Source organism: Amborella trichopoda, chromosome 11 (assembly GCF_054954075.1).
Source record: "Amborella trichopoda isolate Santa Cruz 75 chromosome 11, AtrichopodaSantaCruz75HAP2 v2.0, whole genome shotgun sequence".
NCBI lineage: Eukaryota > Viridiplantae > Streptophyta > Magnoliopsida > Amborellales > Amborellaceae > Amborella > Amborella trichopoda.
Genome location: NC_142346.1, coordinates 10,693,742 through 10,765,830, shown reverse-complemented (window position 1 = coordinate 10,765,830; position 72,089 = coordinate 10,693,742). Strand labels below are relative to the sequence as shown.

General features: G+C 36.3%; 2 protein-coding genes across 8 annotated transcripts; one reads left to right on the top strand and one right to left on the bottom strand.

Moving 5' to 3' along the window:
* The first annotated feature begins 25,204 nt into the window (after positions 1-25,204).
* LOC18444490 (protein GL2-INTERACTING REPRESSOR 1) lies at positions 25,205-26,899 on the top strand. The gene is made up of 2 exons (XM_020673723.2): positions 25,205-25,419; positions 25,977-26,899. The coding sequence occupies exon 2, from the start codon at positions 25,998-26,000 to the stop codon at positions 26,367-26,369; it is 372 nt and encodes a 123-aa protein (XP_020529382.2). The 5' UTR covers positions 25,205-25,419; positions 25,977-25,997; the 3' UTR covers positions 26,370-26,899.
* Positions 26,900-31,423: 4,524 nt separating this feature from the next.
* LOC18444489 (uncharacterized) lies at positions 31,424-70,273 on the bottom strand. 7 transcript variants are annotated; one of them, XM_020673717.2, is made up of 3 exons: positions 70,075-70,261; positions 69,129-69,203; positions 31,424-33,749 (listed from the first exon to the last, which is right to left on the bottom strand). In XM_020673717.2, the coding sequence occupies exons 2-3, from the start codon at positions 69,159-69,161 to the stop codon at positions 31,629-31,631; spliced, it is 2,154 nt and encodes a 717-aa protein (XP_020529376.1). In that variant the 5' UTR covers positions 69,162-69,203; positions 70,075-70,261; the 3' UTR covers positions 31,424-31,628. The 7 variants fall into 7 exon arrangements, with proteins under 7 accessions (XP_020529376.1, XP_088707775.1, XP_088707773.1 ...); XM_088851649.1 differs by lacking the exon at positions 69,129-69,203 and adding an exon at positions 69,695-69,900 and having other exon boundaries at positions 70,075-70,258; XM_088851647.1 differs by lacking the exon at positions 69,129-69,203 and adding an exon at positions 69,753-69,900 and having other exon boundaries at positions 70,075-70,258.
* Positions 70,274-72,089: the final 1,816 nt, after the last annotated feature.

The following is a 72,089-nucleotide window of genomic DNA, read 5'->3' as shown; positions in this document are numbered from 1 at the left end:
TTATCATTTTTATTATGTTTCGAATTTTTACCTATTTTTGAAATATCACAAGAGGTGTCCCTTATGGGACTCATGAGAAATATGTTAGGGACCGGACTCATAGGGTGCTTAGGTGGCCACCCTGCGTCTATCCGTTTTTTGACACCAGGACTTGAAGGTGCCACTGATATTCTTCCAACAATTCTTGAGATAAGGGAGTGATTGACCAATTCCGTCCCTGGGTTCGAACAGGCGAATAAGCGTGATTGACTGTGTCAAAGCTAATTGTATATACTTTCAAGTCTAGGTCAGCAAAAATGTCTTCAATTCCCAAGTCTTGTGTGCTGAGGTATATATAGAGAGTCCTCCACCATTGAGGAATTAAGGAGCACCTTAGGTCATTTCGAAGGACGGGCATAGAGAAGGTCGAGGCTTTGAATGCCTCGAGATACAAAGCCCGGATAACATGAAGGTTTCATCCAACTTTTAAATAAGGTGAGAGAATACACGAGTCCTCTTCGATCACTGTTTTCGGTTTTGGCTTGGGGTGATTTAGAGATTGCCTCTGTTACGTCTTTCCATTGGCTTCCTAAGCCTTGGCCTGGTTGGAATCCTTGGGAGAATAGCATGTGCTAAGCCTCGAGGGACCCAAAATCGTATCGATGTTAACATTGGATGATGTCTTCAATCAATGCAAAAGTTTGTAGAATATGAGGAACAAGGTTGTTGGCCTCTAGGCGTAAGGTGGAGCAATTAGCTTGCTCGAAGGAAACGAGCGAGATTTCTCCGAGCTCGACTCTTATGGCAAGCTTCCCGTTATCTACACTAGGGTCCAAAAGAGAAGAGTTTTCAGCACCTACCTTGGCGATGTCGTTCTTGGTTAGAAATTTGAGGCATTGATGGAGTATAGAGGCCACCACGAGATTCTCATGCAGCCACGACCTTCCTAGCAGCATGTTAAATGAGGGTTTTATGTCCAAGATATAAAACATTATCACTTGGACGACATGGCCGATCTTGAGAGTGAAAGGCAATATGCCTTCAGTTTGTTTCTTGGTCCCATCGTATGCAGCCATATTGAACTGATACTGCTCGAAGTCATCCGAAATCTTGCCTATCAGCTTCACCATTTTCATAGGGCATATGTTTAAGGATGCCCCGTTGTCAACGAGTATCCTTCGTATCTCATACCCCTGTATGAGAACAATAATGTGCAATGGTTGGATGTGAAAACGATTGAAGTTGATCGGGATATCTTCTTCTGTGAACACAATCGACATTGGTATCATCAACTGGTTGATCATTCCACACAATTCATCTGATTGTGTGTTGCTCGGGATGTGCATTTTGGCAAGAAGTTTCTCAATTTGGGCCTTATGCGAGGTGAGTTATTAAGCAACTCCAAGTTGGAGATCTGAGCTTGGATCTTCCCAAGGTGAGTCGGCATATCGTAGGTGATTGCGAATATTTGGGACTCTTTCTGTGGTTCATGATCTGCGATCCCTGCTGATTGTTTGGAATTGGAGGTGTTTCATTCTTTCTTCGAGGGTATCAGCCATCAGTTTGATTGGTTTGAAGATTCGTCCTCTTCGGGTTAAGGAATCGACCTCGCCAACATGAAGCTCGATAGGGGTTACCTTAGCAAGCATAATGGAAAACTTTGGGGTGTTGCCCCCCCCCCTCCTGATTGTAGGATGATCACTTCTCGTTGATCAGAGCACATCAATTTATATCATATCATCCTCATCATATTGGTCCCACTTAGGTGGTTCGTCGAGGTTTTGAGGTGAAAAACGCAATAGGTCCTCTTGGGGTTCTTAGAGGTGATGACCATAAGGGAATATGAATTTAGTCGGTCTTCTTCTTCGTCTCCCTTCTCGATCATGTGAATGACAAAGTTCCTTTTCGAGTTGTCTTGGGCTTCTGTTGTTCTGGTGGTTGTGACCATATTTTCAGGTAGGGGATTTATGATGATATCCATCTTTTGATTAGGCTCTTCAATATGCTAATTTTCCCGTGGGACAGTGATATCCCCCCTATCGATCAACCCCTGAATTACCCATTTCAGATGATAGCAATTTTAGTGTCATGCATGTGGTTTTGGTGCCATTTTCACCATTTACTCTTATCCGTGACTTGGAACAGTGGCTCGAATGTCGCTGGGAGGTAGACCATGTCTTTGGACAGAAGTAATTTCAGTACATTTTTTAATGGATCTTTGAAAGGAGTGAAATTATCCTCCCGCCTCTGGTTGTTTTTTTGAGCATTGACTCTAGGCCAACCCTTTGGTTTTGATTCTGATTGCTTCGTTGAATGGTTGAACCTCGAGCTGGCCCGTTAATGAAAATTTCATTAACCTGACCGAAAGTATTTCTCTTATTGTTGTTATTATTGCTCTTATTTATCTTGTTTTGGGGAAGTGGGTATAGGTTTGTTCTCGGGCCTGGTGCTGAGGGGTGTTCCTCTAGCCCTTTTGTGACGTGTCACCCATTCAATCATGGAGTCAAAAGAGTAGGAGATAGGACCTTGGCTGAAGAAGGTCCTGTATTCGGGAGCGGCATTTTCGAGGGCTATAGTGATCTTGGCCGGATCTGTGAGTGGACATTCGATGACCCGTATTGCCGCCTCATGGAATCGATTGATGAAGCCCTCGAAGTATTCTCCCGAGTTTTGCTTTGTTGCACTGAGTTCACCCATGAAGAGAGGTCTTGGTGTTGATTCACGGCAGTGGGAGACGAATAGGTTGAACATATCATCTAGAGTGATGTGCAGTTGAGTACACATCATTCTTCGATGCTACTTCAAAGCCTCGATGGACAGCGTTTGCAAAAATATGGCCTTCAGTTGATTTGACCTATCTCATAAAGCTAGAACGGAGAGGAGGTATGCATGAACATGAGTATCTGGATCGCTCTTCCCATTGAACTTGCTTCAAAATTCTAGGATGGCGAATTCGAAGGGCTAGTCCTCGATGCCTCTGAGGGTCTCATGAACATAGGCCTTCGGAGGTAAAACTTTGTGAATTCTCATTCTTACAAGCATGTCTAGATTTGCTTTCATGGTTCCTTCATATTGGGAATTTGGCATGACGGTAAGCCCACCAGTTGGCGGGTTCCCAAGTGTAGACTGATGAGCCAAGGCTTGGGATATGTATTGACCCGTATGGACCTAAGGTTGATGAGCCACAGTCATCGGGGCGGTTTAGTATACTTGTGCCTGAGGGACATATTGTCCCATAGGTGTTGCCACCAGCTGCATAAATTGGACGGTTTGTTGGACTGCACGAACTACTGCAACCGATTGAAGAACCGGTTGACTTGGTTGTCCTAAGGTTGCCCTATGGCACTGAACTGGTTTAGAATTGGCTCACGTGTTGGGGCATGGACAGTGTAGCATCGGTCAACTAAACTTTGAAGGGCAGCTTGGATACCTACATCACCTAGGGGTCAGTTCAGATCGATACCGTTGTTTTCTATGACATTAAGGTTGCCATGAGATGTGCTTTGGTGGCTCAAAGCCGGATTAGATCCCCTAGACCTAGGTGGAACTTGGTTTCGAGACTGACGTGCCTCAGAGTTATCATAGTTTGAGTTATGGGAATGATCATTTGACATTGCATGAACCTCTTCCCTCACTCTATTCTTACTTTGGGTGCCAAAAAGCCCTTGCAGGACAACCCCATGTCGAACCCCTTGACTATTCAAAGATTTTTATGCTGAGCTAGCTTTTCGAGCAACACATATTTCAGGATCTGAAACCAATCCTTGAGACTATGCCTCTAATTGAATACTTGGTCTTCAAAAAATGGACGGACCTGGGTTTTGGTTGTAATCCCTAGGGATTGCGGCATACTGGTCCCTAAGTTTGGGAACGTTACGTTTGGAGTCAACTGTGGAGCAATCATCATGGTCGCCTCAGGTGATCGACATGATGGTTTTTCCCTAACTTAGTCTCAACCTGATCTAGACTTAACGGAATAGGATTTGATTTGGACTTTGATGTAGTTATGCTTGATGGACTTAAGTTTGAATCTTGAACGGACGCGAGCCCAACCTTGTCCTAAGAATAACTTTAAGTTCAGACCAGAGTTAGGTCTTAAACTTGAGGTCTTGCTAGACTTAGTGGGTTGTAGTTGAGATCATAAAAAAGGATGAGTCTAGTCTAATTCTAGATGCAATTTTGAATCTAAACCCAGGTTAGGACCTAGACTAAAATCTAGAATGGATGGGCACGAATCTTGACTCAAACCAAGAGGGGGTCTAGGTTCGGACTTGGGTGTGAACTTGGTTTGGATTTGAACTAAGCTGGGTCCAGGCCTAAATTTAGACCTAGAGGGTTTCGAATTTAGACTAGGTGTGGACCCGAGCTGAGATTTAGATGAGATTTGATTTGAGCCTTAGCTCACACCAAAAATGAGCTTAGGTTCGGACCTAGTTGTGAACATTGTTCGGACCTGAGCTAGGCTGAGTATGAGCCTAGACTCAGACCTAGCAGGGTTTTAGCTCGAATCAGAAGTGCATCTGGACTAAGATCTAAAACTAATCAATTCAGATAAGCAAGCAATATATTCGAAAAAGTGATGTCCTAGATTTATGGATAGGCTTAGTCTGAGTAGGTTCCTAACTATAGAAATGCGGCCAGGCTAAGCAGGTCCCCACGTAGGTCCGGGTCACCTGTTAAAGGAATCAACCAGGTCTTACATTATGTAGAATTGCTTTGAGGCGAAGGATTATGGAGGGGTGCTCACAGTTAAAGTTACACGAATCCCAACCGCCTTGGCTCTCACTACTAGGTTCCCCTCACGACAATTAATACTGGATTTTGGGGGTTTTTGAAACATTTTGTTGGTTTTTGAAACATTTTGTTGGTTTTCCGAGCTTCCCCGATCCTTTGTGTGCAGTAGTGTGTAAAGGAATATGCAAGTGAAAAGATAGTGGCAAGCAAATAAATACACAAGAAAGAAATATGAGCACTTGGCACAAACCGTGCCAAGTGAGGAGCACTTTGAGTCGGAGTTTTAACCGACAGAAAGCACAGTTCAGGTGTAGGGGGTAAGTAACCCCCAAGAAAATGTACAGTTATGCAAAGTGGAACCAGGTATAGCTCGTGCTTGGTTGGGTGCAGCCCGAGGTGAGGGTGACTCGATCATGACACAGTTCGAAGAGGGTGCAAATAACCCTTAAAATAAATTTTCCTCTTTCTTTTTGCTATATATATATATATATATATATATATATATATATATATATATATATATATATATATATATATATATATATATATATATATATATATATATATATATATATATATATATATATATATATATATATATATATATATATATATATATATATATTGTTTCTTATGAAGTAGGGTTAAACTAAGCATGATAAAGCAAGGAAATCATGGTTTCTATCAAAATTATTAAAATAAAATGAAATACAAAAAGCACAAATAAGAAATACTTGCCTCAAGCAAAATATTTTCTTTTTTAAAAAATTTATTTTGACCTTAAAATTGGTGAGCAGTAAGAGAAAAGGTCTTGAAACAGGGTTGTGGGGTCCTAGGATTTTTTCGGGACCTTTGATTCTGGGCGACACAGGTGGTGTCTCCCGAGTGACACAGGTGGTGTCTCCTGGGCGACACAAGCTGTGTCACCTAGGCCACAGGTAGTTTCGCCCCAAACAAACAGGGTTTCACAACTGCAAAACCCTGGGTCCTGGTTACAATTGAGCTTGGGACTATTTTACACCAAAAATAAATGAAAAACAGTAAGCAAAAACAAGTATTTCGAAGCTCAAATCATGCTTGAACTGCCCCATGGTGGACGCCAAACTGTTTACAGTGTAGATCGGGACTCCCTCCGATTGGGGTCCGCTCAAATCTAAACCACAAACTGATTTTCGAAGTGAGTGATAGAAAGTGGGAACAATCGAATTCTAATATGAGGTTAGATCTACTCGGAAATGAGTAGATCTATTCTCAGATAAGTGGCAGAGCCAGTGTTGATCCAAAAGCAGGAAATAAAATCAACAAAAATGAAAAGAAATATAGGAAAGAGTAAAAATATACCAAATCGGGCCAGTTGGCCAGAGGCTCTCGAAGCTTCGAGGCCTCGCTCGTATCAGGACCGACTGAGTTTGTGTCGTGCGTCCTCTTTGTTTCTCTTCATGTTTTGACCAGGCCTTGGCTTGGTTGGATGGGTTTCTTAATCTAAGGGCTACCTAAACCTAAGGTTTTCCTAGATCTAGGTTTTTCTCAAGTCTCACAATCATAAAATTTTCTCTGAGCACACAAGCTAATAAGGTCTAAAGAGTTTAATATAAAATGATCATGAAATGACCTTTTTCTAAGCTGAATATCATCTGGAATTGGTAACAAATCATAACCATAAGATTTCCCAACCTAGACTGCTGTTTTGGTGGTTCAAGGCTTAAACAACACTAGTAGTATCGCTTAGACCAAAATGGTCGAAGTTCATTGAACTTGGCCAAAAATGATTCGGGAGGCGATGGCATGTGGAAACTGCCAATTTGGGACAATCGGAGCTGGGCGGCACCAATGGAAACTGCTCAAAATTGACAGATTCCAGTATGGGGTGATTTTGGGGCTGTCAATATGTTGCCTGCCAAAAATCAGATAATTTGGGTCAGTCTGGGCTGGGCGACACTGGTAGATTGCTCATACCAAATTTGCCCAAAATCGATAGATTCCTGTCAGGGCTGATTTTGAGGTTGTCGGGATGCTGCTAGCAAAAAATCAGTTGATTTGAGTCAGTCTGTGCTGGGCGACACCAATGGTGCCCAGACCAAATCGGCCCAAAAATCGTTAGATTCCTGTTCTAGGTGGATCTACGGGCTCTTGTGATGCTGTCCACCAAAATTTGGATCAAAACAAGATGTTTTGCTATTTTTAATGATTTTTTTTACTAAAACAGGGTATTCTGCAGGATTTTGGATCACAGGGCAGACAATATGGACTATGGTGGTCTGTGGTTTGGGGGTTTACTGGGATAGTGTGGTCTTAAAGTTGTCTATGGTTTAGAAAACCATTGAATTTGCCAGTTTTGAAGATGGGGGTATGTACAAGTTGTCAACAAATACTTAGGCATGAAATAGAATCCAAAAAAATTACAAGTTTGTTATGAATTAGCGAAAATCTACAATGCAATGCCTTTAAGTTTTTTGAAAACATAAGAAACAAGATTTAAAGAAATTTCAATGATTATTTGAAATTTTTTTAAGCTGAAACTCTCCGATCCAGCCGATTCTCCTATCTGAATTATCGATTCACCAATCCTACACAGTTTTTGACACGGCCGATCAGGGGCACTTAACCATTTTTTTAAACATTTGTTTATGTACGATTAATGCCCTCATCATTTCTTCAAAGGCAAAAACAATCTCCTAAAGGAAATTGACCAAAATGGCCTTTCAACGAAGTGACCAAACTGCCATTGAAAAATGGATCGCCACCGCAGCCATTTGTTGATCCAAAGTACCTAAATGCAGTTCATAATGTGAAATTCTAATTGACCATATTGCCCCTAACCTACCGAATATGCTATTTGTGACATGACCTCCAAATGCCCTCATGATGCCACAATGTTATCGAGAAAGGCAATGGGCCGGGTCAGCCCTTGCCCGGCACTTGTCCCCATAGGGATGGCCCTGGCCCTATTAGGGCAGGCCCAGTCCAAAAACAAATGAACAAAAACTAAAAGAAAAAATAAGAAAAAAATAGGGTAGGGCAGGCCAAGGCCTGCTTTTTGAGTGTTGGGACAACCGGGCTGGGCAACCCCCCTCCCCCGCCCCATTGCTAGACCTAGATGTTATTCACAATCACTAAAATACCCATCTTGTTTCTTGCAATGTTGGAAAGATCAACACGTGCAACTACTCCACCAAAAAATAAGAAAATATGTTTAAAATAAAATTAAATAAAACACATCTAAAAGGGGTTAAAAGACTAGAAAAAAAATAGATTTTGAAATAATCAAGTTAGGACGGGGATATTTTAGAAAATGTATAGTTTGTATAAGGCTGAGGCCCTAAACAATCATAGTAAGGTGCACCTTCAAATAATATCGAAAGACGTTATTTTAATATTGAAAATCTTTGTGATGATCTGAAAATCTATTTTTATATTTAATTATAAAATTTAAAGCTTCAAAAATAGTATAGATCAAGTAAGTATATGAACACTCGATAGTCTTGAAAATTGATGGTCTACAAAATGCACTATCTACAATACTTGAAATCTATTTTTTCTCATGTCTATAGACCTTGAGATCAAGATGATCAATTTGAGGATTTTTGGGCATCGAAACATCATTTTCTAGTAAATTTTTTATGTGCACCTTAATTTGATTGTTTAGGGCCCCAATCGTATATAAACTTTTTCTAATCTAAAAAAATAAAAAAATGTAAAAATAAGTATTCATGGCCAAAATAAGTATTCAATATTTTACAAAATCAGAGAAAGCATATAAAAAAAAAAAAACATATTACAAATAAATTTCTTATTTTTTTTGGAGTTTTTTTAAAAAATTAAATGTTTTTTAGTATCCCGAGTTGGACAACCCAATTCTGACGTACTCTCAGGCTCGTTAAGGTGGCGAGTCCGAGTTACTCAAGTGAGTTTGCGTTCTCACCCAAGTAATCAAACACTAGTATCATAATGACCAAAATGCCCATTACATATCAAAACAACCGCATTGCCTTTTTTTTCATATCCAAATGACCAAAATACCCCTATTAAGTAGAATTGACCAAGAAGAGCCTTGCCCAGCTCCACCTCGGATTATTAAAGCCCCCTGACTTGACGTATCCCCTCATTTTGGTAGCAATGTTGCAAAGGTAACATATAGTAGTAAATGGTGCAATAAAACTAGTGATGGTCATGGTAATTATATGGAGATGCGATAATAAGGTGTTGGTAATAGTGGTAGAATAGTTAATGGAAGGAGTAATTAGTGTTGGATTCTGCAGCGGAAATGTTTCGAGGGGTTTAAATGGCATTCAAATTCACCCACCCCCGACCCCCCACCACCCACATAGAAGAGTGGGAACTGTTCCCCATTACATATACACAAACATAATGCTTTATTTACTGCCTTTACCATAAAGAAGTACACCACTTAAGTTAATAATGTTCCTTCTCTGGACCATAATTAACATAGTATTTAATTTTTTATTTATCATACTAAGAGTGCAATTTAATTTCCCATGCTTGGACATAATAATAATAGCCCTCCCATCCTTTATTATTTAGTAGGCCGAGAGCCCATGGGGATTCAATCCCCAGATTAAATGGTGATGAATACCTAACTCTTTCTCTCTCTCTCTCAGATTAAATGGTGATGAATGCCACTCTCTCTCTGACTTGCCGTCATTTAAGCCTTGTTTTATTGGTTTTAATAGTCCAGAAGGGCGTTGGCTCACCAAAATTGATAGATTTGGACATCAAAAGTTAAGACGACTGATATGGAGTTGATGAAGGACTTTGTTTTGGTTTGCTGCATGCAGATCATTTATGGAGTTTTATGAATTTTTTCTCCTCTCTACTCTTTTTTCAAAAACAATAAAATAAAATGCGGGAGGTTGTTTTACTGCTGCTTCATTAATTGATTATTATGTTGAAGCAACATGCAGGGGAGGCAATTGGGTTTGGTCAATCAATAGGGAGTTGGGTCCGGGTCCGGGTCCGGGTCCGAGTTTATATGTTGGACCCAGCTGGTCAGATCCCAGTCCAAAGGGTTAGGACCTGATATATCATTTCTAGACCCACGTCCAGGTCCAAATGACTTGGACACGACTCCGGTCTGAGTGTGGTGTGGGACCCGACCTAGGTTCGGGTCTATAAGTATCTGTCCAGGTTGACCCCCGTCCGGGTCCGAGAAGGTAAAGCCTAATTTAATGGCGGGAACATACTCCAAGTTTATGTGTGAAGGATCCATTTGTCCCACCATTTCTTTTTGTTGAAGTGCTTGGCATCTGAAATCTTCAAATATGAAAAGGGTAATATTGTAATTTTTTCTACAGTAGCTGGGGAGGTGATGGTTAATTTCGCCCAAGTATGAGCAATTTGGGGAAAATTATTGTGCACAGTAAAAATTATTTCCAAACCACTCTTGGTAATTCCAAAATTAAATATTGCAATTTTTGTTGATTTCAGTATAAAATACAAAATATCATAAAAAATTACATTAGGAATTGTATAAAATACGACCATTTATCTTTAGTACAAAGTGTTTGCAATTACTTACAACCATTCAATGTGAAATTTGATATCTTAGATATATCATAAAGTTCGAGAAAATTTCTTTTGAAGTTTGAACTAGGTCAAAGGAATAAATGTAGCTACCCAATTTAACATACAATGGTCAATATTAATTGTGAGTTGGGACCACCTTGTACCAAAGATAAATGATATCATTATATACTTTTTCATTACATGAAATATAAAAATACATGTCCACAACTTTCCCTTGCATTTAATATTATTTTGAATTTCTAATATCTGACTATTGGTTTTTCAGTTTTGATCCAATATGGTTTTAGACATCTACTGTGACATTTTGACACATAAATATTGGAATTAATTATGAATTTACAGTCATTCATTATTATAGTACTCATGAGCTTAGGGCATCGCACCAAACAATTTTTGTGCATGTACCCTATGTTTGCCAACTTCATGCTGATTCACTGGTTATTTGATTTTACGAAATCAAATTTAATGGCAGGCAATTCTCGAGGATAATCAAACACAATATATACACCAATTGTACTCGAAGATAATGTAGTTTAAACATTGGATTGTAGTTTATTAAACCATTTCTATCTAGTACAAAGAAGTCATAATTGTCCTTGGGCTTTAGATACCAAAGCCGACAGTTTGGAGTGTGTGACAAAGTTAAAACATTTTCCTTTAACCTTGAGACTATTCAATTGCACACCCCTTGCATCAAATATCAATCCCAACAATTATGAGAGACTATGAGCGTTTTATACCAAAAATAAATATTCTTATTCTTTCCTTAAACTATTACTCCTAATGATAACATAGTAAGATCTAAATAGATGGGTGGGCTAGGATTTGTAAAAACATCACAAAAAGAATATTTATGAAAACGTCATAAAAAAGTTCGGAAACCTAAGAAATACACTTTCATCTAGTAGCCATCTTCCCTCCCAAACAAAACAATCCCCATAGTTGGATTTTTCTTTCCTTCTTCGGGTATTTGTATCTTTTGTTGTTGTTGATTATCCTAGGGTTATTTTTTTGTTACTGTGAACGTTTGGCAGAAAAAAAATGCTTTAATAATGATTAGGTTTCTTGAGAGTCAAAACTATAGAAGTGTTCTTTTTATAAAAAATCGTGTTACACTACATAAATGAAGACAGAAGAAAAATCGACTTGTTTGATTTGTGAAATGTGCTTTTGGTGTAGACTCTTGCAGGCTTGGAGAGAAGGAATATTCTTTTATATCTTTTTTTTTTATTTTTTTTTTTTATCTTCTTTCTTCCTCTTACTAAAGTGATTTAGATACATTGATCACTATGCTGCCAAAGCCCGCTTATGCATTCTAGGATATATTGCAACAGATCATGGGGGTTGTTAGTCAGCAAATTAAAACGAGCATGAATAAATCCATTGAAGGCTTTTTTAGTCTAGATTGATAATATAAATCAGTGGCTGCAATGATTAAAAACTACTAGTCATAGAGAAATGGGTACTCCTAATTGAATGGATCAAACATTGAATCTTAAACTCCTATATCAGATTGAGAATGAGTTTGAATATGTTAGGTACCATAAAGTGGTTGAGTTTGAATATGTTAGGTGCCATAAAGAGGTAAATATGAATGTATAGGATGGTGACATCAATCAAGCACCACTACATACTCTAGTAATAGATAAAGAATCCACTAAACCAATCATAAGATATAGAATATTATCCATTAATGGCCAAATTTTATTGTATATTTCATAGAACTCTGAAGTAAATAGTTTATTATTTGGTTGATTACAATGGAAGGAGTGCAAAAACAAATGGTGGCACTAGATCAACAATTATTGGAGAAGCTTGTAAAGGATGTGATGAATTCATCAAGTTCAAGATTGAGCTTCTCCCAACTAGAGGCAAATGCCATGGTCAAGCAATTAGGCTCTTTATTAATTTCTTTCTTAGGAGTATTGGTATATTTTATCTTTATACAAAGTTTTATGGGTACTTTTGTCACAACAAACATTTGGCAAGTTAGGATTCAATGGTGATTAGGGTTCTTTAGAGTCAAATTAGCTATTAGAGTTTATTTTAATAAATATTGGTATTGTGCTTTGTAAATAGGCATAAATAAATTAAAAAAAATGATTTTTTGGATCTTATGAAAAGTTCATTTTAGGGTGGACTCCCATGTAACCTCGGAGAGTATCCTCTTTCTATTTCTTTTTTTAGTTTGTTTTATTTTTATTTCCCCTTTTTAACATCACTCCTAATTTCATATATAGAAAACTTAACCTTTCCATCCACTGCATAATCCTTTTTTCTCCCTCTTTATCTTTGGATTGCTAAAACACCATGGATCACTGTACTTTCCCTCTTTGATTTTCCAATATTTTTAAAAGAGGAAAATCAGGTGGAGAATATGCAGTTAGATATGGCCAGATGATGCTAAAGTTTTGTCACTAACGATATCAATTTTGTAATCTTCTAAGAACATGTAATCATGTTAATATATCTATGGATAAACCTGAGAGAGACTATTAGGAGTGATTAGATAGAGAGAGAGACTATCTTAGAAAGAGACCATCTTAGAAGATTGATGAAATATCCTATACTTACACTTTGGTCTTGATTTCTTTGCAATTGATACTAAGGAGAGAGGGAATGAGTCATTTTGAATTAGAGCATTAGAGTTGCAGAGGAGAGAGGGATGCATATTCATTCAAGTTGCGAAGGGTCAGGGAGTTTCGGATAGGAGAAGAATAGGATTGATAAGGGTTTTTAAAGGGAAACCAATCATAAACAGTAAGGACATGTATCACATAAGTTTTATTATTGAAAATTACATACATATCTGTTATACTTTGCGTTATTACGGATGTACGAAATAGTTTCTGTTATTACATGTCAGTCTGTTTTTTATCTTTTATTACACAATTTTTTTAAAAAGATGACTTTGCCTTTTTTCGGGTATTGAACAACCGAATTGAAGGGTTTTTTGAATATTCAACATCCGAAAATAGCCCGAAAGTTTAATATTTACATTTTTTTTTCAGATATTCAACATCCGAAAATGTCACAATTTGTGTATAGTCCCTGATGGCAACCTGACAGTATATAGAAAGACAATTTCCCTGATGGCAATCTGACAGTATATAGAAAGACAATTTGGATATAGTCCCTAATGGCAAACTGACAGTATATAGAAGGCAATTTGGGTATAGTCCTTGATGGCAACTTGACTTTCCTGAAGCGCATAGTTGAAAGCCAATTTAGGGAATTACCACCTGATGCAACCCCTGTTGAAGTTGATAGATATATTCGAGCATATTTGCTCTTCCTCATCAGAAAACGTGACTGCCCCTTTTATATACACAACATGTTTCGGTTGTTGAACAACCGGAAACTTAACATTTTCGGATATTGGACATCCGAAGACATTTTCGAATGTCCAACATCCGAAACCATTTTCAGATGTTGAACATTTGAAAAACCCTTCAATTCGGTTGTTCAACACCCGAAAAAAGGTAAAGTCGTCTTTTTAAAAAAATTACGTTATAAAAGGTAAAAAGCAAACAGACATGTAATAACGGAAACTATTTGGTACATCCGTAATAACGCAAAATATAACGGATATGTATGTAATTTTCTCCAAGCAATAACATTAGCATTTGTGTAAGTAATAATTTTTACGCATCAATTTAGTTCTAAAGGAAAATAAGGTAGAAGGATTTATGAAGTAGAGAGGGACCAGAAAGGTGGCAATATTTATAAAGCGCATCAACCTCAAGTAAGAAATAACTTAAAAATTAATATAAAATTAGTAATGTATAGTTTTTAAATCAAGTATTTTTATTATCATAAAACCTACATTGTGGTGCAAATAAAATTTATAAAATTCAAAATTTAATTTTATTATTTTTCTGGTTATTTTTTCTAAAATTTTGGAGGTGGGGCTTGAGGATAAGTTAAGGTGTGAGGAGGTGGTGCCTGAGGATAAAGAGAAAGCCATTGTGGATATTTTCTAAATCAAAGGAGATATTATTTGATAGGTATTTTAAGGAGATTTACTTGAGAAGAAAAGAGAGTAGAGATAGGTAAAACGTAGGTGCGATTGAGGTGAGAAAAAATATAAAATGTAAGTAGAGATAGGGAGAAACTATAAGATAGAGAGAGAGAGGCGGATTTTTTAAAAAAATTATTCATTTTATATTTTTCAGATGTATTTAAAAGATAAAAGTCCCTTCTTTGAAAACATAATAACTACATAATAAAGAAATAGTTTGATGTTATAAAAGATTTTGTGGTGGACTCCCTTGCAGACTTAGAGAAAAGATGTAATCTCTTAAATTTTTATTTTTATTTTTATTTTCTAATTTATTATTTTCTTACATACGTCACTTTGTCTCAAGACTAATGTGTGGGCATGGGGACTAATTCTCTTGCATGTATTTATTCATATGGTGTGTATCTTGTACTTAATATTCAAGTATGAATGCATGCAGAGGAATAATATAATCTATAAATTACAACTTAAATATTTCCGTGTTTTTGCTTTGATCAGAGCTTTTTTTAATGGTCATTTTCTTTTTAAAATGACTGATTTATCTGAACTTTGGTTGGATTAACTAGATGACGCTCCCAAAAATCTGGAGTTTAAGGCATTATAGGTTTGGTGAACGTAATCTTCTTCACGAGATCGGGTAATCATGGTGCTTGAAAAACTAGGGTTTATAGTTCCTAAGTATGAACTAAAGCTAGGGTTTACGGTTAGGGTTTTAGGGTTTATGTCAGCATAGGGTTCTAGGTTTTCTTATGAGAGCCAAACCTTTGGGGGGTCAAAAATTAGAGTTTATGTAAGCAAAGAAGCATGAAAAATTAGAAGGTGGCGATCTACAACCAATCAGTGTCTGACATGTAGCCCTGCCGCACCTTGCTACTCACATTTCGTTCTTTCTGAGCCACAAGTTCTAGCGCAGTCTGCTAATTGACTCTAATTGATATAGATTTTTTCAAGATTTTGTTTGTCATGATATTTTCTTGTCAAATTTGATCAAAATTACCAGGTTAACCTCTGAAGTTCTTATTATTTTTCTATGAGAAACATGCCTATTGTGGGGATTTAGGTTTCCTAAGATTGGATTTCTATGGGGTTTGGATTATTTTGGACTATTCTAGATTGGACTATGGATCAGGCATGACTACAGTTCACTATAGACTATGGTGTACTAACCCTTGTGCTCTTTAGGGGATTAAATGACTATTCTAAGGCTTTTCTTATAAATTTATGGGGTTATTTCTATGCCTTAAAATCTAGAAATTCAGAAAAACTATCAATTCCAAAATAGGTATTTACAATTGGGCAATGGGCATTGGTCTTAAGGCTGGGTTGATTAGTACTGGAAATAGATTCGAGCCTGCAAGCTAGGCCGATGCCTGAAAACAAAGAAATGGATTCGAGCATGTAGGCTAGGCTGATGCCTGAAAACCAAGAAAGAGATTTGTGCCTGCACGCTAGGCCGATGCTTGAAAACCAAGCCTAATGGCCACTCCTAGGCTACGTGTCCATGGCCCAACCTAGTACATACTTGCAACTTTTTTTAAACAAAAATTTTGATCTTTATAAATATATTCTGAAAAAGTTGGTTAGATGGGATTTGAATATAAACAATACTAACATACATATGCACTAACTAAGAAAACTATGGTTTATTACTTGTAAATTGTTTTACGTTTATAATATTTATAATGCTATATACATATATGTATTTTATATATGGAAGATACTACAAAATGCCTATAGGCAAAAATGAACAGTTCTCTTCACCGTCCAAAGTTCATCGCACGATCACGATTATTTGATAGTGTTTTATTTTTCATTTTTTTTTAACATATTGAAATGATCTAAAATTTGGAGTATCAGTTCATAAAAAAATAGGAGAATCTATGAAAAATATCAAAATAATATTTTACATGAAAACAATTGACCAAAATACCCTCAAAATATTTCTACGGTATTTTGATAAAAATAATTCAAGAATTATTTTTTTATATATTTTTATTAGGCGTACCTCACTACGATGTACACGTATTCCAAATTTCATATAATTTTGATTGGTAAAAAAAAAATGAAAAATAAAACACTACCGGACAATCATGACCGTGAAATGAACTTTGGGCAGTGATGAAGGTAGATGAAATCATTATTTTCACCTATAAATGTTGAGAAGAATTTTTTATTTAATATATATATATATATATATATATATATATATATATATATATATATATATATATATTGCATGGGCTACTGAACAAATAATACATGTAAAACTTGCTTTCTCTCTATCTCACTATCATAGCTTACTAATTCCAAACCCCTCTCTCTCCCTCTCACACACACACTTTCTTTCTCACCACAAAACTCTTTTTTTTTCTCTCTACCTCGGAAATCTAGCTCTCTTTCCCTCCACAAAGTTAGCCTCCTCTGTATTTGACCCCACAAATATACCTCTCTCACTCTCTTTGTACACAAAGCCAACTCTAATACACACAAATGGTTCACCTTGCTTGCAGTGTGGAGAGATAGAAAGTGAGTATATATATATATATAGGAAAACTCTTTCTAATGAAAAAATGATATATATATATATATATATATATAAAACTCTTCCCAATGAAAAAATGAATAGTGATTTCACCTACGTTCATCACCATCCAAACTTCATCGCATTGTCACAGTTGTCCGGTATATTTCAATATTCATTTTTTTCCTACAAATCCAAATTATTTGAAATTTGGAGTGACATCTTAGTGAGGTGCACTTAATAAAAATATAAAAAAAATAATTCGTAAAAAAGTAAATTGACCAAAATACTCCCATAAATTTTTTACTGTATTTTGGTCAATTTATATTTTATGAATTATTTTTTTCATATTTTTATTAGGTGCGTCTCACTAAGATGTACACACATTCCAAATTTCAGATCATTACAATTCGTAAAAAAAATGAAAAATTGAAATACTACTGAACAACTATGACCGTGAGATGAAGTTTGGATGGTGATGAGGGTAGATGAAATCACTGTTCATTTTCACCTATAAGCATTTTGTAGTATCTTCCATACATATATCTAGACACACGCGCACGCGAGAGAAAGAGAGAGAGAGTAGTAATAGTAGTAGTAGGGTAGGCTTTGTTTAGTTAAGAAATAGTTTTGGGGGTGACATAGAGAAAAAGATAATAGGGATAATTTATAATTTACAAATTTTGAAAATATAAAAGTTAATGTTAGAATGAACGGTAAATGGTGGACTATAATATGATTTATCTTTTAAAAAGTTACTTTATTTGCAACTTTCTTTTTACGTAAAGGTATAGACGCCTTTTCCTGGTGGAGGGAATTCCAATAAATCAAAAACCCTAAAAACCACAAGAACTCAATCGAGACCCTTCTGATTGAAACCGAATTTTGCCCCACCAAAAGCCTATTTTTCCAATTTAAAATACCATAGGGACTATAATGTACCTAAGCACCCTAGTCTACCCTACCCCCTATGTCACACCCCCATCAATCCAAGCTTAAACTTTAATTAATCCAATCCAATTAGTTTATTTACAGCCCGATGGAACTAGCTGAACTTCTTAACTAATTAGTTCACTTTAGAACTGTTCTGAATATGCCTAAGACAATATTAAACCTTCCTAATTAAGCTTAGGACTCCTTTAAACTTTCCAAATTAGGACTAAACCTATTAAAAATAGGCCTAGGCTACCTTAAAACCTTCCAAATCAAGGCTAAGCTTGGATTAGGACTCCCCAAAACTTGACCAAATCCTAATCCCCCTTTGACCCATCTAAAAACCCACCCATCACACTAAATTATATTAAAGCACCACTTAATGAGCCATTTACCACCTGAAATTACCTAATGAAACTGACACCGTGTTGGTCTTACCTAAAATTTACGAGTAAACGTAACACACATGAGTGCTAACATATTACATGTGTGTGTGTGTTAATATAGCTTGCAGTGAACGGACAGCTCAGATTGCATGCCATTTCTTAGAGCCATTACCCAACCTCTTTTCCTATACATAATATGACACCGCTTTTCCTATAAAATAACACATCTTTCAATTTAGGGACCTAGGTAGGTAGCTCATTTTAGGTGAAACTCTGCCGAGTACACCCTTGTTATCTTAACCACAACCTCGATTACCCTTGTTAATAATGCCTAGGAGCCTGACTTAAGCCCAATCCTTACCTCAAACCCAAGTACTAGCCTAATCCATCATCGAGCCATGTCTCATCCAAAGATTAATTTTGGATTCCCAGCCTCAACTCTAAGCCTCCTAAACAAAACAACCAAGAGCCCAGTTGAGGACAAGAACTTCATCTTGACTGGTGGATCCTAAAGAACAGATAGAGTTGTCCACAAGTCAAAGATCTGAATCAGGTCCTCTAGATACTGTTCTCATTTTATTTTTATTAAATAGTTAGTCTATTCATTTTTCCATCTTTTAATTTATCTCATTTCTTGTTTAGATTAGTACTCTCTTTCTGAAAGTACCTTCTAAATCTCTTTCCTCTGTTGCTCCTATATTTTGTAAGTTTCTTCTTGTCCTGCAGATTTCAGTTTTACTGCCTTGCAAGCCGTCACAACTGTTCATCCACAAGAGGATAGTCTCATGCAGTATCTTGAGACTTAGTCAGGTTTGCTCAGACTCGGTCAAGTAACTCGGCCTTGCTCTATAGGTGAGATGGGTTTACCCCGAGTACACTGTACACATATTTTTAATTGAACCCAAGACATTTCACACATAACACCACTAAGAGTAGGGTAGCTGACCAACATGCCATTCAATTATTGGTGTCATAAGCAAGAAGGATATATTATATATATTCTAATTTATGTGTTGATATTTTATTTTTTAAAACTCTAACTCTACTCTTGGAAGTTACTCGGACTTGACCAAGTAGCTTGGCTCGACCAAGGGTCGAGTACCTTGGCCGAGTCGATTTTTTGAACACTGGGCTCATGACTAGTTTCTTTCATATACGACTACTAGACCAAGCGCCTTTAACTACCTCTGAGTGACCGTGTTTGAGTTTGAGATCAGGCCGAATGGTGAAAGTGCTCTTCACCTCGAAATCGGGCACAAACAAAGGGTGTAGGTATTATTAACACTAAAAGACAAATGGTATGTTTGTGATCTTCATGGAAGTAAAGTTGAAATTTTTATTAAATAACAAAAGTATTATACTACTCTAAAATGCCATTGTACTTTTAAAAAAAATTCAAATGTACCATTAAATAGATTAAATTACCTATAAAAATTTTATTATTAAATAAAAAGAAATGGTTTTTGTAAATACACTATCACAACCAACATTCAATAATAGTTGTAACCTTCTTATAACAAAAGTAAATACACTTCCATTCTAATCGTTTTGGACTTGCCCTTGCCTTTTTAAAGCCTTCCATTTGAACAAATCGTATTCGGTGTTATTCTAGGCCACGTTGCACATGGCCAGACTCTTGGGTTTGGTGATAGCCAAATCACCATACCCATATTTTTTTCTAAAAAACAAGGGCATTATGGTAAAAAATGAAAGAGCTTTTTTAAGGAGCAAGAAAGTGCTCTCTATAAAAGTGGATCAAGAAAAACATAATACTCATCCTTTTGAGGGTCACCCCTTTGCATCATTCTCAAGAACCCTACACAAACCACCTAATTTTACTGTCCCTCATAATATTGGTTATTGAAGCTACCCTTAAGTCTAATCAGATATATTCATTCTAAATTTTGTCACTTTTTATCTTACCACTCATCTATTCAAGAACCTTATCTCAGCTAGACCATTGGATCAAGATTTACGATAAAGATATGATGAAAGTTTTATGTTGGCTACCAACCTAGTACAACCCTTCTCCTTTCTCATGTAACATTTGGGACTGGCAATAATTGGCATTTATATTAATCATTACTTATAATTAGTTTCTCACATTTCTATCTACTCTAGCATACTCTTTTTGTGTGTCATGTCCTTTATGTCTCACTCGATGTTGAAAAATTATTTTTATTTTTATTTTAAAGGTAATTCCTTAACTTTAATTGTTTGTGTCATTAACTTTAATTGTTTGTGTCAAATAGTATGCTACAAGAGTTTTTCTTTTGGATTTCTTAATTTGTAAATTTTTGATATTTGAAATTTTATGACTATTATTTAAGATTTTTAAAAATACAAATCTTATCTTAATTTGTAATTATCTTATTTTACATTTTTATTATTGTAATTTAAGATTTTAAAAATTACAGGCCTAAAATTTCCAATCAAGCAGTTTTAAATACTAAGATTGTTTCAGTTGTTTTCTTAGTTTTAATTTTCTTAATTTTTCTATTTTTTATTTTTAAAATTTTAAATGCTTATCCAGAAATGATAGTCATAGTTTGCTCTTTAAAATTTATATATAACTAAATAATTTTTATCTTTTTAATTTGTGAGGGTCACCTCTAGGCTTAGCCCTTTTTGTTTAATAGTATGAAAGGTTTTTTATTAAATATTTTTATTACAAATTTTGTGTTTTACAAATTATTATGACTCTTTAATTTCTAAAATAGTGAATGTTCAGATACTACAAAAACATTTATTTGTTTTACTTTCATTATTTTTATTAAGAATTAATATTTTTTATGAATAATATTAGATCAGCAATGTAAATTTATACTAATTATTGAATATATTCTAATTCATTCATTATTGTTTATATCAACAATATTATTACTATTTATAGGTAAATAAGTGATTTGTTGGTTACGAGAGAGATCTTATCTAAAAGAGAAAAAGAGAAGGCTTTATCTATAAGAGACAAAACTTGTGCTATATATGTATATCTATTATAAAATGCAATTGATGAGTTGGAGCTTTAATGGCTAGTATAAATGCCTGGTAATCAACATTTTAAGTTTAAATCCCTTTTCAATTTTAAAATTCACATATTTTGTAGCAGGAAAAAATGTATATAAGGTTGACACCTTAAAATGTAGATTTAAGGTGCCCATCTAAAAATATTCAAAAGAGGTTGTTGATGTTGGAAAAACAACTAATTGGTCATCTTGATATCGAGATGTATAAATATAGAGGAAAAAGAAAAGAGATTTCAAGTCCTAAGAATAACATAACTTGCAACACATTATTTAGGCCGTCCATTTTCATGATTTTCATGTCTTTGTTATATGTGCTTGATTTGAACCATGTTTGGAGTTTAAAGCTTTATAATTAGAAATAATTTATCATACCATCTTAAGAATTTTCGACACCAAAATTGTACCTCATAACAAAGTTTGAAGGTTCACCTTACTTTGATTATTTAAGGTTGTAATCTTATGCAAACAACACCCTTTATTTATAACAAAAATCATGCCGAGCCGAGCCGAGAAAAGGTCCGGTAGGCCTAGACTAAAATGTCTATTATAGCATCCTAAAACAAATAAACTCGTGCTAAGCCAAACCCGAGCCCTAAACTAGGGTAACTTGAGATCCCTTCTTTTTCACTTTTAAAAAATTTGTATCGTTTGAAATACTCCTAAAAGTAAAATCGTGTTTAAGCATGGGATGGTAAACCTGGTTCCTCATATTCTTTTATAATATATTTTAGAAAGTGTAACCATGCCGTGCCGAGCCCGAGTCAATCCAAGAAGGCCCACCAATCTCAAACCAATAATAAGATCGTATTAGGACACCTAGCCCATCAAAAGAGCGGGGCTGGACTGGGCCGGGCCAGAACCCTTTAGCCTGTTTAGTCCCTTGCCTCTAGAGTCTGAGGGGGTGCTTGGGCTAGTTCTTTTTTGGGAAAAAAAAAAAAAGTAAGTCAATGGAGATTTGGGCTTAATCCTTTTGGCAAGAATAGAGTGAGAAACTTCATCATAGAGTTCGACAATAACACTGCCAAGGTCCTAGCGCATTCTCACTTGGGCTAGCCTGGGCGCGTGGCTTAGTTGCCAAGCTTAACCCTTAAAATGCAAGCCCCTGCCAAGGGAAGGTTTTCCAACGCAGATAAAATGGTCATAGGTATTAATGGTGGTTTATTAGGATTCTAAAAGGTATTGAAGAGACATTTAGGTACTTCACGGTAATTCCAAAATTTCGGGGGTTTTTTATGTAAAATGCTATGGAAGCTTGAGCATTTCTAATTTTCCGCAAGAAATATGAAGATTTGTGCTAATAAATGGCAATTTCCTTCTAAGAAATTTTTGAGCATGAATTAAAAAGCCTTACAATAAAAGGGGCAAAATAGGGGGTATACTGGTTATATACTATTCAGGGGTATTTTGGATATTTAAAAATATTTTAAATTTTGGGCAAATTTTATAAACCATTTTCCTTTTTATAATGGACATCTTAGACTAGGCCTAACGGTAGGCCCATACTAAAATGTCAAAGTGTTGTGCTTAATCAACTTGTATGATTTGTTAATGTTGAAACTATAACTTAGCTGCTCTTTGTGTCATGGTTTGTCAACGGTGAGGCTTTGAATTTATTATTAATTTTTAAAAATTATATCTATATTATCATCGTGATAGCTTTTTTCTAATTTTATATATTTTTTAAAAATTATATAAAACGATAACAATATATTTTTATATAAAAAAAATATGAAGCCTTCCTCCAAATCAATCAAACAGTTGTTTTATTTTTCAACCAAACCGAAACAGATTTCAAATCGAATCGGATAAAATTAGAGGTGAGGCTTTTGAGAGAGCTGCAACCCTATCAAACCATTTTCCTTTCCATGGATGCAATTGATAACAATGCTCATCAATTTAAACCCCTAGTATACAGAGGTATATCACCAAAATATCGACAAATAATAAAAGAGGCACATAGGGGTAATTTGGGGATCTAAAAACAAGTGACTCGGCATGTCTAATTACGGAATGTGTGCCACGCGGAGAAAAAGCCCACTGAAACTATTCAAAGAAAGCAAATCTATATTTAGCCGGAAATTAAATGAGGACGGTAAAATGGTTAAAAGCCAAAATATATTACTAAATATTTACCAAAATAGTTATCTCCACCCTAACTACCCTTACCATTTCAAAAATGACAATTGAACCCTCATTCAAATATGGGCCTCTTGCTTACTAAAAAAATGACTAAAATACGTTGAAATTTGAGTACATATGTATAAGCAATGTCTCGCCCGATAACAATAATAATAGAGTGAAAGATTTTATAGGGTCAGGACCTAAATATGGCTATTTAAGAGCTACTTGTAGATGGACAATGATATGGACCTAAACATGCCAAAAAGGGCATTTTTTCAATCTCCTTTTCTCATTTCTCCAATTTGAACTAGACCCACATCAAATCACCATGTCCACACATACACTAGAGAGAGAGAGAGTGAGATTTTAGAGAGAGATATAGAGTGAGAGAGGGAGGTTTTAGAAAGAGAGAGTGCGTTTCATTTCTACATTTTGTACTACGCATGGTTTGTATAAGGCCGAGCTTTAAGCAATCAAAGTAAGGCACACTTTCAAATGGGGCGGAAACATGTTGCTTCAGTACTAAAAATCTTTGTGATGGCCCAAAAATTTATTTTCTACTCTAGTTATAAAATTTAACGATTCAAAAATAATGATAGATATATCTATGAATATTTGAAAATTTTGAAAATTGACGGTCTAAATTATACATTACAAAATGCAACATTTTCAAAACTTGAAATTGATTTTTTCTTATGCCCATACTCAAATTGAGGGTTTTTCAATAATAAAACAATCTCTTCTACTTAATTTTGGATGTTTGCCTTAATTTGATTGATTATGGTCTCACCCTTATATAAACTTTTTCCTTTGTACAAAACCCTACATCACATATCTATTTTTGTGCCCCACGTATATGATCTCTGTGTCCCTCTCACTAACATTAGGATAATTGTTTCATGCGGGCTGGACCACATTTCTACAATATGCGGTCCAAAGGTTCATCTAAAATCCAGTGTAACTAACAATCCAAATGTTTTCTTATTGTAAGTATTATTTGTAGTTTCTAAGTTTTGTTTCTTTTTTTCATATTCATGATTTTCATATTAAAGATTATATATTCTCTAAAAATTAAGATCAAATTATATTTAAAAAATATATTTATTGCCAATCCCATATTTATACAATATGCGGGCTGGCCGCATAAAAACCATGTCCTTTACATTATAATCACGTGTATGTATTAGGGTTTTAGATGGTATCTATACAATTGCAACCTTAAACAATCCAATTAAGACTCACTTCCAAATTTTATCACAACATGTAATTTTAGTATAAAAAATTCTTTGGATAATCTGAAAATCAATTTTCCTATCTAATTATAAAATTTTAAACGTAAAAAATGGCTAAAATCAAATAAATCTATAAACACATACAATTCTTGAAAGATACACTATATCTGGGACTCAATTATTTTATTTTTTATTCTTTTTTTTTCATATTCATACATCTTGATGTTGAGATGATCAATTGGAGGGTTTTTCAACATTAAAACAACTTTTTCCGATTGGAGTTTTGAGGCTACATGAACTTTTTCCTTACATTATAATCACATGTATGTATGTAGTTTAGAGAGAGAGGAGAGAGGGCGAGGGCTTAAGAAATGAAGAGAGGAGGAAAGAGGGAGATTGAGTTGGGGGCTTGCCTTCGATGCTTCACCGACTAAGTGAGCAATGAATGAAGGCAGGCTGCACTTGTAATTACACTATTTACTGCAATTTTCCACTCTGCAAAAACATCTTGGGATTTTTTCCCACAATTAATAACTTTTAGAGAGAGAAAGAGGGGGTGATTTACACACACTTTCTACCCATTCTTCAATTCCATTCAATCTCCCCCTTGTGAAACAGTTACTATTCGCTGGGTTTCTCAAACCATGCCAGTTTTCCCTGTAGAATTTGTTATATATATAGGGGGAGCATGGAGCTTGAGGGTCACTACTACGGGCTTGAGGGTGAACACACCTGCATCAACAATGGCTTCAATGGTGATGATGGTGCCTTCAACTCTCATGACCAACATCACCATACCTGTGATCATGCCAAAACACCCATCACACTAGACCTCTTTGGTTCTTCATTTTCTTTTGCAACTGTTGAATTGGATAAGACCTTCTCTCTCTCTTGTGGGAAGAAGAAATATTGTGATATAAAGGTATATGACACCTTTCTCTTTGCTCATGTTTACTGTTTCATTGTCACCACGACCAATCATATTTGTTCAGGCTTTTCATCTCAAAGTTTTCTTTCTAATTTTCCACTATTGGATTTCCATCTCAAAGATCTCTCTCTCTCTATATATTCTCAATCCCATGCTTCTCTCATCTCAAAGAGAAATTGGCATAGCAACTCATCAATATATTCTTTCCCATTTTTCTTCCACCCCAAATAATCCTATTTTCATTTCAATACCTTGTCTCTCACCAATCCCAATGTCAAAACACACACACACATCATACATACAAAAGCATATAACAATACACATATACTCATTCTCTCACTCTTGTAAGTCTACATATTTATGCACATGTATCAATATATGAAATGGGTATTAATATGTCTATGGCATATACTCTATGCATTATGCATTTTTTGCATTATTTAATTATTTATGCTGATATATATGCATATTTTAGTGATTAGATATGTATGTATGTATACATGCATGCATGCATGCATGCATGTGGGTGATATGTAATTTGGGTGTGATAGGAGAATAGAATTGTGGTAGGCATGAGTAAGAACGAGAAGAGGCAAGGGAGCTCTCCAAGATTGGAGCTGAAGCTCACACTATCACCAAGCAAGGAGGTGGGGGAACGGTCGCCCAGCCACAACGGCTACGAGTCGTCGGACTCTGGGAGCCGCTCGTCTCTCTTGCCGACGTCTCCGATCTCTTCGTGTGTTTCGTCGGATACGAACATGGCGGAGTTCGAAGGGAGCGGGTTGCAATACTCTGAGAGCCCCGAAGCCACGTCGATGGTTCTTGTGGGGTGCCCTCGTTGCTTGATGTATGTGATGTTATCTGAGCAAGACCCCAAGTGCCCCAAATGCAAGAGCACCGTGCTCCTCGACTTCCTTCATGATGAGAAACGGACTGGGAAATAGTCTCTCTCTCTCTCTCTCTATCTTATTCTCTGTAATTTTCCTTCTCTTCTTATTTTTGGTTTCTATTTCTCATTCTCTTTCTTAATTTTGGTTAATCTTTCTCTCTCTCTCTCTCTCTCTCACTCACCCACCCATTTTGGTTTTTGCTTCTCTTTTACTAGTTTGCTCTCTCTCTCACACACATTTTTGGTTTTTGCTTCGCTTACGAGTCTCAGTCTCTCTCTCACACATTTAGGTTTTTTTTGTTCTCATTGTAGTTTCTTTTTCTTTTCTTTTCTTTTTTTCCTTCTTTTTTGTTATAGAGGTGGGCTTAATTTGTTTTCGTTTCTTCTTACTTGGGATAGGCTATGATAGATGAGCCATTTTGGTTTGTGATGGGTTTGTGTTCAGTTCCAAAATGGTGGAAAAGGGAGCTTGTTTTTTTGTTTCTTCTCTCTAGTACCAAGGTTTCTTATACTCCCAAGTGATTTACATGTAAGGGGTCTCTTGTTTTTGGTTGGTGATATAAATCAAATCATATGCTTACTCTATGGTCCTTTTTTGTCAATTTCTTATTAAACCTAAGCTAGTTTATCATAAGGATTGGAATGTTAATGTGGGTGGGTACTCTTGATATAGGGATTCTTTTAAGAGGGGGAGAGGGGTAATTCTTGGAAAATAGAGGTGTAGGAAGGCATGGGTAGTTAGAGCATTGAAGGTTATGGCTATTTTGGATTGAATTTCCATAAAAACAATTTATTGCAAGAGTAATTGAGACGGTTGAGAATAATGAGGGTATTACGTCAGATGATAAATACCAATTTATTTCGCACCTCCCTCCTCTCCTCTCTCTCTCTACACACTAAATGCAAAGCCCTGTTCCCATACTCTTTAGGAAATCCTCTCTCGCTCTCTCTCTTCTTTTCAATCTCTTTTCAAACACCATTTCTTTAGATCCGATATTTAAAGCCATTACCACTTTTCCAAAACCCAGCTAAGTAAAACGCATCAAATGTATTAGATAAGCAATATAATTATAGCAAAATAAATGAGATTTAATAGATTGCAAAGCAGCCATGTGACATACCGGCTGGCACAGTAATTTTGGTCTTGTCAAAATAGTAAGGAGCATAATTGCCATTTGCTCTTCAATGAGGAGCAGTTCAAACTTTTTTAGGGTTGGGGTGCTTATATCCCAAAATTTGTCTGATGGAAATCATGATTTTCTTCCTCGAAATCATGATTTTCTTCCTCTCTCTTAGATTTTGGAAGCAATTATGTGCTGTCTATTAATAAAAAGGAAATTGCCATGTGCATGTACAATTAAAGGTATTTTCTTTGCTACAGGTTCCAAAGATGTTAGAGAGAGAGAGATAAAGAGAGATGTTAGAGAGAGAGAGAGAGAAGGGTAGGAACATGTTAGTTAGAAAACTTGAGCATGGTACACATCTTTTCTTCGTTAACTTTCATGAGAGTTCTCCTGAATCCCAGGGCGAAGAAAATTCCTTTTAACAGAGTCAGAGGACCCTTTTCATGGTTCCATAGACTTAGGGCTGGAAGGTTCAGATCTCCCCATCTTTGAAACCAAAGGTGGTCCAGACAAGCAAAAGATCTGAGCCGTCCACTAAAAACCCCCTTATAAAATAAACCAGAGAAGATATATGCCTAACCTAAGCATTGCACTTGTCCACTGCAACTTGTAATTGTTTTTTACTTCTTTTAAGACTCTCTCTCTCTCTACCCATCTTTACTTTTTTGTTTTTCTTGGACTTTTTTATTTGGTTGGTTGTTCTTTATTGTTTTCCTTTTCATCAAAATAAAGTAACCGTTTAGAAGTCAAATTGGATTCTAAAAATAGGTGACGCCCAAATTCAACTTTATTCATAAACTCACTTAATTCCATTCATGGACTCTGAATTTCCCCCCTTTTTTATATTTTTTTAGTTAATTCCATTCATTGACTCTGTATTTCCCCCATTTTTTATATTTTTGAGTTAATTCCATTCATTGACTCTGAAATTCCTCCCTTTTTAAATTTTTATTTTATTTTAATCGTTTTTGAGTTTACACTTTTAGGTGTAGGCTCATCAAGAAGATGCATTCAAGAGGGTGCCTGCTGTCAACACAAATGCAGGGTTTGTTATAATCGATGGTTTAGATTTTTCGACATTTAAAATGGAGGGTTGAGGTTTAAATAATCACATTACTCGTCGTAAATGCAAATTGTATATTCAGGGCCATATGGACCATGGGATCGACACGTAAATTGGGCTCGTTTTAATGGACAATTCAGAATTCGATACAAATGTAACAAAACATTCAGATTTATGTTAGGTGCAATTCTTAAAGAGTCTGCAATTTTGGTTTACGAAGTGAGAGTAGATGTGGAATGAATGTATGTACAGTGATGCAAGAGCATACAAATGTTGTGTGTCCTATAGGATGCACATGCAGGGCATCCACCTTCCATTCTGAAGATAGATGAAGCATAGTTCCAACTGAATGTCCATATTCTTCACATAATGATTGATATTGCAGACACAACCAATGTATGCTATAGTTTTCGATGCACACTGCTGCCAACCATAGCTATGAACCAAAGGAGATCCCATTTGGTGGTAAGGAAGCTACAAGGAACTGATAAAACTAGGATTCCGTGGAGCTAAAAGAAATTGACTGAACAAATTGGTGCATGGGTCTATGTAATTATGAATTCAAATAAAATGCGTGCATGGGTCTATGAAATTATGAATTCAAATAAAATGGGTGCATGGGTTTATGAAATTATGAATTCAAGATAAGCCTCAAAAGAGTACATCAAATTATGAGCATTAATGAACTGTAGGCTAAATTGAAATAGACATTTAGATGTTGGCGCATGAGAACCCCAAAATTACATAACATTTGGTCCATGTAAGCACAAAGCTTATATGGTAGCTAGGTGGGCCAAACTACTTGGTAGCTAGGTGGGACAAACTACTACTCCTGTAACGTCGTAATCATGGTCAGCTTTGCCACTACCAAAGTGATCCACTTGGGTGAAGAGGGGGATGCTACAAGAAAATGTGCAATTTGAGCATCTTTACGAAGTGATTATCAGCAAATTCAAAGGATTGGGGAAGACGGGCCTCATATTTTGGTAAAGCTTTGGCACGCGTCTGGCGGTTGGGAACTATAGTAAGTTATGGATTTTAGCAGTAAACCGCTGGTTTTTGTATGAGATAATCTCCACTTGATTGTCCAGTTTCTAACTTCCCAAGGGCGGGTCTGAATTTGGAAACAATGAAAATGGCTTTGCTAGGAGAAAATTAATCGTTTTGATCTTGTAGTACAATATAATCGTTTTGATCTTGTAGTACAATATAAACAGCACAACATATATAAATAACTTCCCAATAATATCCCAGCGAAGTTTCATTTCAAATATAATGAAATGGCAGATGAGTGCCACGCATGGTTGCACAAGGTGGAAGTGGGAATAGAAATAGGGGTGCAATGTTCAGAAGGATTATAGTGATGAGGGTCTAGTGAACAAGGTTATGGAGCAGGAGCAGGAGCAGGAGCAGAAAAAGTCTCCAGAGTGGAGGACCCAAGAAGAAGCAAAAGTTTACTAAATCTAAGGTGTCAAAGCTCAACAATGAAGAAAATGCTCCCCAAGGGGTCAGAATCCCCCATGGGTTGCATTCGCAATAAATGGGTAGAATATGCCTTTATTTTGGCGGCAATACTATAATTTTAGGGACCATGTTATGCTGGGGCCATTATATAAATCCCCACCATAACGGAATCCCTTGGAAAACGAACCTCTTGGTCTTAAACCTTTTTACAACATCTAGGAGGATTGAAACCTAGGATATATCAAAATCTCTCCTCTTGAAAATGTACTCTCAAACAAATACCCTTGGCCCAATTCTCTGAGGTCCATGGCCAAGAGTACTGGATTCAGGGGATTTTATTCATATAGTTGGAGTTCTTCAGCTCAAGTAATGGAGTAAACCTACAGGATGGTCATTCCTATTTGGTTTCCAATAAGGTTGGGTCCACATCACCTTTTTCTACTTACTCAGAGAAATGTGATGCCCTATAATCAGGTGTAAAAGGAAAGAGTTCCTCTTGGTAATTAATTTAACCTTTCATCAGTCCATAAAGAAATAAATAAGTCCAATCTACCAAAAATAAACAGGTTTCATCAGCGTAAGCTCTATCAAATCTTTAACAGGAGGTTTCTTTCAAGTGGTGATCCTGTAAAGTTCGATGTACAACTTCACCCATAGCAGTTCTTAATGAATGCCAAATTAGGAAACATATCACGCTGATAAATTACACCTCAGTGTTTTGGACCAACATATGAGAAATGAGTCTAAAGTCAGACCTTCAACTTAAGCCATATCAAGCATCAACCACCGTTGGTCAGAGAATGAGAACCATTTTTTTTATGTAGGGCTCAGGCTTTAAGCTTCTTCTTTTTTTTATTAATTTTCAATTTCATTTAGATGTTTCGTTTAATCATGTTTTAAATATATTTTTCATATTTTATTTAAAAATTTTTGTATTTTTTAACACTTTTTTTACCGCCCGAGATTTACCCAGTTAGGCTGGTTGAACCAACTCGTTGACCGGTTGGTACCGAGTAAGAGGATATCGGCCCATGATTCAGTGAGGCCTCCGAAATATATAAATTATAGGTACTTGAATTATTTGACCTAGGTTCCGTTAATAGGGAGATCAATGACATTGTCAATAGATAAATTCCGAGAACCCCTCCGTCCAACGTAAATTTTGAGATAGTTTCTATATCTCAAATTTTGAGATAGTTTCTCTTTAAAATTTGAGAAAGTTTCTCCCTCATATCTTCTCAACACCACATCCTAACAATCCAGCCCGGTTCATATCGGATGGATCGGCAATTTGGATGTTCTCAAAGAAGTCTCATTGGCCCTCTGAAGACGAGTGGGCAGAAACGATGAGAGAAGATTCTTCGTCTATGGCACACAGCAGCCTTTACAGCTAGTACTCCTTGATAAGTTATTATAAATTACATTAAGCATTACCGGTGCATTACCGGTGGCCAAAAATTTACAAATTATAATTCATTAGACTGCAAGTATCCAAATAAGATTCCGTACAAGAATTAGAAAATCAAATCCAGAAAGAAGGGATTATAGCTGCCTATACTGAACTTGCTCAGATTATGTAATCTAGGTCTATAAATGCTAACTCACATGTACATTTACCAAAAGGCATAAAATTACAGTCCAATGGCTTGTGCACTGACAAAACTTACTCAGAAATTGCCACTTTGCTCCCCTCTGGGACTGATAAAGACTCATTACCATGTTCTCCCCAGCCACTGCTGCTCCTCACATACTTATCAATGATACTGAATTCCCTATTTTCGGCAAGCCTTCTTTCATAGTTTTCAGTTGAAATAGGTCCCTTCTTCAACCTGCGGTGATAGATCACTTCCCATGGCCATAGGCGAGCTGCATCAAAGACGTGACTTCCAAACATGCACTCATATAATGTTCTTTTGACTTCCTTATCCTCTAACTCAGTCTTATGATCATTTTTTCTCTCTCTAGAATCCAGAGGGGAAGATTTCTCTATCGTAAAATCCTTAATCCCTAAGTTAATTATACATGGACTTCTTTCTTCAGATTTTTCAAAACCAAATGGACTTCTTTCTTCAGATTTTTCGTCAATTTTGCTTTGATCACCTTCTCCTACATGATTCCCATGTACATTAACCTCCATGTTCTGGGTATCAAACTTATTTGCATCATTTTGGCCTGGAATTGAGCGTTTTAGCTCTAGATGCTCTGAGACTTGATCACCATCATACTTCCTCTCATCCAGCAAAGATTTATTGTGTTTGCTGCAAGTGACAGTCTCAAAAATATTTTTGACAGAATCTGATGGTAGATCACCATCACAATTTCTCTCATCAACCAAAGATTTATTGGGTTTTATGCAAGTGACAGTCTCTGAAATATTTTTAACAGAATCAGATGGTACAAATGGATCCAATGAAACAGGTAAGGACAAATATTGAGGTGATAGAGACCTTGATCTAGAAATGGAGCTTCGAGACCTAGACGATGATGAGACTGAACTAGATCTTGAAGTAGATGATGAATGAGAGCTTGAAGATACTGACCTTGAGCGTGAACGGGAACTTACAGCTGAAAGGGCCTTCGAAGAGTCCAAATGTGACCTTGACCAGGATGAATAAGAACTAGAATGAGATCCCCTTTTGTCAGAATCTCGAGACAAGGATGCAGACCTCCTCTTCTTTACTTGGTGTCTATTTGAATTTTTCTGTTTCCTTCTACTTCTTTCCCCATATCCAGACTCCTTTCTACAATGAAACCACCGATTCTTCTCATGGTTCAAGAAACTATGTTTCCTATCTGTAGTATATCTATCCTTAACACGCTCAAAGTGCACTTTATTATTTGCATCCTTCCTTGATAGAACAGCATCCCTGTTCCCATCAAGCCTACCCCAAGAACCAGGCCTCAGCCTTTTGAGATCTCTTTCCTCTCTTCTACAAAATCTAATATCTGGGTCACGCCTACGAGAAAACCTGGTACCCTTCTTTCGTCTAAGAGAATCTGCCTTAGGACAGTTTCTCAAAATATGACCCGTAGACCCACAGTTATAGCAACATTGTGAAGGTTTCAGATTATCCATATAATTATGATTTGCATCAGAAGAGCACACTCTCAATGCTTTTTCTGTGAAACTATGTGATGGGGGAGAACCGTAAGAGCCGGTCCTTTGATGCTTATCATTATCTTCTCTTTTGTCAAAACCATGGTATGGTTCACACCTATCAAATTGGGTTCCATCTTCCACTTGCTGGTCATTTGGGTCACTGATAGACTCACCCCATCGATCATTCTCCAATGGCTTTAGCTCTACAGATCCATCAATGTCAAGCATTTCCTCTATTGGACTCTGAAATTTTTCTCTTCCATCTCTGAGACCAGACTCTGTTTCTTTATCAAGTAAGTTGACCCTCTTGACCTCTTTTTCGTAATTGTTCGCATGCTCAGAACCAGTTCTGAGAACTCTTGAATCCTGTGAGCCCCTGTTCCTTGTAATATTTTCTTTCCTATTGAAACTACTCCAACGATATGGTCGAGAAAATCTATTGTTCCTCATAAACCTAGGAAGGGGCTGATGCTTTTTGTTTGCCCATGTAAGAGATATCTCTTCTCCACAAATCTTTGTATCTCGCAGAGACTGTAATGCCCTCTCAGCATTTCCAACAATGTCATATAGAACAAACCCATATCCATCTTTGAGCTGTATATTACAACGCCCAAACTTCTGAAAGACACGTTCAAGTTCACTGTGCCGAATGCGAGGAGGTAGATTCCCGAGAAATAAAGACATCTGCGGCAATAGCATATTGTATTATTTAAACTCCAGAATGAAAATGAAGACATTCAGGCTGCAATAATATCAATCAAACAATGAAGAGTGCAAATTAAATGGAACACAAACATTCACAGAGATGGTTTTTAAGACCAGTAAGACTATGCTCTCATGGGAAGGGTCTATTTCTTGATTGTGCATATAATGGCAGTATTAGAGAATGACAATACCATTCTAACAGAAGACATTTTTCATTTTATTCCTGAAACTTCTATTTCATTAATAATAATTATGCAACTACTTGAGATGCCAAGGCCTTCGATGCACAATGCGGCCCCATCATGCTGCCATGCAGGCGCATCAGTTCCTATGTGGGCAATAAAATATAAGAACTCTTAAAATTCTAAAGTTTATAAGAATACAAAGAATAACACAAATATGTCATCTATATTGTAGCATGCCTTTCGATTAGTGTTTGCCTCTAATATATAAATTATCTCAGTCGCCAATAGAGTAACAGCGAGATCCACTCTTAGTGAATTAGCATGTAAAATAACATGATCCAATCCATTCATTAAATTGAAAATAAAACTACAGGGTATGTCAATATACCCAGAAATTAAGTATGAAACCAATAAAATTATGGCATTACTAAAAAAAATAGAAAGTCTCTCCACGAAATGCAACGATCACATCAGCACAAGAAAACACGTCTAATACGCACCAACTGTAGCATATAGGCAAAAATTAGTGTCTTGTCAAGTGAAACCAAAACCCAAAATTGCTTACAAGACCAAAACACACTGATAAAAACCAACAAAGACACTAAACTCAATCTGAGTCTTAGTCAAGTCCAAATGTATCTCCTTCTATGTCCCCCACACCCAAAGCCATGTGGAACACATAATTAAACTAAACAACTTGCTGCAAAGATCTTCCAAGTTCTTTCTCACAAAATCAAAATTGAAGAAAGAATTCAATTTCAACTTGAGTTTCCCATTTTTTTTCTTTTGAGTTGTGGGTTTTCTTCTTCTTCTTTTTTTTGGTGGGGTGGGGTGGGGTGGGGCGGGGGGAGGAGGTGGGAATGATAAAAACCAACAAAGACACTAAACTTTATCTGAGTCTTAGTCAAGTCCAAATGTATCTCCTTCTATGTCCCCCACACCCAAAGCCATGTGGAACATTAAACTCAACAACTTGCTGCAAAGATTTTATAAGTTTTTCTCACAAAATCAAAATTGAAGAAAGAATTCAATTTCGACTTGAGTTTCCCGTTTTTTTTTTCTTTTGAGATGTGAGTTTTCTTTTCCTTTTTTTTTTGTGGGGGTGGTGGTGGGGAGGACATGGGGTTTCTACGGGCGAGATACCAAAACACCCCTACTCGTGGGCTATTTGCCCCAAGGATAAATATTGGGCCACCTACGCAGGGACATTATGCAAGACCTGCTTAGGTGGGCCAATGTCGTGTGGCCAAGGGCCACATCACTTCGAGGCAGCTGCATATTGCAATATGCAGCCACATATGATAAACTATTACACACATATACGTCGCCACGATTTGTGCCCAAGTAGCACTAATCAGAATAAGCTCAGTAGTAGATCATAAAATCTTGGGAATCTTCTCTATGTAATCAATGGGGCAGTCAATTTTGAAATGGTGCTTCACGTACCTATATATATGATCTAGTAGGAATCATCAAAGACTTTGGAACGATAGAAACTCTTGGAAAGCAGCCACACCATTCAGGGTAAATATCGGCATTGAGGGAAAGCAGATAAAGCACATTACATGGTAAATTTAGGGATTAACGATTTACCCAATCAATGACTGGCATTGAACATTCCCAAAATGTGTACTACCGGATTGAGTGAATTAGATAATAGATATATGTCGGCATTCCAACCTTCATCCTCCTTCCAGGGCCTATTGGTACATACATAAAAACATAGAGGGATTTTTTTTGGACATGTTTTTTTTACCATTCTTTTTGGACTAAAATTTTGCAAACTAAAAATAAACAATTTAAAAAAAAATCGATTTTCAGTTCTTGAAAATGGTAGGCCCGCATTTGTTTCGAAATAGGCATATACAAATTTCCCCCCGTTTTTTTTGATCATCAAGATGAGATCTACCTGTCTGCAGATTTTTGGGGTCAAACAGACCCCTGCCTCTTCTTTGGCTACAAATGAAAATGAAGCTGCATTTCTTTATATATATATATATATATATATATGGAAAATGATCCTGTGAGCCAATGGGCTCACAAGAAAAAATGAGCCCAACGGCCCAGATTGAATATGAGCCGATCTGACGATCAAGGATGTCCGGTAGTGTTTAAATTTTAATTTTTTTCTACAAGTCCAAATCACTTGAAATTTTAGGTGTACATTCTTCTCATCAAGCCGTACCTAATAAAAATATAAAAAAACTAATCCGCAAAAAACAAATTGACCAAAATAGCCCCGAAACTTTATGGGGGTATTTTGGTCAATTGTTTTCATGTAAGATATTTTTTTGATATTTTTCGAAGATTCACCTATTTTTTATGAACACACGCCTAAAATTTCAAATGCTTTGGATCTGTAGAAAAAAAAAAATTCAAACACTATCGGATATCCGTGATCATCAGATCGACCCAGATTCAATCTGGACCGTTGGGCTCATTTTTACTTGTGAGCCCACTGGCTCACAAGATCATTTTCATATATATATATATATATATATATATATATAGATATATATATATATATAGATATATATATATATATATATATATATATTTTTTTTTTTTTTTTTTATGCGAATTATTGTTTTGATATTTTTATTAGATTCCACTATATTTTAATAATACATGCTCCAAATTTCAAGTGATTTAGATTTGTAGAAAAAAATTAAAATTCAAATACGAAATACAGCCGTTATCATTGGATCGGCCCAAATTCAATTTGGGTCGTTGGGCTTGGGCTTACACTATTCCATCAGCCCATTGGCTGACAGAAGCTTTTTCCTATATATATATATATATAAAAATGGATAATGTCAGCCCACGGGCTGACTGCTACAGTGTTAACCAATGGCTCAGATTGAATCTAGGTCGTCGGCTGACACTGTAGCTATCAGCCTGTGGGCTAATAAGATTTTTTCCCTATATATATATATATATATATATATATATAGGAAAATGATCCTGTAAGCCGGTGGGCTTCCCCGTAAAAATACGCTCAACAGCCCAGATTGAATCTGGAACTCATTTCGTGTTTTAATTTTAATTTTATTTTTACAAATCCAAATAACTTGAAATTTTAGGCGTGTGTTCTTCAAAAATAGGAGAATCTAATAAAAATATCAAAAAATTATGTACATGAAATAAATTGACCAAAATACCCCTAAAAGTTTCAGGGATATTTTGGTCAAATTATTTTTGTGAATTATTTTTTTGATATTTTTATTAGGTGCGCCTTGATGAGAAGAACACACGTCTAAAATTTCAAGTTATTTGGATTTGTAGAAGAAAAATTAAAATTCAAACATGAAATGAGATCGTGACCATCTCGTGACCGTCAAATCGGCCTAGATTCAATCTGGGCTGTTGGGCGTATTTTTACCTATATGCCAGCCGGCGTACAGCAGCATCTTCCATATATATATATATAGGATTTTCACAAATTTCATAAAAATTAATTTATGATTATGTTTGTTCCACTGCCATTTTCCATCTCCAGCCTCCATCTACACCTCCATCCAACAACTACACCTCCATCTCTAGCCACCACCTCCACCTCCATCTCAGACCAGTATCTCCACCTCTATCGCCATCCAACCTTCACAAACAATATTTATAAAATCCAACCACCTAGAGGCCTAGGTGACGGAGGGCCTTAGGTGCAGCTTTAGGGTAAGAACAGGTGCCTAAGGTGGCCAATACAAAAGGCACTGGGTTTTGGGCCAAGGCACTGACTAAGTGCCCACCTAGCACCTAGTCTTGCATATTTTTACCAAATGTAGAAATGGCCCTCGACGGAGGCATTCTCAGTCCTTTTCACCCCCAATGGGGGATAGAAGAGTTTTGGGTGCCCTTCTAACCCCCAACCCAAAAACCAAAAAAAAAACAAAACTGCTTGAATGAGATAAGACAGAGAGAAAGAGAGAGAGAGAGAGAGAGAGAGAGAGAGAGAGTGTGTGTGTGTGTGTTTATGTGTGAGGGATTAAAAATAAATACAAGTTTTCTGAAATTTTTTAAATATCAGAATTTTTGGGGAACTTTCAATCACACAAGAATTCAAAAACTATATAAGCTTATTGTTTATGACACTTAATAAGTTGGCAAAAAAGGTATTTTGGCAACCAAAGCTCAAAACTCGCGACAACTTTGATTGGTTTTCTGGGAGGTAAATGTATTTCAGTTTTGGATCGCTTTGGTGACATTTTTACATATAGGGTTGTGGTTTGTTTATATTTCACTTTTTCTTTTTGTCTCTGTGCTCTCTTTTAAGTTTAGGTATATATATGTTGCCCCTTTTCAAGATTGGATTTTTGTTTGAGCTTATTGAAACTTTATTAAGTTCAGGTTTAGAATTTGTGAAATTTTCCTACTTTATTATCCCTTTTCAACTGTTTTATGATCTCTTCTCAATATTTGATTTGGGTTTAGTGAAATCTTTAATATTTGGGTTTTTATTTGTGATTTTCTTTAGTGTTTATTTTGCAAATTATTACAATATTTCTAGCATAGATTTGGGTTTCTTGACCCATTATCTAAGATTTTCTTCAATAATTGAGTTTTATTTGTTACATCCTAGACTTGAAGTAATGTATTTGGAATTGGGTCCCAGTGCATTTGTGCATTTTTCAGGTTTGGATGGTTGTTTGTTGATTGTTGATTAAGTGACAATGTTGTCTTCTGGTTCAAATAAACAAGTTGATCCGGGTTGAAAATATGCAATATTGCCAAATCAAAATGACAAGAATAAGGTGCAAAGCAAATTTTGTAGTGAGATTCATCATTACGGAATAAATCGATTGAAGAGACATTTGGCTGCCACTAGAGGAGATGTAGCCCCATGCAATGAGATGCGATTGAAAGTTAGGAGAGAGACATCGGCCCATCAGGCCACAAGTGAAAAGAGAAAAAAAAAATATGAGGACATTGTAAGATTAATGAACTTTTATAGAGTAGAAGAAGAATATTTATATGCTGAGAAAGGGGAACCCTAGAACTAGGCGGAAGGAGAGGGGGGGCGATTAGGGTGGGGTTGCGCAAAAGAAGCCTTACGCAAAGGGACCTCTGGATTCATATTTACCCTTTGGATGAGGCTATAGAGGATCCTTCTAAGAAGGAGGATAGGGGTCGGCTGTGTCACTAAATAGCAAGATGGATGCATCAAACAGGGATTTCCTTCGATGCCGCTAGCTTAAAGAGCTTCCAAGCTATGTTAGAAGCAGTGAGGCAAGTTTGGGCTAGGATTCAAGGGCCCTACACCTTGTGAACTCAAGGAGCCCTTACTGAAAAAAGAGGTAGAACTCACAAATGAGTACTTGAGGACCCACAGGGATTGCATGTGGAAGTATAGGGTCACAATAACGACAGACACATGGACCAATAGGAGAGCGAGAAATTTATGAACGTAATGGTAAATTGTCCAATGGGGACAGTGTTTTTGAAGTCAATGCATCTAAGAGAAAAATGTGCAATTTATTTTAGTTTAGCATATCAATGTACCCCAGGTGTTATAGATATGGCTGTAATCAATATAGCAGTTACCTCTATTTGTGGTGAAGAGGTTGTGTAGCCTCATACTTGCGGCAACAAGCAAGTTGAAAGTGGTGGGCACAACAGCGACGAAAGCAACTTTATCAAAAAAAAAACAGTGATGAAAGCAAGAACTGTCATAGTTTTAATATACAACCACACCTAAGTTTTGACCATGATGAGCAAGTTTACCGAAAGAGGGCTGAGTAGATTTGCAACTTCCTATCTGTTACTATAGCCTATATTGGCCCAGAAAGACAAGCTTAAGGCCATGTTTGTCTCTGAAGAATGGACCAAAAGTCACTGTTCTAGGCATGCAAATCAAAAGAGAGCAGCGGACATTGTTTTGCCACCTCAATTATGGAATGAGGTTATCCACTACTCCTAAGCATTTGACCGATTGGTGAAACTATTGTGTATAGTAGATGGAGAGAAATAACAACCAACAGGTCATACTTACAAGGCAATGGAGGTTTTCAAGAACGATATTAAGAAGCGCTTTGGCAATGATGAAAGATAATATTCAATATTGTGGAAGATAAGTGGTGCCAAGGGCCCTTGTAGCAGCAAGGAATCATCTGCTTCTTTTCTCTACTGATTATGAGATTGAGTCCATGGGATGAATCATGGATGTTTTCAACTTGTGGAACATGAAACACAAACCTGGAGTAGAAGTCCAAGACCAAGTGTCCATGGACCTGGATAAGTACGTATTTTCGATGGAGTCAATTGGCATGGATATAACAATAAGGCAGAGGACCAGATCTATTTATTTAGGTACAAAACTTAATTTTTTTTATTTAGAATACAGAAATTTACAGAAAAATCCTATTGTATATTTGAAATTTAAAAATAGCCCCTATATTTCATATTTTATACTCAAGTCCCACTTTTTGAGAGCATGTGATGCATTTTAATTTTACTCTGTGGATTGGATTAAGCTCAAATTTGGGGTATGGTTATTTCTCAATTCTCACCATTACGCACATGTAAAAAATACAAAAATTTGAAAAAATAAAATGACCAAAATACCTATTAGCATTGTAGGGGTAGTTTGGTCTTTTTTAATATGGAATGATTTTTAAAATTTTTATAGGTGTGTGATGGTGAGAAGTATGGATGCTGCAAATATGAGTTTCTTCCAATGTATAGAAAAAAACAAAAAAAGTTAAACAACACCATATGCTCCAAAAAAGTGGGACTTGACTGTAAAATATGAAATAGGGAACTACTTAAATTCTAAAAATAACATGCGACTTTTCTTTAAATTTCCCTTGTGACTGTTATTTTTCATCTCCTTTTTTTGTAAGAATAGCTTTATGGTGTGCCACACAAGGTATAAGTGCCAAGCACTCGCAGAAGATGGCCATGCACATTTAGAATTTGAATGTAGCCCATCTTGCTACAAACATAACTTTAGCACATTTAATATGATAATTTCTTAAATCCCTTGTTGCCCATTTGCTCTAGACTCCTAGAACCCTACTTCTACTAACTTCCTAAGTCCTGTGAGTCCTTATATGCCCTATTAGGGTAGCCCTAAGCTCTTAACCTGTATTATATTTTTCCAAATTCACGTATTCATGCAAGAACCAATAGAAACAAAATCGATTAGAAAAGATTGAACAATCTTGTTTACATTCAATATAATAAGAGGATGAAAGAGTGCTTTATAAAGAGTGCCATCAAATCAACCCCATTTGTATTAGATATATGGATGGATTTCAGTGAGTGGTTGGTCAATGCTGGAAAAGATGTGGCATTCCCTGAAGAGACTTTGAGTTGCCGTTCATGTGGTTGTTGGAACCCCATTGGGCCATGTGGGGCCATTATACATAAATTTAGAATGAAGGAGATGAGGATAGTAAGGAAGGAGGATGAGGTTCACTCAGAGGAGACCAAGGAACAAGAAAGATAATACCGGTGAGGGAGATAACTCTGATGATGATGCCTCGGCACCGTCCAGTTCAGAAGCTACTGACAGTGGCCATGGAGATAAAGATGGTGGTGTTCCTAGTGCTAGTGCTGATGATAATGATAACGACTGTGATGATGATGGTGGTGACGATGATGAAATCTTTCAGGTTTTGACTTTTGTGACTTTTTGTTATATGATGATCAATGTAGTTTATTGAGTAAGGACTAACTATAGCATATTGGCATGTAAAAACAAATTGTTTATGTAACTATTTAATGATCCATACCATTTTGCATGAATTTTGGACAAGTTTCAATCTTCTAAAGTTTTAGTACATCAATTTCAAGTTCCAAACTCATGTATGCATTAATAGTACAACACAATAATGCACATAATAGTATGTACTTATTATGTAAGTGCAATTTGGGGGATGTACTGGGGCATAGGTATCCAACCCAAATCCGTAACAACACCCATGAGGCCTCAACAACCACCCGCTCCCCGTCTGTTCTTATCTTCCTTTCTACTCTGTGTGGGCTAACTCAAGCACTAGGCAGCCTAATCCATCTTTTACAATATTGTGCACAATCACCTCTCTCTCTCTCTCTCTCCCTCCAACGCCAAACATGAACCCAAAAATGGATGTTATTAAACCCTCCAAGGAAAAAGAACCTTCTCTCTCTTCAACAAATCCCTAAAAAGAAAACCTCATCTCCATTAGCAAGCCCCTCAAAACCTCATACCCAAAAATCTGCATTGACTACATTTCCTCGTCATCTTCAATTGCAATGGGGAAAAGATTTAGTTTGCTTAATGCAGTGAGGAAAAGGATTGATTGAGTTTAAGAAAAAGACACAAAAAATCAGCCGTGGCCAATGAACATCGCTCCTTTCCTGTAGCTGAAACAATCTATTTTCGCTGTAAAAAAATTTCAAAAAATTCATTTCTCTTACTGAAATTCCCTTGATTTCAAAGGAGAAGCTCGACCTTTTCTCATACCCACTCCGGCAATTTGGGGGATGTAGTGAGGCATAGGTATCCAACCCAAATCCGTAACAACACCCTTGGGGCCTCAACAACCACCCGCTCCCCCTCCATTCTTATCTTCCTTTCTTCTCCGTGGACTAACTCAAGCACTAGGCAGCCTAATCCGTCTTTTACAATATTGTGCACAATCACCTCTCTCTCTCTCTCTCCAACACCAAACATGAACCCAAAAATGGATGTTAATAAACCCTCCAAGGAAAAAGAACCTTCTCTCTCTTCAACAAATCCCTAAAAAGAAAACCTTATCTCCATTAGCAAGCCCCTCAAAACCTCAAACCCAAAAATCAATGAACATTGCTCCTTTCCTGTAGCTGAAACAATCTATTTTCGCTATTAAAATTCATTTCTCCTACTAAAATTTCCTTGATTTCACAGAAGAAGCTCGACCTTTTCTCATACCCATTCCAGTCAAGCTGAATAATTCTCTTTGCAAGATTTAATAGAATAAACCTGACAGATTGTCTCACTCAGGATCATGGGAGGCGACAAAGTGGGCATAGAGGGCTTTCGCTATGTCAAGGTACTACAAACGATAGGCTTGTGGAATGGCTCAAAGAAAGCGGAAGAGCATAAATAATAGGGCTAGGGTGACTGAGTCAGGAGGAGAGGGGCTGGAAATTAGAATGGAACTGAAAGCAGCCACTCATGGCTCGCTTTCTTTCTCAAAGAGTTTCAATAATTTCCTAACCATCACAACATCAGTCAACCTAAATTCAAACACTCAGATCAAATCATTCCCCTTTGTGCGGTCATCAACCCTTCCTCTAACTGAATCATTCCAAACACCAAAGTGCAGTTCTTCTCTTCATATTCAATGTACAGTGGACCGTGGGAGATCCCTCCTTGACTTTGGGAGATCCTCTTGTATAGATAAATCCATTAAAGAGGGGGCATCCATGGATTCAAAGTTTTGGAGGGAGAGGGGGAGAGAGATCACAAATGGGATATATAGCTGAATGTGTTTAAGTGAGTGCATGTGTGTGTGTGTGTGTGTGTGTGTGTGAGTGAGAAAGAGAGAGAGAGATAGAGAACAGATGGGTCTGCAATTGTATTTGTCTCTCATCATGACAAACACTTTGATAACAGATTTACAGGGTTGCGTTCTTCCGTTTGGCTTTGATAACAAGGATGAAGCGCTTCTTGTAAAATCATGATTCCCTCTCTTCATTCTTGTGAATATCTACTTCAATGAATCAAAATTTTTAACTCAAAAACCCAAGCACAAGAGAGCAGAAGATGAATGAAGGAGGTTAGAAGAGGGAGCAGGTGCGGATGATTGAGTGGGCCCAGGAGCTTGGGCTTGACTCACAGCTGAAGCTATATATCTATATATATATATATATATATATATATATATATATAAAGTGACTTGAAAATTTACGACAAGTATAATCCACTTTTTAGCATTATCTACACATGCATAATGAGAACCCTATAGCCTGAAAGTGTCATAAAATTTGAGAAAAATAAGATAGGAGGGCCAAGATAAGAGCTGAACTTAGGAATCGCCTAAGGGCATTCAGTATAATGAGAACTGCCCGGTTCTAGAAAACCCTGGCATTTCCCCTCTTTGAGACTATAGGACAGAGAAGCCCCAGGGTCTGAACCAACTCAAGTGATTCCTAGTCTGCCTGCCAGTTTTCCACCACTTATGCAAACCATAACTGTAGAAATGGAAAACAAAAATCATACAAAGGCAGTAAGTTAGCTAGAAAAATGACAAAGCAAGAAGAAATGGCATGAAATCAAAGACATTTAGTTCAAAATAAAAAAACTTTAGAAACTTCCCCTAGGATCTTAGATCCTTTCAAACCATGTTCCTGCCCCAATGTCAATGGGGTTGCGATCCCCTTTCGAAGCAATCAAGATGCCTTTTAGTTAGGGATCGAGATCCTTATAAGATAATTTCACTACCTTGATGGAAGGAGCGAGCCCTGTTTGGGCTCCCGCTCCAAGATCGTTGGGCGAGATTTCGAGGGGGGATCACCACCCCTCAACCAAGCTACCTGCATCTATGGGTGGAATCACCTTGCTCGCAATGAACCACTGTCTTCTGCAACAAGGATTTCTTTGGAATATTCTTCAGCTTGAAGGTAGTCAGAAGAACACTAAGAAGAGAAGCAGAGTGGAGAGACAGGAGCAGAAACATATGCTTTAAGGAGATGGGAAATGTAAGGTTTCTCCATGACTGTGTTCTAGTAGACTCCACCAAGTAGGCCTAGAGAAGAGGGAAGAAAAGGTATATTTGATTAGAGGGTCTTCTTTGAAGGAGCCCCATTAGCTTGAGGGTGTTAGGCATGTTCCAAACAAAAGTGATGTTCTTTTCTTTGGACAGTATAACATGGCATTGAAGCTGGAAGAGGTTTGTGTGTCTTGAGCTGCAAAGCAAAGAGTTGGAAGTGGCCATGGGTGGCTCTTCTCTTTGTTCCATTAAGAGAGAGAGAGAGAGAGAACGCAAATGGTCTATACAAGAAAGATGGTTTTATAGCAGAACGAGAGTGAGAGAACAAATGGATATATGAGAGTGAGAGAGAGACCCAACCAATGTTTTTGGATATATTTATAAATAAATAAAAAAATAGAGAGAGAGAGAGAGAGAGGGTCGGATATCATGCCCCTAAACCAGGGATAAGGTTGCATCTAGACATGCACCTAGATTTCAATTAGGCCTACTCTACAATCTAAGCCCATTAGCTTATGTGATCTTTTTCCTATAAAAGAAGAAAAAAAATGGAAGGGCAGGCCCATACATTTGGATCTTCTGCCCTTGTTCTCTCTCTAGTTTCTTCCCCTACTATCATTCACAAGCACCGCCCCCTCTTCTCTCTCTATTCTCTAGTTTCTCTAAACTTCATATTGCCTTTGTTTCCTATCTCTGAACCTTCAATCAGTTTCAAACTTCAAATCACCTTCACCAGACAAGGATTTATCTCTTTTGCAGAGCAGAGGACTCCGTGAACCACCAAAGCCGAACATCTTCAATCATTCTCTCTCCGTAAAGGAGATAGGATAGGATGAGACTTTACCAAGCTCTCAAGTGATGAGAAAATAGAGAGGGGAAGTAGAGATCAATTGCACCTTGCAGGAAGGACATGGAGGTAGAGAAAGCATAAAACCATTAGGATTTTCTTATAGAGAAAGAGAGTGAGAGCTAAGAATCCTAAACAATTCGCTTTTCATGTGAAAAGGAGCAAGGTTAGCGAGAGAAGTCAATGAGAAAAGAAGAGAGAGAAAATCAGAAGGTGAGAAGAAAAGGGGAGAGGGAGGGGCGAGAGATTGAGAGAGGAGAAAAGGGAGTTGAAAGTTCGAATGAGGAAGTAGAGATGAACAAGAGAGAGAAAGAGAGTGGCATAAGGGGGTTTGGGGTGGAATTAGGAAGAAAAGATGAATAGACTTAGAGAGGAGAAGAGAGACTAGAATGGGAGAGGGAGATGGGGACAGTGATAGAGAGCGAAAGGAGTTGGCACTTGCAAGTTTACGGACCAACCCCCGAATTTCACTTTATGGGAAACAACTGGCCCAGTTCCCCATTTTGATTAAATGCTATCCACCATTCGATATAATGAATAATGGATAACTCTGTGGGAGTAGATGCCCAATCCAAATATCTTTTTGTTATATATATATATATATATATATATATGGAAAACACTACAAAATGCATGTAGGTGAAGTTCTATAGTACTTCACCTACAGCTCTATCACCGTTCAAAGTTTATCACACGATCACAAACGCATGATAGTGTTTGAATTTTAATACTTTTTTTCCAAATCATAATAATCTGAAATTTTGTAGGTGTGTGCGCCTTAGTGAGATGCACATGAATAAAATATAAAACAAATAATTTGAATGATAAAAATTATGCAAAATACCCCTATAATGTTTTAAGGGTAATTTCATCATTTTATTTTATATATATTACTTTTTTAATATTTTATTTTCGTGCGACTTGATCATATGTACACACGCCCCAAATTTTAGATAATTAGTACAATAATTATAAAAATTCAAATACTACCGGACAACTGTAACCGTACAATGAACTTTGGACGGTGATGAGGTGTAGGTGAAGTACTATAGAACTTCACCTATAGGCGTTTTGTAGATACTTCCTATATATATATATTTATATATATATATATAGGGCTAATCTACAATTCATAACCCCAAATTACAAAGGTTACTATTAGAGTGAGTTGTGATGGGTGGTTTTACTGTGAAGTATCTTTTTTTAAAAAAGTTACATTTTATAATATCTTGCTCATCAAGTAAGGTTGTTTGTGTCAATATCACCAAACGACAAAGCGACTTTTGTCAATTTCATGAGGGTCATCATTATCATAGCCTTTTCCCAATTAATTGGGGTCAGCTACACGAATCCTGGTTCATTATTTTGCACTATTTAAGGCCCTCAGTGAGGCCATAAGTCCCCATATCTTTTCGGATGATTTCCAACCACATCTTTTTGAGCCTACCCCTTGCCCTTTTCAATCTTTCCACTTGAAATAACTCACAACTCCTAACAGGTGTTGTACTAGGTCGACGCCACATATGGCCAGCCCACCTGAGTCTACTCTTTCTCATCTTATCGCCTATTGGTGCCACACCTAAACTTTCTTGAATGGATTCATTTCAAATCTATCCCTTCTTGTATTGCCATTCATCCATCTCAACATCCTTTCCGCTACACTCAGTTTGTGGGTATATTTTTTTTTATCCGCCCAACATTCTACCCCATAAAGCAAAGTTGGTCTTACAGTTGTCCTGTATAACTTACCATTCAGCTTCATTGGTATGCGGTGATCACATAAAATTCCATTTGCACATCACCATTCAGCTCCATTTTTCTAGGTTATCACCTAAGGTATCGAAAGGGCAGTCTTTTTTGTACTTCCTGGTCGTCAGTCTTAACTACTTCCTCATCTCTACTCCTATTACTAATAAACTTGCATTCCATGTCATTTTCATTAGGGTAAAGTTGAAATTCTTACTAAAGGACAAGAGTACTCTATAAATAGAGTTCTTGAAACCTAACTCTATAAAATTCCATTTGCACATCTCTACTTTGCCCACCCAGCGCTAATTCTATGTGCGACATCTTCCTCAATCTCCCCATTTTTCTAGGTTATCACCTAAGGTATCGAAAAGGCGGTCTTTTTTGTACTTCCTGGTCGTCAGTCTTAACTACTTCCTCATCTCTACTCCTATTACTAATAAACTTGCATTCCATGTCATTTTCATTAGGGTAAAGTTGAAATTCTTACTAAAGGACAAGAGTACTCTATAAATAGAGTTCTTGAAAACTAACTCCCAAAATATCAATAAAACGTTTCTAATTTGCCCTTACTTAATGATTAAGTTACCTATTAAAATAATTTTTTTAACAAAAAATAATGACTTTTCAACAAATAAACCCATCACAACTCATTCTAGCATTAACCTTTGAGGGGTTGTTAACTCTAGACAAACATATATATATACATATATATAATATGGAAAAAGATCTTGTTAGCCCATTAAGTAACAGCTACAACGTAAGCCCAATGGCCCAGATTGAATCTAAGTCTAAAAATGGTCACGATTGCATTTTGTACTTGAATTTTAGTTTTCTTTCTATGAATCCAAATCACTTGAAATTTTGAGAACCTATTCTATAAAAACAGGAGAATCTAATAAAAATATCGAACAAATAATTCGTAAAATATAAATCGATCAAAATATCCCTCCAAAATTTCAAGGATATTTTAATCAATATATTTTTTGCAAATTATTTTTTAATATTTTTATTAAGTGTGCTTTGATAAGAAGAATGGACGCCTCAAATTTCATGTGATTTGGATTTATAGAAAAATATTAAAATTATTTTACGAAATGAGGTTGTGACCGTCACATCGACCCAGATTCAATTTGGGCCGTTAGGTTAACACTATCGCTACTAGCTAGTAGGCTAACCTAAGATTCTCTAGATATACATGAAATTCATAATAGTTTACATAGACGATGTCTTAATCTTTTCTGAAAATATTGATCAACACTTTAAGCATATAAATGTTTCATAAATGCAATAAAATTCGCAGGATTGGTAGTATCGGCTAAAAAGATTAGCCTATGCCAAACCAAAATAAGTTCATAATATATTCCAAGGCAGCATTGTTCCTATTGATAGCGCAATTGAGTTTGCTGATAAATTTCCTGATATCATCTTAGATAAAACCGAACTTCAAAGATTTTAGGATGTTTAAATTATATTTTTGATTTTTATAAAAATTTAGCCATTGATGCTATACCCTTATTTGAAAGGTTAATGAAGAATCCACCTAAATGGACTAAAGAGCATACTATGGCTGTTCGGAAAATAAAACTTAAGGCAAAAGATTTACCTTGCCTTACACTGTCCAACCCTGATGCTTTTAAAATAATTGAATGTGATGCCTCTGAAACTGGTTTAGGAGGAATCTTAAAGCAAAAAATCTCTGATAAAGAACAATTAGTCTGGTTCACTTCTAAAGCCTGGAACTCTACTCAGCAAAATTATTCAACGGTTAAGAAAGAAATCCTTGCTATTGTTCATTGTGTTACAAAATTCCAAAGTGACCTTCTTAACCAAAAATTTTTAATTCGGACAAATTGTAAGGCCGCAAAAGATATTCTTCGTAAAGATGTTAAGAATTTGGTTTCTAAACAAGTCTTTGCCCGTTGGCAAGCCATACTTTCATCGTTTGATTTTGACATTGAACATATAAAAGGCCTTACTAACTTCCTTCCTGACTTTCTCACCCGTGAATTTTTGCAAGGGGGACCGAGATCAGGATAGACGTATGATATTCCATACTCATACAAATATGAATAAAGGTAAAGAGAAAATGGACATCGTTCCATCACCATCTCAAGGAAAACCTCTAATAATTTCTCCTGCCACTCCCAACCAGCTCAAGAACTTGTCTCTTCTCCAACTCCAGTTAAAGTACCCTTATCTGAAAAATCATTATTCATAGAAACTGCTTTCTTAACTGATATAATAATAGAAGATGCCCATGTGGATATGGATCCAGCAAGTATAGCCAGCCAATATTTAATAAATCACCTAAATCCTTCTAATGGCAATAAAACAAGGAAATGGTACGAAGCAATCCTATTGGAAACAGGTTCCATAACTCTTGTGCATTTCTATCAGAGAAATACTAATACAATTGCATATTCAAAATTCCAGATAAGAAAAATAATAACTTATAAAGAATGGGGAATGGATCCTTCAAGAAGTAGGAAATTAAATGCACCAGAGTTTAATAACAAATATTCTGAATATATAGACGCTTGGCACAAGGCTCTCTCTCTCCAAAATAATAATAATTCACACACCTGGTTCATTCAGATAAAGTCGTCAGTAGTGGAAAAATTTCCTAACTGGTTCAAAAATTGATTCCAGATCTGGGGATCTGGAATAGAGATTCTCCCTTCTAAAATACAAAGTTTTCAAACCAAGTTTGCAGAATTCAATAATAACAAGCCCCAAATAGATCACCATCTATATTTCATGGCATATTATCAAATTCCCTGAATAATGAAATGGACTTTTGCAATATCTGATAAGTTTACTAATGATTGGGAATACATCCCAAAATTAGGAAAAAAGATATATATTAAATGGTGGGACGTTTATGATAACAAAGCTATTGACCCAGAAAATATTATTTTAAGAAAAGTCCCTTCTCAAGCCCCGGACGCAAAACCTAGTAATTTTGCCTAATATATCAATAGAATGAAGAAACAAAAGCCCACAGCAACAAAAGAGGACCTGAAGAAGAAGTTGCTACAAATGTTTGAAGATGAAGAAGAAATGTCAACTTCTACCTAAAATGACGAAGACTACGCCATGGAGAATGAAGACTGTGGACTGATCCAACCCTCAATAGACTTTTCTCAACAAAAGGTCTAGGACCAAGACCCGGAAACCCGAAAGTATCCAAAACCCGAAGATATTAAAGCTGTCCCCTTGAAGATATCACCGCCAAAGCTGTCTGCCACCTCACCAAAAGCTGTCTGCCACAATACTGTTACCAGATGCTCCACCGCCAAAGCTGTCTGCCACCTCACCAAAAGCTGTCTGCCACAATACTGTTACCAGATGCTCCACCGACAAAATAATGCACCTTTTACTATCCCACCGAAAATACTGTTCACCCATTTCCTATTCCCAAATGTGGCCGACACCTTTAAGGTCACCTCGGAACACTGTGCCCCTACTTTTTGTCAGCTCTTGTCAGCTCAAGAATCATGTTCAACCTTTTCACGTGGCACCTGATTGAAGACAATTTAATAAAATGTTCACGTCCGATGCTTATATAAGGAAGAAAGGCGAATGAAGCCAGACATTTCTTCTCTTTTAGTTCTATCTTCTCTTCTCTCTTCTGAGTATTTCTCTCCTCCTATTCAAACTCTCTACAACTCTGTTAGAAGCACATCTCGTCCTTCTCCCATTCATTCCTTCTGCTCTACTACAAGTCTACTCCAGGCTCGGGTAATACCTTATTTAATCCTATGCTCTCATGTTTTATTCTCAAACTTAAAAGCTCTTTGCAAACCCTCTCTTCTGATAAATGTTCAAGCTCTGATAATCCATTAGTTCAAAGCTCTCTGAGCTGTTTCTCTGTTCTCAATATTCTATGCCATCTCTCTAATACCCTCTCACAATCTCTGAAGCATTCTGATCTTCTATATTCTCATCTTTTTTCTCTAAAAAAAAAAAAAATATTGTATAGTGAGTGATTTTATGTGAGTTTGTGTGATTGTAATTGGCATAAGCTACCTAGTTACTGTCCCGAGGAGTAGAAACTCTTCTCAAGTTTCTGTGCCTGTGCAATGTAAGTGCTTCCTGTAAAAGTTTGTATCTGTATTGCCTTTCCTTGCTATGCAAATAAAGTTTATCTTAAGCATAAGATTTAGATAAGTTACTTATATTAATTGGATAGTCATTGATATATCTCCTATATTCTTGCTTATAATCTTAGTTGTTCTGCTGTATATTAAACTCAATAGATTTATTTTTAGAGGATAATATTGATTTATTACTTGCTTAATTTAGCAATCAATTAGATCTCTTCAATACTTGCTTAACTTAGCAATCAATTAGGCCTTGAGTTAAATTGGTATCAGAGCCAAGTTAGTGAATTGTCAGGCGATAATACTATCCTAAAAGTTAGCAACTTAATAAAATTTACCACTTAGAAATAAGTCTGAGCGTTGAGACCAAAGTCATAGTAGCCCTCGCCGAAGTTAGGCCAAGAGAGCCATGGAAAGGCACAGTGGCATAAATCTAGTGACTCGTGTACTCATCCGTTAATGTATTGCAAAAACATTTATTCATTTCTTCATCAGAATCTGAACTACTAAATATCAAAGATTCATCTTCTAATTCTCCAATCAATGGTCAATTTCAGAACTTGATGAGCTATTTTCTGACTCATTATCTATTTGTAATATTTGAAATATTTGACTTTTTATTTCCTCGTCTATTTGTAGAGTACTAATTTTCCTTTTTACTTTGCAATTATTTTGATAGTGTCCTACTTTTCCACAGTTATAACAGACTGGTAATCTCCGCTTTCTTTTTGAGGTTTTGAAATTGTTTTGTGGACTGAATTTTCTAGTAAATTTATCCTTTTTACTAATTTTTTTATTAGATCTGTATTTTCTATCTTTGTATTTCCTTTTGACTGGCTTATTGGATACTGATATTGTGTTGTATCCAAACTGCTCACAGAAGTCTCCTAGTTCCTTTTTACCTGTCATTTTTTGTTTATCAAGTTGTCTTTTAAGTTTCAAGTCGGTACAAAGGGCAAGTCCTTCTGAGCATATTTCTGCCGAAAGTTCTCCTAAAGTGTATAAAGAATAAGGGATTATTCCTCCATGCTTATTTTTCAGCCTAGTTTTTACTTTTTCAGCAAAAAGGTAAGGCAATCCTCCTATAACTTTTTCTTTGCAATGATCCGCACTACTATCTTCCCGAGAAAGGAGACGGGAGAAGAATACGTCTTTATACCATTTGTAGTGGGATAATGTCGAACATCTTAAATTGGATAATAGGTCTTCGGACCTAGCATCTAACAGGGAAGTACTTCCAACAAAATGAAGAGTTATAGTATAAATAAGTGTATTAACTGCATCACGTTCACTCTGAACTATATCTTGGTTGTATTCATTCGTTATAGTCCATTGCTTTGTAGCACTTAGTATTTGTTGTTTAGTGGTTTCACTCATGTGAAAATCCCACCAACCTCTTAGCCATCCAGTAAATCCACAAACAATAGCTTTAGCTATCTCTTGGCCATGGCTTCCAGCTACCTTACAAGCTGTAGCATACACGGTTATGTGCTTCATTGTATCCAATATTTGATGGTCAGACAAACCATCTATATTCCAATTGACAATCGTTCTTCCTGAATATGCTACAGTGCTTGATATCAAATCTTCTTCAAACTGTATATCAACCGGGAGTAGGTCTAGAATGATACATTCTTGTATGAGAAGTAGGTCTAAACTTCTTCCCATAGTCTATTCTATTTATATCTAGATTTGTTTCTTTGAAGGATTTTTCCATATCCTGTATTTCTTCATTAGCCGAGTCTTCTTATAAGACCATGGCTTCTGATTCTACTATAACCCCTTTTCCCTTTTTATCTTCTTGTATATTTACCTTTGACAGTTTTTTAACTAATTCAACTATCAATTCCCTGTTTTCTTCCTTTTTCTTGGCTCCTTCCTTTTTCTTGGCTCCTTCCAAGCTAAACCTTCCTGTATTGATTTCTAGAGGGGGTTAAATAATACAGCCTTCTTTTTCTTATCATCCTTTTGCGTGGTTTTGATTCGGGACTCATTTAGAGTATTTTCTATTCTGGTGGTTTGTTTGCCAATAGATTGCAAACATAAGTTTGTATTAGTTATTCTGTTCAATTATATTTGGAATAACATCTATTTTATAACTTTCTTTGAGAATTATTTTATATGGGGAAGCCTTAGTTTCAGGTTTGTCTTTTAACGACCCTTTTAAGTATAAGGTTCTCTCAGGAGGGTGAATGCTTTGTATTTCTTCTCCTTTTAGAGTATGGAAAGTTCGGTATTGACTTTCTAACGTATTAAGTTCAAAATTAGGAACCGGGATTTCTTTTTCCTCAAGAATAGTTCTAAGGCATATAAAAAACCCTATATTTTGCTTAATCCTTTTAATATGCTTATTATATTTCTTATTGATTGCTAAGTTAAGTAAGTATTGCAGAGACCTAATTGATTGCTAAATTAAGCAAGTATTGAAGAGAAATAAATCAATATTATCCTCTAAAAATAAATCTATTGAGTTTTAATATACAGCAGAACAACTGCATATATATATATATATATATATATATATATATAAGGAATTGTTGAGGTTAGCCCACTATCTCACAGCTACAGATAAGCCCAATGGCCTAGATCGAATCTGGGCCGATCGGACGGTCACGACCTCATTCCATATTTAAATTCAATTATTTTTCTACAAATTCAAATCAGTTGAAATTTTAAGGGTTAATTCTTCTCATCAAGGAACACCTAATAAAATATTTAAAAAAAAATTTACAAAAAATAAATTGACAAGAATACCCCTGAAAAGTTTTAGGGGTATTTTGGTCGATTTATTTTTTGCAAATTACTTTTTTGATATATTTATTCAGTGTTTCATAAAGCAGACCACAAGGCACTTGGGCGGCTGCCGGGGTGGATCTAGGGGCCCGAGCGCATCGCCCAAGCCTAAGCGCCCTAAAAAAGCGGTGGTCCCTAGGCGCCCAAGAAACCTCCTAGGCGACCGCCCAGGGACTGCACCTCGCCCAAAGGGGGAAAACAATTTTGTTAGGGGCATTTTTGTCTTTTTTTTTATACTAAAGGACCAAAAATGGGGGTTTTAGGTACATTTGAAACCTAAAACTTATTGGAACCCATTTTAGAGAGAGAAAGCCCCAAAAAACTAGTTTTTTGGTGATTTCTTTATAATCGAAGGGTTTCTTAAAGTTACAAGAAATTGATCAACACATCACCTATTGATATTAGATTTAATTTTTTATGTTTTGTAAATATATTGGGCGCTTTTCAGAAGATTTTGAGTCCTTAGAAGCATCTTTGATGTGGAAGTTAGGAGATTGAACAATCAAAATCAAAGAGAATTTTTTTTATTGCTTGTATAAATTGCATTATTTTGAGAAGTCTTCTTCAGGATCTAATAGGAGTGGTGATTCCGGTTGGAAATATAGCTACAACCCAGATCCTAATGATAAAAAATGCATAAGATGCAATTTTTATGATAAAGATACAAAAGGGGCCATAAACCAGTTCAAGAAACATCTTGCCGGTATCAGGGGGGATGTTGTCCCATGTAAAAAGACTCTTGATGCTGTTCAAGAGGAAATAACTAATTTTTTGAATATGGTAAAAATGAAAAGAGATGAGAGATTTGCCTCAATAGCAGAGATTAGGTCTGGGGTTTGAGTCAATTATGATGATGATGATAGTGATGAGGATGGGATTGAGAAAGGATGTCAAGAGGTAGAAGTAGAACAATCCATTATTAGGAGAAAGGGAAAGGGAGTTGTAATTACTTCTGGTTCTGGTTATGGAAGTAAGAAGCCTCGGATTAGAGGCTCTATGGATAGTTTTTTGCCTCGGCCTGTCCATGAGGTTGCAGGAGAGAAAACAAAGAAGCAAACCACCATTGAAAATAGAATGAAGGAAGAGAGAGATAGAGCTGCGTATTATCTTGCTACATGGTTTTATGAGGCGGGCATTCCTTTCAATACCGCTCACTTAAGCAGCTTCTGTGCTTCGGTAGAGGCAATTGGCCAATTTGAGCCTGGGATGAAACCCCCAACCCCATATGATCTTTCAGAGCCTCTTTTGAAAAAGGCGGTGAGTGTCACTAAGAAAGTTGTAGAAGTTAAGAAGGATGCATGGGCTCAGTATGGGGTTTTTATTATGATTGATGCTTGGGGTAATAGAAAGAAAAGAAGTCAGATGAATTTCCCTGTGAATTGTCCTTTAGGGACTGTTTTTTTTAGGTCTATTGATGCCTCTGATCATATCCATGATGCCCATTACATATTCCAAGTTTTAGAGAAGGGAATCAAGGAGGTTGGGGAGCATCATGTTGTACAAGTTGTCACAGACAATGCTGCTCCTAATGTTGTTGCAGCTAATTTGTTGTTCATAGCTTATCCTATAATCTTTTGGACAGCATGCGCAGCACATTGTATAGACCTCATGCTTGAGGCGCTTGGCAGTTTAACCGAGATATCAGGTGCAGTGAAGAAGGCAAAGTCAGTTACAAATTTCATTTATAGCCACCATCTCGCCCTCAGCATGATGCGTAGATTTACAAAGAAGAAGAGATTGTGAGGCCTAGGGTCACGAGATTTGAGACCTGGTACTTATGCTTAGATAGCATACATTCGAGGAGAGTACAGTTGAGGTAGATGTTTACCTCGGATGACTAGAGAGCATGCAAGTGGTCCAAGGATCAGGTTGGGAAGAAGGTGAGAGATATTATCCTTTCTAAGGCTTTTTGGCGAGGGGTGAAGGGCACTCTTAAGGTATTTTTTCCTCTTGTCAAAGTCCTTCACAGGGTTGATAGTGACAAGCCTTCTATGGGCTATATATATGAGGCTATAGAGAAATACAAAAGAAAGATACCCCAAAATTTTGATAATGATGAGAACTGCTACAAGCCTGTTTGGGAGATTATTGATGAGAAGTGGGATAGGCAGCTATAGCGGCCATTGTATGCAACTAGTTTTTATTTGAACCCAATTTTTTTTATGTTGACAAGGATATACACACAAATGATTATCCTGATATACAAGATATTATATGCGCTGATGAGCTAATAAATTACAAGTGCTCATTAAAGTCTTTTGGGAGTCTAATAACGATGAGGCAAAGGACCAAAATTGATCCAAGTAGTAATAATATTCTTAAGTTCATCAAGTTCAAGTAATCAAGTTTCATTTTTATAATTCTATTATTTATTTATGATTTTATTCTATATCTTTGCAGCCAATTGGTGGAGCCAACATGGGTGTAGTTCTCCAAATTTACAAAAGTTGTCCATTCGGATCTTAAACCTGACCACTTCCTCATTTGGTTGTGAGCGCAATTGCAGTACTTTTGAAGGGGTAAGGCTGTAAGGGTAATTTGTATAATTGTATTAATAATACATGAACCATAGATTTTAGTTAGTTTCATTTGAGTTTGTTAGATTCATACAAAGAGAAGGAACTGAATTGAATCAAAGAGGCTCAATGACCTAGTCTATATCAAGTATAATCGATTCTTGAATGACCGGTTTGCTAAGAGGGATAAGAGAGACCCCATTAGATCAAAAAGTATGGACAATGCTATGGAGTCGTTAGTTGATGATGATGAGCTAAGGGGTATGAAGAATTGACATGGGCCATGGTCATGGATGCCACTACATCTTCTACACAAAGAATGAGGGTGGAGGAATATGAGGCAGATTCATAATAGACGGCGAAGGACAACAATAAGTTGAGGGTGACGACTCCGATGAATATGATGCCAATGGAGCAGACCCTAATTTTTTCGATGATGAATGATGAATGTTGAATAATTATTAAACTTTGAACTTTGATTGAACTATGAATGGTAAATTTTAAGTTTTAATTGGATATGGACTATGGATCGACTTATGGTTATGCTTATGGAGTGTGTGCTAATGTGTAGTATACTTTCAATTCTGATGTGCCCTAAATACCTAATTCTTATATTATATACAATATATAATTGTAGAATCTTTTTTGGATTCAATTGGGCCGCCCAAGTTCCGAGGGCCCGCCTAGGCATTTTGCTGCCTGAACCCCCCAAGCTGCCTAGGACCCGGCTAACGCTTTTTGAAACTATGTATTTATTAGATTCTCCTACTTTTAAAGAATACACATCTAAAATTTCAAATGATTTAAATTTTTAGAAAATAAATTAAAATTCAAATACGAAATGAGGTCGTGATCGTCAAATCGTCCGAGATTGAATCTGAGGCAATGGGCTCATATGTAGCTGTGAGCTAGTGGGCCAACCTCAGCCTTTCTCATATATATATATATATATATATATATATGTATATATATGGAAAATGCTCCAATAAGCACGCTTGCGTATAGGTTTGAAATAAGCCCAACAGTTGTGATGTAGAGGCACTCAACAGATGCTCAAGATTTGCCCCATTCAAAATTTCATTTCATAAATGAAACCCTTGCTATTCGCACCTGAAACAGTACCGTTTGACACACGCTACCCCCTCTCTCTCCCATTTCTCTCTCTACCCCCATCAACTGGCACCCGTGACCCCTTCTCTCTACCCTCGTTTTTCACAGAGCCCAAACCCCATTTTCCCTCACCTCTCTCTATCCCAGGTACCATCCCTCTTTCTCAAGCTCTCTTGTGTGAACCAAGTTCCATCACTCTCTCTTGTGCGCAACAGGTACCATCTCTCTCCCTCCACCCCAGGTTCCATCTCTCTCTCTCTCTACCTTGTCCCTTCAGTCTCTATCTCTCTATCCCGACCCACCATAACGCCATTTTCCCTCACCTCACCATTCACAACCAGGAGGCTCGACCCCTATTGTCCCTCACCTCAAGCTCTCTCTCTATGCGTAGATCCAAATCACAGAGTGGCCATTTCCCCCTAACCTGCAAAAACAAGTGCAAATCCAAATCATAGATTTGGGGTCTTTGGGAATGATAGTAAGCTACTCACAAATGGGAATTTTTTTATTCAGGGCAATCTCAACGGCAAATCGAAAGCTCAAAATCAACATAATAACAAATCAAATCTCCATTTGAAAGCAGTAAACTTCAAAAATTAGGTATGTCTTTGACAATTAAATGTTGTCTCATTTCCATGTTTTCATTTTTATTTTTTTGGTTATATGTGATTTATAGTTTAAAAAAAAAATTGAAATTTGTTATTTTCAGTGATTCATTCAATGATGTAAAGTTATTTAAGTGATTTCCAATAAAACGAAAAAAGAAAATCGAAATAATGTTGTTAACACTTTAAAAAAAAGCACAGTACTATTTACTCTGAGTTTTTAGGTAAACATTACTGTGCTTTTTTTTTAAAGTGTTAACAACATTAATGCGATTTTCTTTTTCTTTTTACTAAAAATCACTTCAAATAACTATACATCATTGAATGAATCACTGAAAATAACCCATATTTCAATTATTATTTTTAAATTATAAATCACATATAACCAAACAAATAAACATGAAAAATGGAAATGAGACAACATTCAATCGTCAAAGACATACCCGATTTTTTAGTTCACTACGTTCGATTGGAGATTTGATTTGTTGTTCTGTTGATTTTGAGCTTTCGATTTGCCGCTGAGATTGCTCTGAATCAAAAAATTCCCATCTTTGAGTAGCTTACTATCATTCCCAAAAAACCCAAATCTATTATTTGGATATGCACTTGTTTTTGTAGGTTAAGGAGAAACGCTCACTTTGTGATTTGGTTCTGTGTACAGAGAGAGAGCTTCAAGTGAGGGAAAATGGGAGAACGGGTCTCCTAGTTGAGAATGGTGAGGTAAGAGAAAATGGGGTTATGGTGGGTCGGGATAGAGAGATAGAGAGTGAAGGACAGGATAAAGAGAGGGAGAGAGATGGAACCTAGTGTGGAGAGAAAGAGAGAGATGGTAATTGTTGCGCACAAGTGAGAGCGATGGAACCTGGTGCGTACAAGAGAGAGCTTGAGAGAGAGAGAGAGAGATGGTCCTTGGTGTGGACAGAGAGAGAGGTGAGGGAAAATGGGGTTTGGGCTCTGCAAAGGATGATGGTAGAGAGAGGGGGCCACGAGTGTCAGTTGACAGGGGTAGAGAGAGAAAGGGGAGAAAGAGGGGGTAGAGAGAGAAAGGGGAGAGAGGGGAAAGCATGTGTCAGACAGTATTGTTTCAAGTACGAATAGCCAGGGTTTTATTTATGAAATGAAATTTTGAATGGGGCAAATCTTGAGCATCCGTTGAGTGCCTTTGCATCACAGCTGTTGGGCTTATTTCAAACCTATATGCGAACGGACTTATTGGAGCATTTTCCTATATATATATATATATATATATATATATATATATATATAGAGGAGAAATTTATATAGAGTCGAGGCTCTAAACAATCAAATTAGAGCCCCCTCAAAAATTTCACTAGAAGAGGTTTTGATACTCAAATATCCTCGAATTGATCATTTCAACATCAAGATGCATGGACTTGAGAAAAAAATGGATTTCAAGTTTCAAAAATAGTGCATTTTATAACGCATTTTTTGATCGTCAATTTTCAAGATTTTTAATTTTTCATAGATCTGCTTGATCTACACTATTTTTTAAGCTTTAAATTTTATAATTATAGATGAAAATATATTTTAAGGCTATCACAAAGATTTTCAGTATTGAAACCATATTTCTCAACACTATTTGAAGGTGCGCTTTACTTTGATTGTTTAGAGCCGAGGCTCTACACAAACTGCATCCATATATATATATATATATATATATATATATATATTATTACAAAAAGGTCACAATCACTCCCGAGTTATTAGATTTTTAAATTGGATGGCTTGGGGTATGACACAAAGTTCAAGAAATCTTTTTTGAACTTTGAGTCTAATCAATGACACACAACCACCCGATTTGAAGTTTGACAGACAAGAGTGACTGTGACCTACTGGTACTAAAAGTAAATGGTCTCTTTGTATACTTTCCACATGAAGATTCGATGAGTTAGGTGGACCTATGGAACATTTGTGTACCCGACTGCCCAAATGAATCATCAGACAAGCAGCACAAATTGATAGGGGTGTGGGCATTATGGTCATTATTTCTTAGCATTATAATTTTTATTTTTATTTTCGTTTGTTAGTTTTGTGTGTGCCTAGGTCAAGTGCACCTCTCCCCTAAATTTCAGGTCAAAAGGATATGTAGGTAAAATATTTAAAAATAAAATAGTGGGCATACACATCAATCATTTTGATCTTGAAGATTAAATCTGTCATTCAGGCTTGTACTGTTTCATTGGCCGTGGGGCTCATAATCCCAGCTAGGGCCATGATTGGATGAACCAGACCCATCACAATCACATGAAACAGTACATCTGCATATACAAACTGGTATTAGTCATCTTTAGTTCGACTTGGATGAGTATTAGCTAGAGTTATGATAAGGCTAGAATCAAGGTTTACCTCTCCATAAAAACGATAGTAACAAATATTGTTATCGGATTATTATCAGCAGGAATTTAATCTCAATTATCAGTAGGCTCTTTTTTAGAGGAAATTTATCAAAACTTTACTGATATAATAATTTAAATTAGTAGATAATCTTTTAGGGAAATTGATCAAACAAGCTATTGGCATCAAAGATATGCATATGCAAGGATTCTTGTAGGCCACAATAGAAAATGATAATTTAGCCTCTTAATATTCAACATTTTGTCAATAGATACCAAATTTATCCATTGTCTTATTACAAGAACTTTTAGTTTCCTATAATAACACCGAAAGATAATGACCATTGGGCTTACCACTGTTCGTTCATTTTGAAAGCCTATAGTACAGCAATAAAAGCCCAAACCAATTACAACCAGGGACCAAGATTGGGATTTTTGGAATCTCTCTCTCTTCCCCTTCTTCCCTCTCTCTTCCATGCTTCCCCCCTTTCTCTCTTTGTCTCTCACTTACATTCTCTTCCCTTGCTATCTCTCTCTCAAATTGCAGAGAAGAGAATACTCCAGACCCATTTTTCTCTCACTGCAATACAAGGCATGAGAGAAACTTAAGGCGTTGGATCTTCACACACTCACACACAGTGGCACATACACACACACACAGAGAACAAAAATATATATTCAGAGAAGGATAAAGTTTCCGTGAAGAAAAATCGGAAAGTCACAAATCTACGTCTCATTCTCACTCTATCTTAGATAGATAGAGAGAAAGAGAGAGGGGTGGCAGTTATGCAAGCCTTTTTTTATATGCAATTCTGTTCCGCTGTGAGAGAGAAAATGAATCTGAGAGATCAAATGGGTAGACTTGGACCCGGTTCAAAAACTCTGTAGAAGAATAGTTAGAGGAGGAAAATGGATTTATGGTCTTTACCCCCATGAGTGTGAGTACAAAACATCATTGGGCATTGATACCAATCAAATGAGAAGGGTTTCGGATCAGTCGTTTCAAGCTTGGCCAAGTTCTAGCTCTGTGCCTGTCTAGCTAAAGAGGGAGGAGACTTTTACAAAAAAGAAAGAAAGATAAAGAAAGAGAGAAAACAAATCTAGAAGAGGACTAACTTTTTCATCCAAACATAAAATCATCTACAAGAACAGTGGGCAGATACTTGCCGGAGTGTTAAGAGTAATTTTATATCCAATACATCCTGGTTGCTAATTCTAACATCTTTGATATTGTTTTGATTAGTTCCTTTTTTATAAAAATGAACTTTTAATTTATGCATATCATAAGAAATGAATTTCAATGATTAAAAATTAATAATTACCCAAAAATCTAAAATTAAGAACAGCTTTGTTAAAATATAGTAATCCAAGAGAGCAATGTTTCAAAAAACAGTCCGCCCGGCACCTAGGCGCCTAGAAAAAAATTTCCGCACACCTCGACCTAGGCACCCTGCATGGGCAGCTATACCTGGGCAGGCTAGGCGGGCGACAAGGGCAGTTGGCATTTTTTTGTATTTAACTTCACCCAAAAGGGCAAAGGGGGTCATTTTTACCCCCAAGTTTGTCTAAAAGAAGTTTTGGGGTTTATTTTTTAACCCCAAAGTGAAAAAAAACAAGAAACCCTCAATCTTAAACTTATTTTTGAGAATCTAAAGTAATTTCTGAAAATCGAAAGTACTTTTTGTGGATTGAAAAAGTATTTTTTTCCTATTGAAATTATTTTTAAGGTGCTATTGGTGGTATTAGAAGACTTTTGAGTTGATTGGTAGCTCGATTGAGGTAACCAACATCGAAGATCAGAGATAAGGTAGAAAAAGTTAGTCTGTAATCTTTATTTGATTTTTATTTTTCCAATTTGAGATGTCTTCTGCGGGGTCTACTAGGGGTGGAGATCCGGGATGAAAACATTATGTTAACCCTGATAAGAATGACAGAAATAAAATTACGTGCAATTTATGTGGACATGTTTCTAATGCCGGCATAAATAGATTTAAGAAACATCTTGCTGGTATTAGAGGTGATGTTGCCCCATGTAAGAAAGTCTCAGATCTTGTAAGGAAAAAAAATTTGGAATACATTGAAGTTGAAAAGAGTAAAAAAATTGCAAAAAAAAAGGATATAGCAGAATTAAAGTCAAGGGTCCATATTTTTTATGATAATATTGACCCTGAAGAAGAGGATGAAGAGGGGGAAGAAGAGGTAGCCATGGTTGGTACTCAGAGCTCTAAGACCAAGAGGGCTTTTGGGTCTAAGAAGGCTCGTACGAGAGGGCCTATAGATAGTTTTTTTACACCTAGCCCTGAGACAATAACTGAGAAAGGCAAGGGAAGAAAGGGGAAAAAACAAGTGATAATTGAAAATAAGTTTAAGAAGGAAGATAATGTCAGGGTGATTCAGTATATTGCTAGGTGATTTTACCATGCGGGCATTTCTTTTAATACTGCTCGCTTGAATAGCTTCCATACAATGTCGGAAGCCATTGTGTAATTTGGGTCAAGTTTGAAAGCTCCAACTCCTCATGAGATTGGAGAGCCACTACAGAAGAAAGAAGTCAATTACACTAACAAATATCTTAAAACTCATAAGGAGGGATGGGCTAAATTTGGGGTTTCTTTAATGACAGATATGTGGACTGATAGGAGGAGGAGTAACATGAATTTGTTAGTAAATTGTCCTACAGGTACAGTTTTTTTGCGCTCAATCGATGCTTCCAATGATGTTCATGATGCGCATTATATATTTTCTTTCATTGATAAGGGCATTGAGGAGGTTGGGGAGGAACTTGTAATTCAAGTGGTCACAGATAATGCTGCTCCCAATCTAGCCACAGGTCATTTGCTTCGACAGAAAAAGCCTAGCATATTTTGGACTCATTGCGCTACACATTGCATAGATCTTATGCTTGAGGCAATTGGTGAATTGCCTACTATTAAAGAAATTATTTTTAAGGCTAAAGAGTTTACAATCTTCATATACAGTCACATACTTACCCTTAGCATAATGTGCAAGTTTACAAAAATAGAGAGCTAGTGAGGCCTGGGGTCACTAGATTTGTCAGTGCCTACCTTAGTCTACAGAGCATGTATAAGAGGAGGATCGCATTAAGGTCTATGTTTGCTTCAGAGAAGTGGAGTAGGTGTAAGTGATCTAAAGATGGCAAGGGAAGAAAGACATGAGATATTGTTCTTTCGAAATATTTTTGGCGTGGGGTGACGTATGCGATAGTAGTATTTCTTCCCTTAGTGAAGGTCTTGCACTTGGTTGATGCTGATAAGCCCTTGGGCTTTATATATGACGCAATGGAAAGCGCTAAGAATATGATTGTAGAGAATTTGGGCAATGATGCAGTGAAATATGCCCCAATTTGGGAGATTATAGATGACAAATGGGATAGGCAGCTCCATAGACCATTGCATGCAGCGGGGTACTACTTGAACCCCAAATTCTTATGCAGATGCAGATATTGAGTCAAATGGGGTAATTATGGATGGCTTTAATAAGTGCCTTGAGAAATTAGTTCATGATCCACATATTCAAGATAAAATATCAATTGAAGAGCTAATTTCTTACAAGTGTTATTTGATGTCATTTGGGAAAGATATGGCATTAAGACAGAGAAACGAAGACGAACCAAGTATTATTCTTTTGACTTTTGTTTTCTAAAATATAAATTTATAATTTTCTTTCAAGTTCTGATAATATTAAATACCTAAATTAATTATAACGGTTGCCCACATATTGTAACCCAATGGTGTAGACAACAAGGGAGTAGCGCTCCAAACCTCCAGAATATGGCTATACGGATCTTGAGTTCAACAACGACCTCTTATGGTTGTGAGCGCAATTGGAGTTCGTTTGAGATGTTATTTTACTATTTTACAATTTTATATGATTTTTTTGTTTATAAGTTCAATTTGTAATATAGATTCATAAAAGGTAAGAAGATCATAGACTCATTGTAGTTACTTATGCATTATTTTTCCTTATATAGGTGCATACAAAGAGAAGAAATAGGCTTGAGCAAAAAAAGCTCAATGACTTGATTTTTGTTAGACATAATCAAAGGCTCAAGGAGAAGAAAAACTAGCCAAAGAAGGATCCTATCTTTTCGAAAGACATGGAGAATGCTTCAGATTGGCTAGTTAGTGACCCTGGTACTGAGGAGGTCTTCCCTGGAGAGGGTTTGACATTGGAAATGGTCGAGGAGGCTCCGAGGCAAGCTTCCAATCCTAGGAGGGCAACTCGAGCAACTTCTTCTGCTGGTACTTCACGGAGGGAGAAAGAGGAAGAGGAGGAAGATTCAGAAGAATCTCTGAAAGAAGGGGAATATGTTGAAGAGGGTGATGATTCTGATGATGATGGCCTCAATTCTGATGTAGATGAAATCAATGAAGATGATGATTCTGATTCTGATTCTGATTCTTATTGATGTCTTGATTGTTTTCTCTCTTCTTTTGTAGTAACTTTATTGCACCATCTTGGTTAGGGCTTTAAACATTTGGACGATTTTTATTCAGTTATGTGGTTTGTAATTTTTTTGCCTTTTTGGACTATTTCGTTGTGTGGTTTACTGGTTTTTTTATAGCTTTGGAAGTCAGTTTGTTGAAGACTTGGAGAGTTAGAGACTTGGATGTTATTATGGTTTATTTTATGGATATGGAATATGGAGAATATGAAAGTTGGAGACCTTACAATAGCCTATTAGACTTTTAAATGTTTTGTATGGTTTAAAATTTTGAATAAGTTTATTCTCAACTTGATTACTTGAGTGGCTTGTTTGTATATAAAAACTTATGTTGCAAACTTGCGATATTTTCAAATGGAATAAATTACAAAATTTGACACAAATATATGCATAGATGTACATTTGGAGAGCAAATATATAAAAAAAAAAACTAAGAATTTGCACCACAAGACGCCTGAGCTTCTGAGCATCCGCCTAGGCGCTGGGCGCCAGGCAGGCCGCCTACCGTTTTTTGAAACCTTGCATGGGAGGCGGGGAAAATACATTGACTAAATGTTTGAGTAGACAATGGAATCAAAAAATCTACATCTCATGAAATGCTTCACTTGTCGATATGTGGAACAAGTCAATTAGATATTAAATGTTATTGTCATCCTTTTCTAGTTGCCATAGGAGGCCAATTTTTATTTTAAAATGAAATTTCAAGTTAATCTATAATTGTTTGGGAAAGTTATAGATAACCCCCTTGACCTTATGATGCTGAGAAAAAAAAATTAATTAATTTTTATTATTAGGATTTTTGAGTTTATCTTTTAACTCAAGAGTGGGAGGTGCACAAGGATAGGAAATGAGTTGTGCGTGAATTGATGTTGATCAGTTAGTTTAGGAACATAACTAGGATAAGGTTAAATCTGGTTTTTTAGGAGCATAAATAGGATAAGCTTAGATATAGGGGGGTTTACCTTTCCAACAATAGCTTTGGGTAAAACGTGGGTGGCACGTGAATTTAAGAGAGAGAAGATAGGGATGAGAGAAAATAGGTTAAGGGGGATAAAATAGGAAAGTCAGTTGTTTATCTTCTTTTCTTGTTTGTAGTCAATTTGAAAAGAGGTTTCCCTTCATTGTAAAGTGGTGAATGACTTAATAAAATTTGGTCTCGTGAAGAGATTATTTTGGGGGTGGATTCCCTTGTAGACCTTGAGAGAGGGTATATTCTCCCAACTTTTTATTTTTATTTTTCCCGTGTTATTTTCTCCCTGCATCAATTGGTATCAGAGCAAGTCAGATTCAGATAGCAAGTCAGAGAATATCCGGTTTGTTTTGCAAGTTAATCCTGCTCCTGCTATGGAAGATCGTTGGATACAAGCTATAGAAAATTTGACTAAAGCCGTAGAGGATTTTCGAACTGAATTACGTGAGATGAGGATACAACGGTTGGAACAGAGGTTGCAGCAGTTGGCGAACAATCTTCATCATGAAGAAGGTGCTCGCAACCACATTCATCTTGCACCAATAATTCCACAACAAACCGAGAATGTTGATTTCAAGCGTAATGAAGAAATTTACAAGACAGATCCACGTCTTATAGAGCAACCACGAGATTTTGAGATTAAAATCGATCTCCCAAAATTTCATGGTCAAAAGTGTTCATCGATTGCATATGGGACGTCTTTGGAGCTGGACCCATTCCTGGTTAGAAATAATCAGCCCAAGCTCGTATTCAACAATTACTCTTGGAATATAATTGCAGGTAAAGAGTCTTACATTAGTCTTGAAGACATTGAAGAAGAAATTAGCCTTGAAGAAATTGAAGAAAAGGTGCCGAGAGGCAGGGTGGGATTACCTCACCAATTAGCAGATGGAGATTGGCTTCAAGCTCGAGGTCGAGCTTCTCCCAACCTCGGGAGAATGATGCAGAGAAAATAAAATTAATTAATTTTTATTATTATTAGAATTTTTGAGTTTATCTTTTAACTTAAGAGCAAGAGGTGCGAGGGATAGGTGGGCATGAGTTGTGCGTGAATTGATGTTGATCTTTTCAACAATAGCTTTGGGTAAAACATGCATGGCAGGTGAATTTTAGAGAGAGAAGATAGGGAGGAGAGAAAATAGGTTAAGGGAGATAAAATAGGAAAGTCAGTTGTTTATCTTCTTTCTTTTTTTAGTCTATTTAAAGGGAGGTTTCCCTTCATTGTAAAGTAGTGAATGACTTAATAAAATTTAGTCTCATGAAGAGATTATTTTGGGGTGGATTCCCTTGCTGACCTTGAGAGAGGGTATATTCTCTCAACTTTTTATTTTTATTTTTCCCGTGCTATTTTCTATTTTCTCCTTGCATCACCTTACTTTCTAATACCCCCTCCCCCCCAAAAATAAATAAATAAATAAATGAATATTTTGTATATCATACCACTAACCCCAAAACTGTTAGTAGGGTCTTTTAGGATGAAAATACCCCCAATACAACACATATTTTTCTCAAGACAAAAATCCAACTAGACCGGCACAATGTGTGCCAGACCGGCTTTTATTTTAAACAATGTGCCACTCCAGTACACATTGTGCCAGACTAGCTTCACTTTCAAAATAAAGCCGGTCCTGCACATATTATGCTAGACCGGCTACATTTTAAACAATGAGTCAGTCTTGCACATATTATGCTGGACTTGCTTTATTTATAAATGTGAAGTCCCCCAGACACAATGTGTGCCGGACAGCCACATTGTTTAAAATATGTTGGCATCATTTAAAAAAACCCAGAGGGGGTGAGAGAAACGTGTGTTACAAGAGGAGTTTAGGGTTTTTAAGGGGGAGTGGGGGGGTGGTTGCAAAAATAAACAATTTTGGGGTAGTGCTATGGTTTTCGAAGTTTTTGGGGTGGGTTGTGGGGCGGCATGCCTAGACAGTAGGGTCATGGGGGCTATCTATAATGTTCCCTTATTGTCATCACAACCAGATTTTGAAAGCATATTTGTGAACTTCTTTGAGATATTTGAGGCTTTTAACTGGTTTTTATCAATTAAACCAGTTTGATGACCAGTCAAACCACTAATAGAATAGGAACAGCTGTCCAATTTGATATCCAATCTGGTTTTGACAACACTGATGTATATGTCATTTTAGGTTAGTTACAAAAAACAATTATTTTAAACTCAAATTTCATGTATATCTCTTCTTAGGTAAGTTATAAAATACTTGTCAAAATTGAAAGGATCAATTTAACATAATCAATATTTATCAAATTTTAGCAACTGTCTATTTGATTTCTACATTAAAGATTCATATCCTTATCTTAAACTGCATTCACGATATTATCATCCTGGATTTCTACAACAATGATAACGTGGCTTCCAAGAACCACGATGTTTTCAAATTGTCAGGATTGTACCAGCATTTAATCAAGTGTTCATGTTATTGCAAAAAAGGCCTCATATAATACCAACAATATTTGTTACTAAGGACTGACTAGATCATATACATCATCTTTGGAGGTCCTCCTCCTAAAGGTTCCACACTATCCATCTAGACTAATAAAATCTCACGAGTACCACTGTCAAATGAAGTAATCTCCCAAACTTTCCATATTCTTCTTCATTTTTCTTTCTATTTTTCTTTCTTTTTATTTTTTATTTTTTTTTTTGTCTTTTGGGTTTGACACAACTCCACTTTCTCCAATTAAATCCCCATACTCCCCCAAAATAAATTTCTCTATATAATCAAATTCTAGACACCATTTAAGGGAATCACACAAAAAGTCATGGATGGAACATTAAAGATAGTGACGTGGTATTATGGAAGCATAGATGCACCAACTATCTTTAATCCAGAAAAAGATCCTTACAACCCAAATGCGATTCAATCCTCCTACCTATGGGTAACTAAGCATCCCACTTGACAAAGACATATGTTACCAGTAACCCAGAAAAACATAATAAAAAACACAAAAAGATGGTTTTACCTTAACAGTGAAGTGATGATAGTGGAACCCCATTCAGGAAATTTAGACCACCTTTTGATAATACTTAACAGCAGGCTAAGTACACCCACAAATAATATGAAATTAGCACAAGATACAAAAACCAGGGAACTTAAACCAATTGACCTTAGAAAAAAACACTTCAGGCTAAGAATATAAGCCTCCAATTGGCCTTAGAAAATATAACTTCAAGCTGTGAATACAAACCTCCAAGAACTCCATAATATTACATGCAATAAATCTAATCACATTTTGCTTATCTAATCACATTTTGCTTAAGTTGCAAACGCTGGCCAGTCAAAACCAAACAAAATATACATACATTTTAGACAATACAACCAGAATTAATACATACATATTAAAAGCCAATATACGTATCATAAATTAGAAACTAAGATTCTCGTGGTTCTCGCAAGCACTAAAACAAATGTATATGCAGTTCAATCTCTCCATGTACACACCTAAATAAAATAATTGACTTGAACAGGTATCAACCCACTTCAGGTTTACTATTTTAATTCCAGTTTGACAAGTGCTAAGTGAATTACCAAATTGGATAAACAACTAGTTTGAAGACGTAAAACAGGGAATGAAACCCTAGTTTACCATGTCAACTTAGGCTTCACATATCGACATTTTCAGAGTCTCTGACCTGTGTATTACCTAAATAAAATCTCCATCAAATAATCACACCAAAACTTTCAATTACCATCTCGGCGTCCAAATTCAAGCACACCCATAATTCAATAATCACCTAACACAAGTGTCATAACTGATATAAAATTTCAACTCAAATTCAATAAACGATTAGACAAAGTTACTTTCAGAAGCTGCTATATTAAAATTTCCAAAGCAAAAGCAAGAGAAAAACCCTAACTCCATTGGAATAAACTGTAATAAAAACACATGGTAAGCTTCATATACTAACCTGTTCACGGATGAATCTAGGGTTCGTATACAGGTCTCTGATATGAATTTGATAAAAGAAGAAAAAAATATGATGATTTTTCTAAGAAATCAAGGCTTTTGTCATCAAAGGAGGCTTAACAGTGTTAGTTTTGGGGGCGTGGAGTTTATGGAGCATTTACGCCGTGGAATAAATTTCAATCGTTGATGACCGCTAGATTGAAATCGGGTGGTTAAAAGACGACAGCTTTTTGTTTAGGATTTTCCATCTAACAGCTAAAAAATGTATACAATTATACCATTTACCTTTCGTACAAGGTGGCCACAATTAATCTTGACCATTAGATGTCAAATTGAGTTGCTGCATTTATTTCATTAACGAAGCTTAAACTTTAAAAGAAATTTTTTCGAATTTTGTAACATACACAAGCTATTAGATTTCACATTGAATGGTTGTAAGTAATTGTGACCTCCTATACACAAGATAAAAGAAAAAGTTTATATAAGGTTGAACCTTAAAATGTAGAATTAAATATGCACATCAAATATCCATTGGAAAATGGTGTTTTAATATTGAAAAACCCTCTAATTGATCATCTTGACATAGGGAGTATGAATATGACAAAAAAAAAAAAAGATTTTGATTCCTATAAATAATGCATCTTACAACATATTATCTAGACCGTCCATTTTCAAGATTTTCATATGTTTATAGATCTACTTGATTTTAGCCATTTTTGAAGTTTTAAAATTTACATTTAGAGATAAAAATAGATTTTCAGATAATCTTAAGAATTTTTTCACCAAAATTTCATGTTATTAATTAAATCTGGAGGTGTGCCTTATTTGGATTGTTTAAGGTTGCAACCTTGTAGAAACCACACCCAAAGTTAAATGGTCTCATTGTATATAATCCCATTGCCAAAAATGATTGTGACTTCCTTGTATCAAAATTAAATAGTCGTATGGTATACAATCAAGGCAATTCTCTCATTTTGTTTTAAGAGATTATATACAATGAGGTCATTTATCTTTGATACAAGATGTTCATAATTACTTACAAGATTGTATACAAGGAGACCATTTGTCTTTGATACAAGGTGGTCACAATTACTTATAACTATCCGATGTAAAATTTGATAGCTTAGATGTGTCACAAAGTTTCTAGAAAATTTCTTTTGAAATTTAAACTTAATCAATGGAATAATTGCAGCCACCAAGTTTCACATTCGATGGTCAAGATTAATGTGACCACTTTGTATCAAAGGTAAATGGTCTCATTCTATACTTTTCCAAAAATAAAATGAATGGGAATGTTTTTAATCTTTACCATTGGATGTGAAACTGGGTGGCTGCAATTATTCCATTGACCAAGCTCAAACTTCAAAAGCAACTTTCTGGAACCCCGTGACACATCTCAGCTACCTTGTATTAAAAGTAAATGGTCTCATTGTATAAAGTCCCTTTATTTTTTTCACCAAGAAGTTATGCCTAGTTCCATGATATAATATGATCTACACGATCATATGAATTATATAGTGCAAGCAAGAAAAAATAAAAGAAATTCATTTTGTTACCTAACCTTTTACGGGTATTTGAAATTTGCCATTGTCCATATATATATGATTAACTAGAAATTTGGCCGAAATCACAAATCTAGCAAAAAAGAATTACGAAATAAAAATAAGACAAATCAACAAGAGAGAGAAACATAGAGACTCTATAGAAGGGAAAGGGGGACCATTTTCTTTCGAAAATGAGAAAGATATGAGAGAGAGAGAGAGAGATTATCTCGTGGAAATCTGTTGGGGAGAGAGATACGGTTTGTGCAGGAAAAGACGACAGAAAAAAAGGAGGGAGGGAGCGAATGAGAAAACATTGATTTATGGAAAGAGGTTAAAAAGAGAGATTCGTTGAGAAAATTTTGAGGGGAAAGACAAGGGAGGTGCGGGGAGAGAGAAAGAGAGGAGAGAGCGTGGAGAGAGAGAGAGTGAAGGTAGTGAAAGGAGGAGAAGGAGAGAGATTCAAGGTGAGACA

Bases quoted from the DNA above. Each gene is read 5' to 3' on its own strand.
- LOC18444490 (XM_020673723.2), top strand. From the start codon at position 25,998: ATGAGTAAGAACGAGAAGAGGCAAGGGAGCTCTCCAAGATTGGAGCTG.
- LOC18444489 (XM_020673717.2), bottom strand. From the start codon at position 69,161: ATGGGGTTCCACTATCATCACTTCACTGTTAAG. The intron at 33,750-69,128 runs GTAAAACCATCT...CTATTGCCGCAG, and splicing joins ATCATCACTTCACTGTTAAG to ATGTCTTTATTTCTCGGGAA.